Here is a 72,089-nt window from a genome sequence, read left to right as displayed (position 1 = left end):
AATGGGAACCTGGTTCTGCACCTCAGTTCTGTTGGAGGGGGCTCTGGGACCGCCCTTACCTGCCAGCTGGACCCTCCTCTTGTTACCTTACACGATTTTGAAAGGATCTCCCAACCTGAATGATTCTTTTTTTTTTTTTTTTAAAGATTTTATTTATTTATTCAACAGAGAGAGAGACAGCCAGCGAGAGAGGGAACACAAGCCGGGGGAGTGGGAGAGGAAGAAGCAGGCTCATAGCGGAAGAGCCTGATGTGGGGCTCGATCCCGGATCACCGGGATCACGCCCTGAGCCGAAGGCAGACGCTTAACCGCTGTGCCACCCAGGCGCCCCCCAACCTGAATGATTCTGATCACTACCAGATAACTAAGATTCCCCATCGTCTCCCCCTTTGCCCTATTCCGAGCAGAACTGGTTAAATTCCCTTGATCTTGGTGATTTAAGAACGCTGTTTTTTTCCATGTAGGTGACTGTGTCTTCTGTTCCTGTTATAGTTTCTCCCAACTCCTGCTACTATTCCCCTGTGCTCTGCAGTCAATAGAGACACTGGTGTATGGTGTGACGAGGGGTCAAGACACTGATCCCACCCACCTCAGTGGGCTTCAGACTTCCACTGTTTTGCCACATGAGACTTTCATGAGTTCAGGGCCTGGGTTGGCTGAGCCTATGGTCAGCAGATTTTTAGCCCTGCAAGCAACAAAGGCAGGGAATAACAAAATATTAATTTCTATTTCCCATGCATAAAGTTCACTGTGTTTTAAGTACCAATCAACTCTTAATTATCCATAGTAATGGAAGGGAGTAATGACATATCTCTATAGAGCACTGTCCTAAATAACGTATGCTTTGGAACATAATTATTCTCCCCAGCAGCAGATGTACTTTGCTAGTTATCCTGTGTTTGTAATTTTATTGAAATGAGTCTGCCTTTCCTGAGCACTCAGCCTTATAATCATAGGAAAAGACATCCCGAAAGCTTTTTCAGTGGCAGAGGCCAGTCAGTCTTGGCTTAGATATTTAGATTAGATGCTTACTATCGAAAAATCCCGTACATCTGTGAAGAGTCCATCATGACCACTTTAGACATCACGTAACAAGAGCATATGGTGGAATAAGGGGTGGAAATGGAGTGTCATTTGGAGTGAGGCATTGAATACGTGGGCGGTTATGCTAATGACATACTCACAGAAGAATAACATAGCCAGAAAAACAATGAGAGAACACATTTATTCAGTGACATCCTGTTGCAATGTTGACATGTTTAGGCACTACGGTTGTTCGCTTCATGGTGAAAATAATTTTATAATAAAAGAGTTAATCAAGACTTTGAGAGAAGGCAGGGAAAGAAAAGAAAGAGAAGAAGAGGAGAGGGAGGCAGAGGGGCAGAGCACACATTTGCTAAGGGGGTTGCCCATTCCAAGAACTGCGCTAAGCAACTTATGTGCGTTAGCTCCTTGAGTCCTTGCAACCGGCCCGGGAAGGAGGCATTTCACAGGTGAGCAATGCAGAGAGGGGACGTTCCACAAGAATCCAAGATAGTCTGGTTCAACATCAACATTATTCCCTGCTATTTATTTTCTACAGGCTTCCATAGTAGAAAAGGCAGCGATGTTAAGTATAACTTTAACGGAACATCAAAGACGGAAAAAACATTTCTTGCAGCGAGTGAGCCCTTTTAATCTTGGATGAAAGATGATTTGAGTGCTAAACGGCAAGTAGGGGTAGATAGTGGAGAACACCTTTATATTTCCATCTCCATCTTAGCCCAGTGTTGATTACGTACAACAGCGGGTCACAGCAGAGCTTGGTTTATATAAATGCCCCAGCTTCGGCGGAAGTGAACTACATCTGAGGAAAAAACCCGTGATACAAAAGGGAAGTCTTTGGGAGCCTCGAAAAGGAAAAGGCTGAGAACAAGCATCAGCCATTGTCCAAGAGGAGAAAGCAGAGAAGACTCTGACGCTTAAATCACCACATGCCGATGTTTCAATTCTTATCACAGCTGTGACACTATCCGCGCTGTGATTCCCAGGCTGTCCTGTGGCCCAGTTCTTGGGATTCTGCTCTGAAAACCCCATCCGACTTGCTAGGACTTGGCACCTTTTCCCTTCAAGGTGCCTCTGCCCACATGCCGTAGCTACAGTACAGGCTGGGAGCTCGTGTTGCGGCTGCAGCCAAGGGCTTTCGTGCACAAGCGTCACCACAGAAGGTAGCGGTCACCAAAGGGGGGTGGGTGTAAAAGGTACAACATGGCGCGGTGTCGGGTAATCATGCCTTTTAAGATACTTTCATCCGTGGATGGAACTAGAGGGTATTATGCTAAGTGAACTAAGCCAGTCAGAGAAAGACAAATACCATAAGATTTCACTCATATGTGCAATCTAAGAAAAAAACAGATGAACATAAGGGGGAAAAAAAGAGACAGAGGCAAACCAAGAAACAGACTGAACTACAGAGAACACACTGATGGTGACCAGAGGGGAGGCGGGGGATGAGGGAACAGGTGATGGGGATGAAGGACAGCACCTGTCGTGATGAGCACCAGGTGATATATGGAAGTGCTGAGTCATCATATTGTACACCCAAAACTAATATCACACTGTAAGTTCACTAACTGGAATTTAAATAAAAACTTTAAAAAACTGTTATTGCTCTGCAGGAAATGATTTTTTTTATTTGATTTAGCAATGCTATTTCAGCTTTTCTTTTATAACAGACTCTACATTTTGGTTGTTCACACACTCCTGGAGCCAGTGACCTTGTCTTGCTGCTGGTTCTTTCACGAATGGGTTCAGTATAACACTGATATGTGCTAAAAAGTCATTTTGTTTGAGTATTTTGTGTTGTGTATTATATAGTATTCTATCTGACTGCTGGTAACCCCAATCTGCAAATGTAGAAGACCTGTTTTATATGAGCCAAACTTCTGCTTATGAAGCAATGTCATGGGTCATAAACAGGCCTACGTCTTTGGCTGCTGTTGGTCTCCTGAAGTTTACTGAATGACAGAAAGAAATTACAAGTGACCATCACCCCCTGGTCCCGATCCCCATGAGTGACACTGTCATTATTTTCCAATGCTGAATGCTATGGAAGCAGGTAGAGGACTTTTCAATAGTTCTCTGGCACAATTTCTTAACCATTTCTTTCTTCCAGAACTGCATTGTCCAACATGGTAGCCACTCACTACATGTGGTTATTAAAATGAACTAAAATGAAAGAAAACTTAAAAATTCAGTTTCTCAGTCAGACCAATCACATTTCAAGTACTCAGGAGCCACATGGTGGCTGCTATTTCCAAGAGTGCAGCTATAGAACATTAATATTATCACAGAAAGTTCTGTTGGCAGAGCTGGTAGAGGAAATTTCAAGCTTAAGTGAAAAGGTATAATAAAGCAGGATGCCAAAATCCCAGGTGTACTTCTTTGGAAATCTGGCTTGAGGGATGAAAATATTTTATTTTACTTTTTTAATTTTTTATTTAAATTCAATTTAGTTAACCTTTAGTATATTATTAGTTTCAGGGTAGAACTTAAATTGCATACAACACCCAGTGCTCATTCCATCACATGCCCTCCTTAATACCCATCACCCAGTTATCCCAGCCCCGACCCACCGCCCCTCCAGCAACCCTCAGTTTGTTCCCTAGAGTTAAAGAGGCTCTATGGCTTGTCTCCCTCTCTGTTTTTTGACTTATTTTATTTTTCCTTCCTTTCCCCTATGTTCATCTGTTTTCCCAACAACAGTAGGGCAATGAAATTGTAATCTCTGGGGTTGTCTTCTCTACCTGTCCTAAGAAGGAAGAAGAGGTAGAGGTGAAAAGAAGGAACAGGGGGTGGCACCTCACACTCACAAGTAAGGGACCCTGGATTTATCTTTCCCAAGAGCCAGTGTCTCCTTCAGATCACTCTGGACTTCTCTCAGGGACACCAACAAGGGCAATTCTCTTTTGCCCTTGCTCTCCCCCATCAAAGTGTGGCTACATCCTCTTTTATAGGATTTTCACAACCATTCCTTCCTGTTGCTTCCCACTGCTACCCAACCACTGCACTGTCTTATCATCTCATTGTCAAAGTCAATTAGGCAAACAAAATTTTTCCATACTGTTTAAGAGTCAGGAAAACTTTTCAAATCAGTGCTTACCTCTCCTGTGATAAGTTGTTCATTGAATACCACACAGACAAATGAAACTCTTATAAGCTCTGAATACTCAGCCTCTTAAAGAAAAACTTAGTAAGTTTTTACATTTTTTAAAGATTTATTTATTTGAAAGAGAGGGAGAGAGAGGGAAAGAGAGCGAGTGCATGCATGCACAAGTGAGGGGAAGGGCAGAGGGAGAGACTCTCAGGCAGACTCCCTGTTCACCATGGAGCCCGATGCAGGGCTTGATCCAATGACCCAGATATCATGACCTAAGCCAAAACCAAGAGTCAGAGGCTCAACCAGCTGAGCCATCCAGGCACCCCAGGTTTTACATTTTTAAATAAATACATTTTAAAATCACCTCTAATTTTCACATTTACAACTGTTTTCTGAAGTATAATTATCTGAACAATGTTTAAGAAACATTTAAAAGGCACAAGAGATGAAAGGTCTTTAATCTGTTGGAGGGAAGGAAGGGAGGGAGAAAGGAGGAAAAACAAAACTAGTAAACCATCAAGTTTCTGAGTGCTAAAAGAATTTTCTTTTCTTTCTGAGGGAGAAGTTACAGATCAATTATTAGAGTGAAAAGGTACCAAAAATACCTCGACATTGGTGTCTACACGTTTCCTTTGACCTTCAATCTGGCTGTCAGGTACCACTGTGCTTTGAAGCTGCACATCTTCCTTAAAGAAGAAATGCATTTTTCTGATCTTGCCTTTTATATGTCTGTCTCTGCCATCATTCACGGACGACTCCTGGTCTCCTTGCACCCTGCCCTGCCTTCCCCCCTCCCACCCTAGCCTGATCTCAACGCCTCCACCGCAAGGAGCTTCCTGAGTTGCTGCTTTAACTTAATCACTTGCTGCTCAGAAAACTATTAGGACTCTGTTCGTATTGTGTAAGTTCCACTTTCCTTAACCAGCATGTGAAGCCCTTTGTATTCCTATCCCAGCCTCTCTCTCCAGCCTCACTGCCCGCTCCCCTCACCCCTATGCAGACAACGCTGTCTAAAATAATACTTCTCAACCTGGGCTCCTGTTAGAAGCCCAGAGGTCCTTCTTTAACTGGCCAGGGGTGGGGGGTGGCTCAGAACTCTGTTTCTAAAAGGCTGCCCAAAAGTGGTCTTGATGTGCAGAGAAGCAACACCAGACTCTGAAAGTCGAGTGTGTGCATTTCTGCTTTCACCTCTTTGTAATTAGGCCGTTTACACCCATGGAAAACCTTACCCATTCTTCAAAGTGCAGCTCAAACACCACCCCTCCCATGAATCTCTCGCCCGGTTCCCCTAGCTCCGACTTTCTCTACATTCTTACACCAGTCTTTCCACTTACACAATCTCTTATGTTATAACTAATCAATTCTAACTGACTTCGGGTTTGGCAGTTCACAAAGTTCTTCCACAAATCTCTCCTCTAATCTTTTTGATTTACTGTATAATGGAGGCTTTATCTCCCCCAAGGTATGGATCAAGAAACTCTGGCTCAGAGAGCACGAGTTTTTCCCCCAAGCTCACACAGTTGGTAAATGACAAAGCCACATGCTGCGCCTACGTCTTCTGAGCCTAATGACTGGGTTGGAAATATTTAAAACAGGTACAGAATCAAATCATTACCATCGCAGCACACAAATGTTACTCTAGGAGCCCATCAAAGCACGCGCACCTGAGTCCCAGCCTCAGCGACTCGGGCTCATCTACCTGCATGGGTCCAGGAAATTGCACTTCCGATGGGCACCGCCAGATCATTCTTCCACAGGTGCTCAAGGGCCACATTTTGAGAAAAACTGCTCTAGGTGAAAACACACTATATGGAGATTGTAGGGAAACCTCCAAAGGGCCATAATACCCATGTAAAACGATAATTCAACAGTAATTAAGAATTAATTGAGGGAAAAACAGGTTTTGGCCGGTAGAGATCACAGGCCTTTTGCCCAAGAGCTCTTTTTCTGTAATTGTGAAAGTTGCTTCTTAAAACCACATCTGTCAGTCCTCCAGACCAGCAGATAGTGGGTAGACCAGATGTCTGCTTGGTGGCCAGTGCAAACCTCCTCCCTCTGAATTATGACAGGCGTGCTTGCTTTGTAGTCCTCCTCTGGGAAGCACAGAGGTCACTTGCAGCATCTCTCGTTTCAGAAGGGCTTTGCAGAAACTCATTTGGCTCAGAGCTTTCAAACCAAATTTCCCTCATGAGAGACTCTTCACTGACATTCTGTTCAGTTGACTAAGGTAATGTTCTATGGCTTCCTGGAAAAAAAAAAAAAAAAACCCTCTGCCTCGATTAGAAACAGGACCACCTGCTTCTGTGGGAAAGTTTCCAGTATTTTAAATGATACCATTTCACAACAACTTTGACATTCTGAAGAAAACTTCTTTTCAGGATCAGCAAGAATAAAAACTGACATTTGGCCTTTTTGCATGAAACTTCTTCCAGAGGTCAAATATGTCAACAATATCCTGACTTCTGTGTGAGAACTTTGTGGAGTCCAAGATTACTTGGGTCTATTCATTTCTCAAGCAGGACTTGTATAAAGGTTATTCTCTAACTGGAGGCAATAGATTTTTCATTCCTTGAGGGAATCTTCCCTCACCTGTGTAGCATTATGTAGAGAAAGGACACAACACTGTATCGGATGAGTCCTTGTGTCTAGTTTAAACTGAATTTTAAAATAAGGTTCTCTATTCTCTTGAATACCACTTGGCTTTAGAGCTCAAAACACTTCTGTCTCTTGCCCTTCCCAATCCTCTGGTTTCTTAAGAAGGTCAGGAGTGTCTGGTCAGTTATAAAATAATACCAAGGGTAAGTGTACAGGGTACTGGCAAATTACCCAGTGCTGTGTCTTTCTCTCTGAAAGGAATTTTCCCCACTCTCAAAACAATATCCAGGCCTTTTAGTAGTTCCTTGGAAAGGGAAGTGGGAAACTAGTTAATTTGGGGTTTCAAGCCAAAGGGGAGTTAGTTGTTAGTTGGGTGTGGGGAAATGCACTCCACACCTTATTCCCCCTACTCTGTGTCCCAGGAAGCTGCCCTTCCTGGACTGCCTCCCTGGGGTCCTTTGCTTTCTGGTTTCCTCTTGGGTTCAGCCAGCGAGAGACACAGGAAGAAGACTGGACGGAGAAGAGGAAGAATAAATACCCCTGACTCGCTACCTGTTTGGCTGTCGATGAACTAGTCTGTGTTGCTCTATCAAAGCCACTGCTGTCAGCAGCCCTCTCCCACAGCTACCCTCTCCCGGCTCCAAAAACTATCCCTACCTCTGGTCTTGTGACTTCAGGCCCAGGGAGAGTTATGGCTCCCAGCTGTTGCCAACCCCGGGTGCTTCCTCTCTCTGACGGTTTCCCCAACCTGGCCCACACTTTTGTCACCAGTCCCTTCAGTAAACTTCCCCCTCGTACCTATTTGATTGCATTGCCTGTGCTGTTTGCTGGAGCCTGACTTAACGCAGATGGCAACCCTGACACCAGCCGTGGTTAACAACACTGAACTTCGTAGTCATCGTGGTGCAAAGAAACTAGGGCTGCCTCTCATCAGATTTGGAAAGTAAAGAAAAAGAGTTCTCAAATCAGATGATAAGATGACAAATAAGGCAGATCTGATTCATACAGATCTAACTTTATAACCGCAAAATAAACACCTTCTTCTCAGATGCTCAGACATTCACAAAAACTATACGTTAGGCCATAAACCAAACCTCAATAAATCAGTGAAAGGTAGAAACAGCCCAGATGTCATTCTCCGATCATAAATGCAGTAAGAAGAGAATAATAAGGGAACTTTAAAAATTTATTATAAAATCAGACAAGAAAAGTTTCCACTGTGCCTGGAAAATGTAAAGGTCTTTGATGTGATTAACTCTTTGACAAATGGAAGTTGCCAGATTTCTTAAAATCAACCATGATGGAAACAAGACATTATCAGAACCCAAAGAGTTTGAAAGACAATGGAAAACCTTTATCAATACAAAAGGAAAATGAATAAATGAATTAAGCATGTGTCTCACAAAGGAAAGCAGATGGAAGGATATCAGCAAGTCAGAAAATAGAAAATCAGTATTAAGGAATAAATACAATAGCGAATTCTTTAAAGAGAAAGTTGACTCAATGCTAATGGGGCAAAGCACAGAAACACAAAGTAAGAAATGATTAGAAAAAGTAACAACAGGAAAAGAAAGTTAAAAGAATCATAAAAGACCACTTTGTTCCATCCTGTGTAAGCAATTATGAGAACCTGGGTAAAAGCGATAATATTCTAAGATACAATATCTGACCTCAGGAAGCAGGAAATCTAATTACATTTCCATTGAAGAAATAGAGAATTTGTTAAGGAGCTATCCCTACCTAACAAAGCAAATAAAACTGAAAGGCCCAGAGTGCTTCATAAAAGAGTTGGCCAAGCCCTCGAGGAGGTCACTCCAACGCGTGCAACTATCTCAGAGCTTGAGGAGGGGGGTGAGGGAAGTGGATGGGCAGAGAAAAAAAGTTTCTGTATTAGTTTTATGAAAAGAGTGTAACATTGACACTAAAACCCAACAAAGACTGCAAAGAAAACTACAAACAATTCTCGTTCATGAATAACAATGCCAAAATCCTGATGAAAATATTAGGCTATTAAAAGAAAACATACATGAGCAAGTAAGGTTCACCTGAAAAATTTTCAATGATTCAATATTAAAACATCTATTAATATAATTTATCGCATTCGAGATATAAGAAAAAATAATTACATCCATGTCCTTGGGTGCTAAAGTAGCACTTTGGAAAGTTAACAACATCCTTGTTCAAACAAAAGTCAGTAAAATAGGGATAGCCTATTTTCAGCTTCAAAACAAGTAGCATGCTGAAAGGAAATCACGAGAATCATTTCCACTCAGGTTAGGAATAAGGCAACGATAATCACTATGTTGTTATTTAACCTTGTACTGGAGATACTAACACAAATAGATGAGAAAAAGAAGCTAGAGTCATAAAAATTATAAATGGAGGGTTAAAACTACCCTATTTGTGTATGATATGCTGGGTACGTGGGAATAACAAAAGAACTCACTGGAAATTACAACCGGAAGGTATGAAACTAGTCCACAGAATTCAAACATTATACCCAAACACAGCAACTGACTGGTTAAAATCCATGCTATGTTCTTGGGTCGGAGGACTTAGCATAAAAATTCCAACTCCTTCCAAGTTCATATATCAATTTGCTACAACCAAAATTAAAAAACCAACAAGGTTTTTAAAATTAAGGTGATTCAAAAGCAACACACACACAAGACAGGCAAGAAACTCTAAATAAGAGCACTTGGTGGGTGGGAAGAAGTGACCGACTCACCAGATATAATAAATCTTCGACAGGGGCGCCTGGGGGGCTCAGTCGTTGGGCGCCTGCCTTCAGCTCAGGTCACGATCCCAGGGTCCTGGGATCGAGCCCCGCGTCAGACTCCCTGCTCGGCCGGAAGCCTGCTTCTTCCTCTCTCACTCCCCCTGCTTCTGTTTCCTCTCTTGCTGTGTCTCTCTGCCAAATAAATAAATAAAATCTTTAAAAAAAATTCAACAATTACAACTTCACGGAACTAGCACATAAGTAGACTAAGCAAATAATGAAACAAATTAGAAAGCACAGAAATACATCCACCTACATACAAAAGATTAGTATGTGGCAAATGTGACATCCCAAACCAGTAAGACAAATACAGACTATTTAATAAATGGTGTTGGGTCAACCCAGTAGCCGTGTGGGAGAAATGAATACATTTGACCTTTATGTTACACCATGCAAACTCCAAATGAATCAAATATTTAAACATAAAAAAATCAAGCCAAGATAACTAAAATTTAAGTGCGGGGTGAGAATGGAAAACAATGGGACAGTTCCTTTGTATCTTCAGGCAGGAAAGATCTAAGTTTGATTCAATCCAGAATCAGGAAAGGAAAGATCGACACCAAATCCCCATGTATGGCTACTTATACCATAAGCAAACTAAAGAGACAAATAAAAAGCTGGAAAGAAAGTATTTTCAACTCATCTCACAAAGGCCTAATCCCTAAAAATCAATGGAGAAAAACTTAAGTCAATAGAAAAATAGTCAAAAGACATGAAGAGACAATTCACAGAAACAATTATAAATGACTTAATACACGAAAATATGTTCAACCTCACTCATAAGAGAAATGCAAATTAAATGCCTTGAGCTATGATGTCCATCTATCAGACTGGCAAAATCCAACATTTTCATAACAAATTCAGATGGGGAGTTATTCTCATATATTGCTGGTGGGATTATAAATCAGTATGAATTATGTGATGGGTTATTGAAAATAGCAAACAAATTTACAAATGCACATTCTCTTTGAGCCCACAGTCCCACCCTTTGGTGTTGTTCCTACAGATATATTGGTTACCTCCTGCTGCGTAACAACTTATCCCCAAACATAGAGGCTTAAAACAATCCACGTGCCCGATCTCGGTTTCTGGGTGTCAGGAATCTGGGCACCGCTTTGCTCGGTCATCTGCCTCACTGTCTCCCACAAGGCTGCCGTCAAGATGCCAACCCAGGATCTGCAGGTTCATCTGAAGCTTAGTGGCTGTTGGCAACATCCATTCCTCAACAGAGCTGGACTAAGCTCCTCACTGACCGATGGCCAACGTCTACCCCGAGTTCCTTGCCACATGGTGGGCCCATCATCAAAGCCTGCTAGCCCAGAAGGAAACAAAGTCTGCTAGTAGGACAGAAGTCACTTTCTCCAGCCTAATCGTGGAAGCAACACCCATCACACTGGCCATCCTATTGTTCAGAAGCAAGTCACAAGGTCTAGCCCACTTGCAGAAGAAAGGATCATAGAAGGGCATGAATACCAGAAGGCAGGCATCATCGGCACCATTTGCCACCTTCGGAAACGGGAAGATGTTGGGAACCGAGCGTAGAGATGGCAGGGTGTTGGGCAGGGTTCTGAAATTGTAAAACAAAAAAGTTATCAGTGAAAAGGTACCCATGGTGAAGCAACAAAACACCTTCTAGTATTTAGAATTTTCTGAACCATGTGAATATATTACTTAAGAAATCAAAGTAAAAGTGCACTTACTTTTTTGGTAGTCTCATCATTCTGCAGGAGCCCTCCTGCTTTTATTCTCTATTGGCAAACCCAAGTTATTTCTTTAGAGCACTTACAGGATAATGACTTGCATATTAACTTATTCATTGTTTGTCCTTTTCACAATACTTTAAGCCTCGGGAAGGCAAGGGAAGGTGTGCTTCATTCACCAGTGTTACCTGGGACATCCACGTGCCTGGCACACCGCCAGCACTCAATAATTACCCACTGCCTGATGAACAGACCCATGAATGGTACAAACACAAAAAGTAACAATGTACATAAGACAAGAATAGATTTGATTACTTATAAGAAAATGGAATAAAGCTGAGAATGAAGTAAAAAAAGTAACAATGTATCCTCTTTTAAACCCCAGTGGCATGATATACTTCTTATCCTATACTATACCTCTACCACACTGGATTGTTTCTCCACATCCGTGAGCTTCTTGAGAGATAACTGAACTTGATACAAGTATAACAGATATCAAATTTATTAATATTTCCTTCTCCAAATTTAGCTCGAATATCTTTAATTATGACATTTCTTTCAACAAAGAAGTACTGATTCCCTGCTATGTTCTTACTGTTAGCGAGCTCACGTTCACGTGTACAAATGACTATAATAAGGTACAAAGGAATGAACAAGAGCATCCCAGATAAAACGCTTTGGAAATCAGAAGAAAAAGATACTATTCTGGAGTGGGGGGTAGATACATCTGGGGGAGGGACTGGAAAAAGCTTTATGGAGGAGACAGCATTCAAAGCAGGCCTTAAATAATGGGTAAGATGTGAGTATGCGAAAATAGCAGAAAAGAACATCTTGGGAGCAGGAAGAGAAAGAATGGGTAAAGAATGCAGGGAGAGTGTGAGGCATGCGTGGGAAGGAGCACGATGCTCGGTGTGAACAGGGCCCTGGGCATGAGTGACCTGGCAGCAGAGAGAATCGACAGGGCAGACCCGGCTGAGAACCATTACAAAGAGTCCCATCTGGTATTTGCTGGAGTTCGGGTTTCTATTCCTGGGAATTAAAAGTCACTGATGGAGTTCAATTAAGGAGAAACATCTTTCAGATTTTATAACACTCATTTTGGCAGCAGTGTAGAAAATCAAAGACAGGTGAGGCGCAGGGCAGGGGAGAAATCAAAGCGTCTCTGAAACAGCAGCAGCCGTGCAGTCACCACCAGCATATGTGGCCCATAAGCCACCGTCGTTCCCCAAGATCGTCTGTTCACCGCACCAGCTGAGGAAAGGACCGGCTGAATGGGGACGTGCAGGCATCACCACCCTTGCCTCCTCCGAGTCCTGGCACGCATCTCTGCAGCCCTTCTGGAACGCGGTCCTGCTTCTGGGCTACTATTTTCTTGGGGGAGGCAGTGCCACTGGCTTGCCCTTGGCCTTTCCTACAAGAACGGCCCTTCCTCCTCAGGTCAGAGGACCCATGCAGGGACTCTGGCAGCTGCCGGGTGCGAATATTCCCGTTACTCATGTGGAAGCAGGGACATAACCGCAAGACGGGTTCGGGGCCCCCGCTGGGCCCACTGTGAGGTGGACCCAAGCTCAGACTCCACTGATCACCTGGCCTCTGCGAGCCCATCTCCCCGTGGGGCCGCAGCGCCATCTTGGGGGTCCCAGAATAAGGGGCACTTCAGAGCGGGGGTCCACTCATCCCCACAAGGTCTACTTTCTTTGCCCCAGTGTCCGTCGGCTGGTTAGGGGCTGTATGTCCCTGTGAGGAAGGCTCACGGTATGAACTTTGAGCAGTGCACCAGCATCCTTCCCCAAGGGGCGCTGGCATCCTCTTAATTCAAGGGGTTCTGGGTCTGCAAACTGGCTCACATCTGGAAATTGATTGAGGGGCTGAGACTCTTTGTGTTGGAGATTCAAGTTAGATTTGACCTATAACTATTCTGTTTACCATATTCAAGTAAAAATGTAGCAGATTCTCACCTAATTGTCTTCTAGGGACACCACACTCACCCAGCCAGAGCCACAGGCGTCCTGGAGTCAGACTCTGCCATCCCTGATGGTAACCACGCCAGCCACTTAGCTCCTGCCCCCCAGGAATCCAATTATCCCCACTGCTTTGGGGGCTCTGGTTTGATGGCAGCAGCTCTTACTGTAATTTCGGAGGAGAGTGAGCACAGAGCTCTTCATGTGTCCTAGGGTCTCCTCACAAATTTAACATCTCCTTGGAGGTCCCCTTCTGCCCACACTCCTCCTGCCACCGTCACTGCTCCGCTCGCACTGAAGTCTCTCCGGCTGCTGCTTGGAACAAGACAGTCCCTGTTGCTCTGCCGGTCCCCGTAGACATTGCCACTAATCCCACGGCTATGACAGCCCGGCCAGGAGATGCCGCCACGTCATTTCGGCCCTACCACAAAGCCTCATGGTGCGCTGCTGCGAACCAGTATGATGTGGATTCATTTGTAGCCTCTTCTGCAGAGGGCCTAGAGCCCCAGTAAAATCCCCGTTGTCTGTAGCCCAGCATCTATGGTCATTCTGGTGAGTGCAGGCCACAGCCCCCGTGGGAAACTTCCTCCCCATTCTCAGTCCCGTGGTTGGTGCAGTACGAATGCCACCCAAAGGTACACAAGAGGGCCTGATGGCCTAAGGCAGTCAAGAGATCTCATTCCTCTGGCTACAGCAATAGGTGCCGAGAACTGCACCAAACCCAGGTCCAAGCTGATCAGCCCTCTGTTCTCCTGGCCAGATGATGGTGCCGCAGATCAGAGAGAATCCTGTACCACCGGGCTCGTGACTATACGGTCCTACAGCAACAATCTGTAGGATGACAGTTTTGTTTTTTCCTTGAATTGGCTAATGTTTCCACTGGTCTCTGCCTGAAATTGTGGGGGGTCCATTACTATGGGCGCAATTGCTCTATTTAACAAGCAGATGTACTAGTCTGGCTTGTTTTGTGTATTATCCAAGAGAAAACAAGGGAGTTTTCTGTAGGAAAAAACCCACTCTCCTGGTTAATACCTATCATGCCTTTCCTACTCCTGCCTCAGGTTAATCACACACTAAGGAATATACCACACACTCTCTTCATTTCAACTTAGAGTCTTTTCCCCACATAGGACACAAATATGTTTTCAAAAGGCTGGACCAAGGACTGAGTCAAGTAAAAATCATATAGACATACTACCCCCTACACACACACACACACACACCCCAGGGCACCTTGACATCCCAATCGACCAGTACCTCTGGTGCTTCGTCGCTGGGCTGTCTTTAAATCTCGTGAACATGAGCAAGGGAAGGTCACTGCCTAGAGTCTGTAGCTTGTGTGTTTAAACTTTTTTTGGAAAAAAAAAAAAAAGTATGGATGCTCCCCCAAGAAAGATGTCCACATGCACCTTCCCACAGTTTTGCATACCGTTGTGGGTCACTCGTTAACACTCTGAAACTTACTCACCGACCACAAGTGAAGAATTCCTTCCTTAACTCTACAAACCTCTCTAGCTTTTTACGCTGATCCTTGAAAACAGCTTCTAAAGGCTTTTATTTCCTTGCTGCCCTATTTTCCTTGCTGGCAACGACAAAAGCCAGAATGGACATTCTTTAAAATTGCATTAGAGGCTTATTCGCCATTTCTCATTAATCGATAACAAACTCCAGCTGCTTCTGCAAGGGGGAAGACAATGAGACTTTGCACTCTGATAGAATAGCTCCTGCTGTTTTTTCTTTCACACTTGCTTTTCAGGGCTTTTTTGGGATCTGTAAAGAGAGGTCCAACAGAAGGCAAGTCAAGAATAAAGCTCTTCACTCCCTCTTTTCATCACTATTTATTCCCCCTTGCTTCCGCAAAGGGCATTTGAAGGTTATGCTCATGCAGGCCTGGCTCTTCTTGGGGAAGCATTTTCTCTCGAGTGATTTACTAAAAATAAAGTGCCATCAATCACCTGCCTTTCTATGGCTTACACTAATTTGGAATCTGTGGATGTGCGTGTTTATCTCGGTCTAATGGCCCCTAAAGGAATTTATGATCACAATCCTTGCACTGCTTTCTATTTCTATTTCACTGACTGAACATCTAGCTGCTTGGGAGCGTGGACTGTCTGAGCTTAAAGGACCTGCTGGGTTTATTTGCAGACGGATTGCCAGGAAGACGTGCTCAGGACAGCATCATGATGGACCTATGCCTGCAAGCAAGGAGGGGAAGAGAAGGACAAAGCAAAAGTGCATCTGGAGGACAGTGGGGAGAACTGTGAGGCAGCTCCACTCCCCCAAGTGTGGGGGCATCGGGGGCATCTCCTACTCCGCTACACCCCACCTCGAACCCATCACCAGCGCTGATGGTTCCACCCTCACATTACACACCCCAAAGCTGATGACCACTGGCCACCACCCGCACAGCCACCTCGCTGTGACAAGCCGGTCATCCTCTCCCATTGGATTCTGGCCACAGCCTTCGCACCAGTCTCCCTGCCTCTACCCTCTTCCTCCTGTCTCATCTCCGCACAGCAGCTAGACTCTCTGACACGGAACTGACATCACATTGCTTGTCCACTCAGATCTGCTGGGAGGAGAACCCGAAGACTTTTAGGCACACCCTGTGTGGTCCGCCTCACTTCCCAAATGACCCTCTGACCTCACCTCCACCCGCTCTCAGGCATTGGCTGCAACCACACTGGCCTCCGAGTGCTCCTGCATCTCAGGCCTTTGCGCTGATCTCTTCCTCTGTCTGGAACGTTCTTTCCCAGAGAGTACACAGTTCGCTCCTCCCTCTTCTCACAGACGACCATCCTGACCACCCTTTTAAAAACTGGAACCCAGGGCACCTGGCTGGCTCAGGGCAGGGAGCATGCAGCTCTTGATCCTGCGGTTGTGAGCTCAAGCCCCACGTTGGGTGTACAGATTACTTAAAAATTAATAAATAAAATCTTAAAAAAAAAAAAAACAGAACCCATGTGACCTCCCACCCTTCACCTCTTTTTCTGCTCTACTCCTTCTTTTCCCTATGGAGGAAAAAAAAAGCATCCCTTTGTAATGTAATATATGGTTTACTTAGTTACTCATATTTATTGTTTATTGTCTGTTCTACCACCTACCATGCACAATACCACTCCCTCCAACTAAACTGTAAGTTCCACGGGCACAGGATCTCTTGAAGTTCACTGGTAAATGCACTATTTAACATGGTGCCTGGCATGTAGTAAGCGATCAATAAACCCACACTGAATTAATTAATGCACATGTCAAACTGACCACACACACACACACACACACACACACACACACACAGATTTGAAAAGGTAAAGACCAGATGTGCTCTCAGGGATGCAATTCAGCAGAAGATGGGGAAGGAACAAGCTGGCATTTATTGACCGTCTATGATGTAATATTTTAATGCGATCTCACATAACCTACCCAACACCCTGTAAGGTGGGTATTATTATCCTCTCTTTACAGATTTATATTTCCCCAGGGTCCTACAGCTGGTAAGCAGTAGAGTTCAGTTTCAAATACATGTCTGACTTAAAAACACTTTATTCTGGGGCGCCTGGGTAGCTCAGTGGTTAAGCGTCTGCCTTCGGCTCAGGGCGTGATCCCAGCGTTCTGGGATCGAGCCCCGCATCAGGCTCCCTGCTCTGCTGGGAGTCTGCTTCTTCCTCTCCCACTCCTCCTGCTTGTGTTCCTTCTCTCCCTGGCTGTCTCTCTCTCTAATAAATAAAATCTTAAAAAAAAAAAAAAACACTTTATTCTTTCTAGAACCACTAAACCAATTTGCGTCAGGTCAGCAGGGCACCAAGGAAGAGCGTTCAGCAAGGCGGACCCTAAAAAGTCAAGCAGGCACAGAGTTGCGACCACACTGCTCTCTTCACACTAATTTTCAAAGATCTGGCTATAATTCTTAAAGCACAGAAAATATGACTCGTATCAGAGCAGAGCTCCGTTATTGTTTCTTATACGTTTGTCCTATTTTATCCAGTGCTGATTTGAACAGAGTATCTTCCCTACCAAAAATAAGGTTTTGAAGCCACATGTGAGAAGCTAATATTTCTAACCAAATAATCCCTACCCTCAGCCCCAAGGTATTTTCATTCGAAAGTGATCAAAGAGCAGAGGGAAGAATTGTGAGTCATACTATGTTTTGGTCCCCCCAACACCCTCTGCTAAAACTTTAGATTCTTTCTCTCATTAACTGAAGAATGATAATTCTTCAAGATGATAGGGTCGTAACTCAAAAGGTTAATTGGAAGTCATATTATACATTCTCTCTTTCTATATGGGAATTCTTTTACGGCAAGATCAAGACTTCTACTAAAGAAAGTTCTTTTAGGAGAAGGCCTGAATACTTCTCTTCATCTTCAAGGGAAGATGAAATACACAGATGAAGCTAGGAATCGAGAAGAGGCAGGACACGGGAGGTATAGAGAGAAATCATACATTCTCTGACCACTGTGAGTGGAAAACATTCAGGAGGCTGACTTAAGGCTCTTGGTAAGAACAATGGACTCACTTAGTAAACTCCTGACTCACAGCCACGGTTGCTATTCCAAAGCAGGAAAGCAATGAAGGGATTAATGCAAAGGAAGAATCTCTCTTAACTTTTTTTAAATGTCAAGGAATAAAGAAATATTCAAAGTAGCAAAAAGAATAATACATTTTAAAAATTTTTATCCTTAAGGTCAGTCAACATGGCTTACTTGCTTTATCTGGAATCTCAAATTCTCAAACACAATCTTCAAACATATTTAGGAACTAGCTAAGATCATATTTTTTTCATATATAAACAGTGTCTTAATTTCCTCAGCGGATTACAGAAAAACTGCATCATTAAATTGGGTAGTCATCTGAAGTAATCCTACTCCAAATAGTTCTGGAAAAAAAGCCTTATTAATGGAATAATAAACCTTTTTCCACCATTAGCCTTAAAAAGTGGGTTCATGAGAATCTACCTTAATTATGTTTTATTAACTGAATTTCCAATTATAAAATTCATGGAATTCTCTCCCTGGTCAACTCAGTCTGGCTAGAAGTTTATCAATTGTATTGGTCTCCAAGAACATGCTTTTGGTTTCATTGATTTTCTCTATTTGTTTTTGTTTTCTGTGTCATCGATTTCTGCTCTGATCTTTATCATACCCTTTCATCTGCATACTCGGCATTTCATTTCTCTTCTTTTCCTAGTTTCCTAAGAAGGAAGCTGAGGTTCTTGTATCTGAGAACTTTCTTCCCATCTAACAGAGGCAGTTAGTGCTGCCAATTTCCCCTGAGGATTATTTCAGCAGTGTGCTGGGGTCCCCAGTCCATCCCCCGGTTCAGTGATTCACCAGGAGGGCTCACAGGACCGAGCACAGCATTGTACTCAGGGCTAAGATTTATTGTAGCAAAACAGATCACGGTCAGCAACGGGAAAGGAACACAGGGTGAAGTCCAGAGGAAACCAGGCACAAGCTTCCAAGAATCCCTTCCCAGTAAAGTCACACGGGACACATCGAATTCCCTCAGCGTGAAATGCTGCCAACCACAGAAGCTAGAGACTCGGTGCCCACGTTTTTTACTGAGAGCTGGTCACGTAGGCACTTTCTGCCTGGCCTGCACCCAAATTCTAGACTTCAGAAGGAAAGCAGGTGCTCCGCACAAACTGTAATGTTTGTCTAAACACTTCAGTCACAGGGAGCTGGTCTTATCAGTTAGGGCTCTGGGGAACCCCCTACCAAAATCCAAATTCGGAGATACCAGCCAAGGGCTAACCTTCTAAGTAGACCTTTCTAAGAATAGCAATGTCAGGCCTGCTGTGTTTTTTTTTTTTTTTTCCTCTGCACAAATTTTGATATATCATGCTTTTATTTTCATTCAGTTCAAAATATTTCTATTTTCCCTTTTGAGTTCTTGCTGAATCTATGGGTTATTTCCACTGGGGCCAGAGAGCATAATTTGTATGACTTTAATCCTTTTACATTATCAAGTCTTGTTTTATGACCTAGAAGACGGTCTTTCTCAGTAAATGTTCTTGTGTATTCTGCTGTTATTGGCTGGACTGTCCTATAAATGTCAATAATGTTAAGGTGGTTGTGTTGTTCACATCTGCTCTACCCTTACTCATTTTCTACAAGCTTGTCCTATCAGTCACTGAAACTTCCACCTAAAATTATAGATTTGTCTATGTTTCCTGCCTTTACTTAGATCAGTCTCTGCTTTGTGTGTTTTGAAGCTGTGATTAAGTGCATAAAAGAACAAAGCTGGAAACCTGATTTCAAAACTTATCATGAAACTATAGTAGCCAAAACAGTGAGGTACTGGCATAAAAACAGACACAAAGATCAAAAAAAAACTATGCAGAAATATATCCACATCTGTATGGCCAACTGGTTTTCCACAAAGGTGTCAAGCAATTCATTTGGGAAAAAAAAGAATCTTTTCGAGATGATGTGGAACAACTGGATAGCAACACAGAAAAAAGTAAGCCAACCCACACAACATGTATACAAAAATTAATTTGAAATGGAGCACAGACCTAAATGGAAGGGCTAAAGCTATGAAACTTCTAAATGACAACATAAGAGAAAATCTTAGTGATTTGACTTGGGCAAAAAGTTCTTAAATAGAACACAAAAAGCACAACCTATAAAATTAAAAAATAATGGATAAACTGGGTTTCACCAAAATTTAAAATGCTGGCTCTTCAAAAGACATTCCTAAGAAAATAAAAGGTAAGGCATAGACTGGGAGAAGATGCTTGCAAAATCTACGTATGATAAAGCACTTTTATCTAGAATACACATAACTTACATAACTCATTAAAGAGAAGACAACTCAATTTTTAAAAATTGACAGAAGATTTGAACTAACACTTCACCAATGAATACATACAAATAGCAAATAATGTAAAAATGCTCCATATCACTTGTGTTTAGGGAAATGCAAATTTAAAATACAGAGAGATGCCATTACACATGCACGGTAGGGTGGCTAATATTAAAACGACTGGTAATACAAATGTTGGCAAGGATGTGGACTCTCGAACATGGCTGATGGGATATTGAACTGAAACAGCCACTTTGGAAAACAGTTCACTGGCATCAAGTTAAACATACACTTACCATATGACCCACGATTCATCTCTGAGGTATTTACCCAAGAGAAATGAAAACATATAGACACAAAAATGCGCTCCTACTTACATCGAAAACCGGGGATGTACTGTATGGTGACTAACATAATATAATAAAAAATCATTATTAAAAAAAAAAAAAATGCGCTCCTAAATGTTGAGAGCAGACTTAAAAAAATTACAAGTTCTGAACTGGAAGTAATAGCCCAAATGTCTATCATCTGGTGAACGGATAACCAGATTGTGATAAATCTTTACAATAGAAGACTACTCAGCCATAAAGGGAACAAACTATTGATATATACAAGAACAAAGATGAATCTCAAAAGCATTGTCTTGAGGGGCGCCTGGGTGGCACAGTGGTTGGGCGTCTGCCTTCAGCTCAGGGCGTGATCCCGGCGTTACGGGATCAAGCCCCACATCAGGCTCCTCCGCTATGAGCCTGCTTCTTCCTCTCCCACTCCCCCTGCTTGTGTTCCCTCTCTCGCTGGCTGTCTCTATCTCTTTCGAATAAATAAATAAAATCTTTAAAAAAAAAAAAAAAAGCATTGTCTTGAGTGGGGAAAAAAAAGAGAGACATGAAAGTCTCTAAGTGTATGATTCCAGAAATTCTAGAGGAGACTCAAGTATAGCAATCGAAAGCAGATCAGTCTTGCCCATAAGAGAAGGAAACCGACTGCAAAGGGGCAGGAAGGAACGTTATGGGGTGATGGAAATGTTCCCTGTCTTGATTGTGGGAATGATTACATGACTATCCGTTGCAATGAGTCAAAACTCATCAAATTACACACTTAAAATCGGTGAATATGATATGTAAATTATACCTCACAGTAGCTGACATAATATATTTAAAACATTTAACTGTGTGTTTGAACTTTCTTTTACAAATTGCTTTAAATTCTTTTTGACAAGATTTTATTCATTTATTTATTTGAGAGAGAGAGAGGAGAGCGTGAGCAGAAGGAGGAGCAGAGGGAAAGGGACCAGCAGACTCCGCACTGAGCAAGGAGCCCAATGCGGGGCTCGATCCCATTACCTGAGATCATGACCTGAGCCAAAATCAAGAGGACGCTCAACCGACTGGGCCACCCACACGCCCCCAAACTGTTATGAATTTTGAAGTTTATATTACACATAAAGGTATATAAATCATAAGGGTCTTACCACACATTCAGTATGTGAGTTAACACAAAGCAAGCACCCTATGTAAATGCCCCCAAGAGAAAGAACACTGTGAACACCCCAGAAGGCCCATTCACCCCTTCTTTTCAAAAGTTCCCTATTATCTAGCCTTGTAAAAGTATATATATTGCTTGCTTTTAAACTCTCACCTAAAGAAAAGTGAAAACTGTACAGTAGAGTTAACCTTATCCAGAAAGAGGTCTGGCTGGCCTTTACCTTAGGCTCCTGGGAGCGGATCTCTAAGCCCTTGCAATATCCTGCCTGGTAAGTATCTGTTTACCTGGAGGCCCTGTGCCAAGTGGTTATCAGCCTGACCTCCACAGGAGCTAGCGATTAAAGGTCAGCAGCAAGAGTGGTCAACCATGTCCGTGTAGTTAGGCCCTCAATTAAAAATCTGAACACCGAGCCTCCAGTGCGCTTCCCTGGTTGGCAGCGCTCCAGATATGTTGTCATATATCTTGCTGGGAGAAGTCAGCTCTGTCCAAACCCCCCTGGGACAGGACGACTAGAAATTCCATGCGTGTAACACTCCTGCAGTTGGCACCATGCACATCTTCCCTTGGCTGACTTTAATCCCTATCCTTTTGCTGTAATAAACTATGGTCATGAGTGTAACAGTCTGTGTTACAGTCCTGCGAGCCCTTCTAGCAAATCATCAAACCCGAGTGTGCTCATGGGAGCCCCCGAACGGGCAGCTGGCGTCAGAAGCGACAGTGGTCTTAAGAGACACACCTGAACTCGACAGGAGTCATATGGTTATTACTCCGTGTATGGCTTCTTCAACGCAGCATTACCTGAGATCCATTCATAGTGTGCCTTGTAAAGACAATGTATTCACGTCATCGCTCATGCAGTAACAACGAATGGACCATTACTCACTCACTCTACTGCTGTAGACATTTGGATTTTTTCCAGTTTTGCCTTGTTATTATTGATAGACCTAGAAGGACAAATAGAGAAATCCACAATCATAGCAGGAAATTTTGATACCTCTGCGGCACCTGATAAGAACAAAGCAGATAAAAAAAAAATCAGTAAAAACACAGGTTTTGATTATATAATTAACAAATTAGATTTTGACATCACTCAATACCTAAAACTCCCATGGCCGTTCTTTGGAAGTAACGGGAATAAACATTTTTCCCAAATGCCTACTATATTCTTATACCACTCTAAGAGCTCTGTAGGTATTATTTCAGCTAATTTCGTAACAAATCTTCCAACTTTACTGCTGAAACACTGACGCGTGGCAAAGTTAGGGAATTTGTCCAAAGTCCCACAGCTAAAACAAAAATGGCAGATCAAGAGTTCAACTTCAAATCTGATTCAAGAGCCAAGTTTTGCTCTACCTCTTCTCCAGGTAATGTTGGTATTTGCGTCTTCCTTGGAAATCGATTCCATCCAGAGTTTAAAATTTGTTAGCATGAGCTGAACTTCAAATTGTGAAGTCCTAGAATTCCTACCAGGTTAAAACTGCTTTTTAGCCCTCTATTTTTTCGTTCCATATTATGAACCTTATAAATTCATCTGGAAGGAACAATTATAATCTTGCAGTGAAATTCCAGGACAAAAATAATCATTGTCTCATGTAAGACCTATTGATCACCACCGGTTTCTGGAAGCTTGATGCTTGAAAATAAACATCACTAACACTAACAAGAGATACAATCATCTGGGCATCATCAACCACGGAAAGCAATTTTTCTTGAAGTTGTCTTAAGCATTATGACTGTAAAAGCAACACATGCCAGCAGCAAAGTATTAAAAAAAAAAAAAAAAGTACTTTCCTTTCTGCATGATTGTTTGACCTATGGTCAACTTTCTACCTTTATTCCTCCTGGAAACTTGACCTGAATGGTAAGTTAATTGAGTAACTAGGACACATTTGTAGGTAAAAACTGCTGATGGCACCCAGACCAGAACTATGAATGAACTAGAAATACCCAATAGTGGCACCATAGCTTTGGCTCTACGGGCATAATTAGGTCTGACAATTCTAACCTTTGCTATTTAAACAAAGGAGTTACAAGAGCATATTGCGGCTGCCCTTAGCACATAGTCAATGCATTAGGGGTACCAATTCATTCTTGGTAATAAACTACAGTCAGGATTAGTGGTTATCTCAGCCCTTTAAAACTACATCTTTTGTTCTCAGGTGCACCCTCCCGCTATCTTACCTTCCCCTGTGGCATTTATCACCGTCTAGCACACAGTGTGCTTGTTTGCTGATTGTCTGTCCTCCTCCTACAACCTAAGTTCCAGGAGGGCAAGAGCTGTTGTTCTTGTTCAGGGCTCCACTCCCAGTACCTAGAATAGTAACTGATACATAGTACGGGCTCAATGAGGATTTGTTGGATGACGCTCCTACTAAGGTATGGCTATTAGATGGACTACAATTTTACTGAGCACCTACTGTGTGTCAGGCCCTGTGTTAGTAAGGTGAGGGGACAGAGCGGTTATCATCTGTGATTTTACAGAGTTAATAATCAAAGATAAAACTTCAGACAATTCTCTACTGACCAAGAATATTTTATTAAAATGTATGATTACATCACTAAGGTATACATGATTTAGCTCAATTAGTAACATTTATAGCAGAAGTTTATTTTCGACGTGCTGTGTTCTCACCCCAGGTTCCCAAATACTTCACAGATGACTTCACTCACTGCTGCAGACCGTCCCTGTTCCTCCCCATTCAGGAGAAGCCTACATTTACGGATGAGGTCAGCAATAGTAGTAGACTGGATGTGTCCTAACTAATCTTGGCTCCCAAATTTCTCTCAGGCATTCATTCTCCTTTGGGACTTTTCCACAAGTTTTCTCTTTAACTATAAAGACGGAAAATTTAGTCTCCTTTAAAAAACCAAGCTGACCCTTTCTTTGCTGTTCTATGTTCACGGAGACAATCAGAGCTTTTGAAGAATCACACACCAGTTGCCCTGATCGTAGTAGCTCTGCAGTAGGCGGACGTGACCCAGAGTCCGGCAGGCCGCCTCCAGCTCGCCCTCACAGAACACGTGGTAGTAACGATGAAACACGGGGCCTGGGTCACGGGGTCCTGCTGCACCAACAGCCTTGTCTTTCCCAGGCTTCCCCTGATGGTGCCAGGGAACCAGTAAGTCTTGAGAATGAAAAGAAGTCCTGTTAGTATGAACAGGAAGCTTGGCCTTGGTGACTGTGCTGGCATGACCCCCTCCCTCCTGGAGGTCAGTGAGGGCGGCGACACAGCCTGCGGCGTCCTGGCTGCCCACGTCAGGCACCTGCTCCGCCAGCGACTCTGGCACCGCTGCACCACTGCTGATCTCTTCCTTTCCTTGGCTAATTCTGTTTTCTCTAAGATACTTGGATTTCTTCTTATTATATTCTTGTTCCATCGCCCAGACGTAAATGAGTGCTGTCCCACCAGGTCTCAGGAGTCGAACAAGTTCTCGGAGAGCCGCCACTCTCCGCTCCTGGTGAAAAACACACAGTGCCCTTTATCAACCGGGAGGAGACCGGAAAGTATGACTGACGACAGGGCTGTTTTTAATTAAGATGAACAGCCCAGAAAATCTAACAAAATATAAAACAAAAAAGAAAAAAAAAGGCACATTTTGTTCTGTGATTGACAGGAAAAAAGTGTTGAAGAAACAGGGAAAAGGACATTTTTATTTGCGTTAATAAAATAGAGGCACAGAAGGTTTTCCACTTGATCTTGTTTTGAATTCACTTAAGGTCATCAGGTGTACGGAGACTCCTGGTGATGCCGGCACAGGGTGGTCTATAAAATTATTGCTTAGCTTAGGGGAGAAACTACTGACACACAGGAAAAAAAAGCTGTTTTTTCTTATAAGAAAAATACAAAACATTAAATTCACTTACTTTAAAATTAGGAGTATCTGTGACAAGTTAAAAGCATGAGTGACAGCTACTAAATACCTGAGTTTTGAAAAAGAAGAAAAGCAGGATGGGAAGGAAGGGATTCGCAAACATCAGGGAGGCGAGTAAGGGCTGAGAAGGGCAGACGAGAAACCGAGAGAGCAGCCGCTCAGAGGCTGAGCAGAGTGTGCCAGCGGCCCAGGCGAGCTCCCCCGTCTCCGACAGCTGAAATGCGGAGACCCTGCATTCGAGGAAGCCAGTCAAAGAGGAGGAAGACTCAGGTCGGGCCAAGAGCAGAACCACGAGCACTAAAAGCAGGGTCCACTGGCCTCCCGTAAGCACCAGCGCCACGCACCTCCTCTCCGCTCCACACGCTTTCTCAGTAAAGGGGGCAAACTGCAGGACCACCAGGGAAGAGAACGGGAAGAAAGGAAAGGCTACGATCGGGTCCACAGCGGTCACATCGTGAACATTTCCTGCCACCTGAGCTACAAGTCCTTGGAGAGAGAAAGGAATACTCACTGCTGTTGAGAAATGGTGAATCACAGCAATGGAGATGCAGGCGTCACAAGAGCCGCTGCGCAAGGGCACGGCCAGCGCGTCACCGACGACGGCCTGAAAGTGTCGATCTCGACAAATGTCCACAAGGTTCTGGCTACGATCACAACCAATCTGTAACAGAGAAAAAGAACGAATTGCATAACATCTTGTTAAAATGTCCCGAGAAATTAAGAGCCATGGGTGCACTCACTACCATAGGTTATTAGATTGCACGTTCACTGTGGAAAGGTGGAAGGCGAGATCTTCGCAGTTCTTACAGCCGGCGCAGGGTCAGATCAAGTACCTAGACGGCAACGTTTACCATCTCCATGGGTGTCAAGCTGAACTCAAATCAGTGATTAGAGTAAACATGACAGCGGTGGAAACGGGAAGTCCTAATTGGCATCGAATGCATCCCCGACCAGAACCTAGATCTTTTTGTAATATCACACATATAAAAATGGAAATCATCCCCATAAACACAGACATTTAGTCTTTTGTGGGGAGCTACAGGTGTCTCTCAACACAACATAAACTATACTGTGATGGCTCAGATAGCAGGAGGTAGCTGGGATTTTTGCCTGCTTCTTTTCACTTTTCAATACATATTACTGTACAATCAGAAATAAATCCCCAAACAATAAAAAAGTAAAATGATTTATTTCATTTTTTTAAAGCTCTTGAGTCTTGTTCTGCTAAATGCCTAACCTATATACACCAAGAATAAAGTGCTAAATCCAAAATTTGTAAAATGCTATTTAATTAAACCTTTTAGTCTAAGCCGACCATCCTAAGGGAACAGCAGCATCCCCTAGTCTCCCCAGGCAGGGAGGCCTCCTGAGCCCTCCGCCGGGACCTGGTTCTGCGGGATGTGTTTGGGAGCAGGACTGCCCATCTCCTCTCGAGCTCTGTTATTTTTGTACAGTTTTGCTGTTTAGTCCCGAGCGAATGGTGTGTGTGCGGGTGTGTATGCATGCACACGTGTGTGTGGAGGGCAAGAGCAATGCACAATGTGCACAGGTAAACTGAGAGAGCACTGGGAGGGGGGAGGGGCATAAGAAATGTTAATTCACTAATATATTTCTTCCTAACTCACTCTCTACAATAGAGAAAAAGAAACGTGAAAGTAGATCTCAGCAGACAAAAGCGGCCACCTCAAGCCCGTATTTACTCATTTGAATTTCAGATGCAGTGAGCACTGAGTATTGGGATTCCCTCAGTCTAGCTGAGAATAAAGAATACGAGTCCTCATGTCAAAACAAGTCTTACTAAGTTAAATCACACTGCCATGCTAGTCATACTTCATATGAATTGGCTCAATCTCTAACTGATATTAAACAGCTTCTATACTCTATCCTGGAGCTGCGCTAATTGTTGAAGTATAATAAAAGGCACCAAGCTAGAGGTAAAGTACACCAATGTCCCTTTGATATATTTTAAGATGAAGAAGTACGAAGGCCCATTAATAACAACAGTGGCACAATTCCCAATTGACTGCGGTCTTTACGCACGTAGGATACGCAACTGGCTTCTTACTTTTACCTCTTTTCCACCATATTCTATGCCGCTAAGCCAGGAGCCACAACAGTCAAGCTGACAATACCACTCAAATAATATGCATATTACATTCCGGGGTTTGCCACCTTTTTTTACAATAAAACTCAGTTCATGCAGTCAAAGTCTCAAGTTTGTCCAATTCCGACAGATTGCTATAAATCTTGCTAAAAGTCAACAGAGGGAAAAAAATCCAATTTTACTACAAAACAAATACCAGGAGAGAGAGCACAACCAAAAAGGAATGTTATTACCCGCGAATCACAGATAAAGCAGAACAAGGAGAACAGCAGCCAAATGAAGCCAGAGGAAATGTCCTTCCTCCTGCTGCCAGGCTGCCGCACGTGGGACGGAGGGCTCCCCTGCGCCGAGAGACAGGGGCCGTGTGACTCACAAAGCAGCAGGTCTAGTGTAGACGTGACTCGTGCCTGGCGCACAACCTTCATTCCGCGCTTACTCTGCCCGAGTCTTTCATACGTTCTCATACAGTCATCACTAATTTTCTCTCTTCCCTTTCTATTTTTAAATTTCCTTAAGTCTTTGTACCAAGGACAGTACCCAGGATTTGAAGGTCTCCCTAATCACGATGCATAATGTCAACAGTGTGACAGAAAGTGGCTTCTTTATAAATACCACTTATAAATACTCACATTTATTAAATGACTCACATAAGGGCTACGTAATTCTGTGTGCTGGACGGAGGTCAGTGACATGAAAACACACGCTGGTTGGGGTTGAAATGTATACTTCCACTGCATTATAATTTTTTAAAATCTTCAACAAAACATTAAACACACAATTCTGAGAAGACTGGTAAAAAATGAAAAAACATTCGACCTAGTAGTGAAAGGTGCAAACTACAAAACAAGGTTTCATTTTTCTCCCAGTAAAGTATCTAAAATGTTTTAAAACCAAAATCCACCACAGTGATGCCAGCAATAAAACCAGCTCTCCGAAGGACTAGCACAGTACAAACAGACTCCACCGGTTTCTGAAAGCAATCTGGTGCACCACTTTCTAAGGAGGATAAAAATGTTCATAACTTCTTTTTTCTTAAGTGGGCTCCACACCCAGCACGGAGTCTAATGCGGGGCTTGAACTCACAACCCTGAGATCAAGACCTGAGCTGAGATCAAGAGCCGGACACTCAACCAACTGAGCCACCCAGGTGCCCCAAAAATGTGCATGACTTCTGACCCAATAATTGTTCTAAAAATTCACCCTAAAAAAATTATCCAAAATATGAAAAAAGGTAAATGAAATAAAAAAAAAATCGCCTTTTACCAGAAGCAGCCACCCGATATGACAGCAGATTCTCTGTATGAATGACCTCAGCCCGGAACACACACCCTGGGTTAGCTACTGTTACTACATGCAAATGAGGAAGACTTGTCTCACCACAGATAACTCCTCTGCCCCAAGTTAAAATAGTTAAGTGGTGGAGCAGAGATTTAGACCTGGGCTTTTCTCACTCTAAACCCCACCTTCTTCCTTCCCGTCAGATGTTTCTCAGGGGAGATGCTCGTTACTGTGTTATTTATAATAATTCCACACCGAACACGAGGAACCATCAAGTAACATCTACCTCAAGAGTGTTATCCAGTCAGGAACTGTGTAAGGCTACACATCAACAAGGAAATATGAAGTGACACAAATGAGTCATCCAGGTGTATGCGTACTCGGAACAATACAAACATTACAGGAAAAACACTGGAAGGACATCTCTCACAACAAGCTGCTTTATTAGGGTGTTAAGATTAAGGCAAACACCTTTCCTTTGTCCATTTTCTGAACTGAGGCTGTATTATTTTTATTACTTAAAAAATACCACATTTTTTAAACTACTAAGGAAACAAGCACTGTAGGGAAATGAGACTGACAGGAAGGGGTTCAGAGCTCAGAGGAACAGGCGAAACCTGTCGACTACAATGAAAACAGCAACCTACAGTCTCGAGCTGAAGCAGGTGAACAACCTAGAAAAGCCACTAACCTTCTGTTTCCTCATCATATAAATGCCTCCTTCTCAGGGTTGAGATGAGAACCAAACGAAATGATGTATATTAAATACTTCACTCCACAAATGTTATAACAACTGTACAGAACAAAGAGTGGACACAACCTCTCTTCCTGGGTCCAGATACAAAGAGAAATCCAGGTATCCTAAATGTCCGTCACTCTGAGTGAAGGCCCACCGTTCTGAGTTTGTCCCATTTCCTTTAACGTATAGAACACAGCACTGTGTATATTCTGCTTTGCAAGTGAGAAACTGAAGGTGAACTCACAGGTTTGCTCCTCACCATTCAACAAACCATCAATCAGTGTCCATCATGTGCCAAGTGATTTCTGCCACATCTGAGACGACAGCTGGCTGTTCTGTCAGCAGAGCTGGCCGCTAAGATCTCTCTCAGTGGAATGCCACTGAGTATGGACCCTGCAGCTGGAGACGAGGTTCTAATACTTGTTCTGACACCATGGAACCTTGGGCCTGTTTTCCCGTTGGTAAAATGGGGACAGTAATACTGGTCTCCTACACCCCATGAGAAAACACAGCCTAGCACTTGGCACACAGCAGGAGCCTGACACTGTTAGTGGCCGTTCTGTCCTTTCCATTACTGGGGTGGTCAACAGTTCAAACACAAAGCAAAACAAAAACAGAAATATACAGAAGAGTCTTCCAGAAACACATCTCCAATTCTTATAATTGTCAATAGATAACTGGCATTATTATTAGATCTGCATCCCAACTACTCACACCAACCAAGAAAGTCCCTACAATGTATTAAGTACTTATTAACCTGAGAAACACATCCGGACCGAATGTGGTCTGAGACCAATGCACAGAGTCATCACTTAGTGAGCGAGCCGGACTGAGCTCTGGGTACGTACTATCTCATCTATTGTTGGTATGATTATAAAGGTGGCAAGTCTCATGAAGGTATAAAGTCCTTGCTTACAAAATTTACCTCTGAACATAAAGGCAGCAGCCAGTGCTGAAGACAGAAGTGAAGAGTAACTGAAGATACCTAACAAATGAAAAGCAGCTTATAAAACGATCTCCATGAGAGCCTAAGCTAGTATTTAAAAAGTACATTTTGTTAAGGAAGCATGTGATAATAATATAAACAGTATTTTTAATTCTGAGACAATCCTATGTTTGAACACGTAGAATGAATGTCCCACGTCACATTCCCTCATGAATATCAAAAAATGCACAGATTTTCAAGCTCAAAGACAGCTGCTCAAAATACACGCAAATATACAGGCTGGAGCTTCGGCTGCTTCCCTTTGGTCATGTGTAACTCCACTTCTGGTGTAATGAAAGCCGCAACTCCAGCCAGACAAGCGTCTCATTCCTGCATTGAACCAACACCCACTGAGCCTTCCCGGGAGGTCAGACACCATAGCAGGCTCTGCGAATCGCAGACTGCCAACTGTAAAATGAATACAAATAATGGAAAGTGACTATACTTGTGATTTTCTAATTCTTCTAAATGTATTCCTTCTTGAACAGATTCAGATTTTGGGGCTCAGTTTACCAGGAAATCATGTCTCTCACTAAGAACAGGATAACGCGATCAGTATGATTACGTCAGTGTGGCTGACCTCAACCCAGCTTCGCTGTCACAGGTGCTGCCTGACTCGGTAAAACTGTGCGTTAGCATCGAGAAGGTGCAGAGCAGAGCTCACTGAGAGACGTTCTGGATGATACCTGAAGATTAAAATATCAGAAGATATCACTTTGATTTTAAGTGGTACATCAAAACCTACTTCTTCCACATGAACAGTGACCTTATTCCTGATAAACTAAAATTTAATTGTAGACATGACAACAATACATGGATACTAATGTCTTATCTTGATGACAAGCTATGCTTTATCTGTCTCTTAATGCACGAACTCTGCCTTCCCCCAAGAGCAGCAGTGACTTACTTTCCTCACGGAGTTGCGTAAAGATACAGGGAGGAGAAGGTAAAGATACAGGAGACGTGCAACATGACGGCCTCCAAGAGCCCCTGAGTGAGGACTGCTCTCGTTGTCCCTACCTATCCTCCTTACTCTAGTCCTCCAGCCCCTAATCTTGAGAAAGGGAAGCTTCAGTCCTCCCAGAGCAGCGTTGATATGGGTATTTACAATATTTACCAGTGTAGGGAGAATGTTTTCCTTCCCAGCATAGCAGGAAAAAAAAAAGTGGACCGTAGGAAAGTAAGTAATAGCAACTGGAAACAGAAATGTGGCACAAGAAACAAGTAGGTTCAGATCCTGGGCCTTGCGCTATAACCTCGGTCACATGGTTTAAGCCACTTAAGCCCTAGTTTCCTCAACAGTAACACACCAATAAATAGTAACCTTTATTTTTTCCTACAGTGAATAAAAGAACACTATATTTGACATCAGAGGCATGGGTTCAAGTTTCAGTTATGTCCCCTAATTACATGCCATCAGGGGAATAATATAGTCTGTGAATCTCAGTTGCTTCATTTAAAACAGATGAAAATACCAGCTTTAACGTTCTCATACTTAGGGCAATCTAAGCAAAGAAAGTGGCTTCTCTAAATATCCTTTCTGACCCGTAAGGAGTTTTATAAATTTAAGATAGTTTTACTGATAAAATAAGCAAAATCTAAAGGGAGGAGAACAACATACACATACACGACAAAAGAATAGGAGTGCTCATTAATTTTCCGTCTGTTGGTTATAACTTTTCGGCAATGACCTAAAAAACAGCATTATACCATAAGGCAGAAGGTGATAATAACCTAACAAATAAAGCCAAAAGAGAGCCAGGAGCAACAACGACTTACCATATATAACTCCTTATTGATGCCGAGATACTTTCCGTTCCCACAGCCAACATCGGCCACTAATGAACCACTTGGCAAAGCTTTCAAGAAGTCCACGACGCGCGGCCACGGGGTGTGTCTTGTACTGCTGAAGTGCCCAGCAATCTCCTCATAGACTCGATGGACGTATTCTTGCTCCAGCTGTGAGGCTTCTCTGGCACTCCCTGGGAATGATGGGGGGGTCCCCTTCATCTGGCTGTCACAGACCACAGTGTAGCCTAATGAAAAAATAAAGCAATATAAACCTTTCATTTTTATCCAAGTGATTCATAAGGTATCACGTTTCTTAAAAGAACAAGCAAATCAATGCAAATTTGGTGGCTGGGGTAAGCAGGCTCTGATTTATCAGTTTAAAAATAGCTCTTAACCTAACGAGTCCAATTACACATGTGAGGGGTCTAAAGAAAAAGGGGAAAAATCCATCTGCAACAAGACATGAACTGCAATTCTGCAGGCCTTCTAATGCAGATGCCTAGTTCATCCTGGGATTAAGGGTCCTTTCATTTAGGAAAGCATCTTGATGGGAGCTGAATTAACAGGAGTTAGGGTTTTTCTCTTGGTGAGCAAAGGAAACAGGAGTTCTGGGGCCCTAGCACTCTTGGAAAAACAACGAGGCCTAGGAGCAAAGTGTCATTTGGTTATGATCACAAGCATTTAATGAACACTATTTGAAGCAGTTTATACGGATGGTCTCAAGTCTCACAATAACACCATGAGACAGTACTGCTGTGTCCTTTTTACAGATGAGGACACTGAAGCCCAGAATGCCAAGTAATGATCCCGAAGTGACAAAGAACGGTAAGTCACGGAGCCAGTGGGGACTCGCGAGCCCACAATCTCAGCGACTACAGGCGTCACCTCCTTCACTAGGATCAGCACACCCTAAGGAGAACACCATCAAGTCAAGGAGATGACAAAGGAAAATGAGGATACACTGTTATCCTAATTAACATCCTAATTAAATGAAAGCTGAAGTTGTTCCCTGTTCCCTGCAATCATGCCTAACGCTCATTTTAAATCCTTGCCTGTTCTCTGCTACACCGTAATTTCCCTTTATCTTCGGCCGAAGTCTATGAGACACATCTTTTTACTGCAGGAAATACAGGAGGAGGAGCGGTGCTCCCAGAGAAGCCACAGTCAGGACAAAGGCAATAATGAGAAGTCATGTGGCAGCTCAGAAGTGGGCTGCAGCCCTCACGGCCTCAGGAATTCTCCCAACTCTGATCAGAGGGTGCCGAACCCTGAGAAAGGGGTGGGAGAGAGCTAGTCTTTGCTACTGTGTGAAGGGCAGCTCTAAACATTTCATGTGGACATTTAAGAAAGCCTGACGGCTCTAACACATGCAGATCCCAACAGACGGGTTAGTTGTATCTTGGGCACATCAGGATTACACTACCACACGCACTACTATGACCCTAAAACGGCCCTAGTAACATGTTATTCTTTTAGAAATTATAAACAGCTAAGTAATCTAAAGGAAGGATCAATCCTAATCCTTAAAAATTCACAAATTTTGACCAAAAGTATCCAAAAAGCCTCAAACGTGAAAAACATCTGTAAACTGAATATACATTCAGAGCTTCTACAACATGCCTTACATTCAATAAACGTCCACAACAAAGAAATCTCTGCAGAAGAAAACTAGCCTCTCTCTCCAGCTAGACCTCGGGTTCCTCAAGAACAGGAGTCGTGCTTTATTTTTCAGTATCTTGTAAAACTACAGACAGTGTCAGACACTCAACAAATATGAAATACACTTTTTTTAACTGATAAAAAAATTTGATGTTTCAAGGCCTCAATGACACTTTTAGCAAAAGAAACAAAAATCTGTTTTAAGCTTCCCTAACATCAAGATATAAGATTTAGCAAAAAAAAAAAAAAAAAAGATATCAAATATAGCAATTTCAAGTTTTCTAACAGATACTATTTACAAAATGAAAGAGATTTTTGTTCAATGAGTCCAAGAAATACACGTCATGATGTACTCGTATAGATAATTCAAAATAACACCCTTTTGACAAGTTTTTGAGCATTTCTGTTATTCCCTCCTAGATTTCCAAATTGACCAAAACACAAACCACTGTTTATCCCCCTAGAGTTATCTACTTACTATGGAGCAATTTGTCATCTCTAACTTCCTTGTTGGGTTAATGAGAAGTAATTTAGAAACCTAACAAGCTATTTCCAATAAAACCTATTTTTTACAAGTGATATTTTAACGTCCTACAATTTTATTTAGCACTCTTTTAACTGTGACTTCAATGTAAAAAAATGTTTACTTGGCGTCCAACTATGGCTAAGTACTATAGTTAGGAAAAATAAAGATGAATAAAATGCAGTCCCTACCTTCAAGGAATATAAACTCATTGGGGGCAGTTAAGAAAAATCTACATTAAGGACAACACTATACAAATATGAGAAATGCCATTAGAGAAGTTAAGACAAAGCTCTCCTTGGTTCTGATGGGACTTTAAAAGATTTTTACACTAGATTTACTCCATTTTACAGTGGAACCAAAATTATATACTTACTACAATTACAAGGTGTTTGCCTCACTTTCCTAAATGTAAATGATGTCCTTATTCCCCTCTTGCTTAAAGTTAGGTCTCCAACATCACTGGTGATAATTCCACTTTTGTGACCCTTGGATGCTTGAACAGTATCAAATTTTCTGGGTGTGATTCTAAAAACGACAGTCAAAATAATTTATTTATCATCGTATTCATAGAAATATTTCATGTCCTCTTAAAAATATTAAGGGAACAGAGCAAATTTAGAAGAATTAATGGCAAATAACTGCTGGGTTCGCCAAACTGTTAAGCATTGTAGAAAAAACAAAGAAATAGAAGTCTGTATTTTTTAAGAAGTTAACTTCAGGGTAATCATATTAAAAGAATGTACACTAACAAATTATTCAAGAAATGCAAATAGAATAATAACAAATATTTATTTATTTATTAAAGATTTTTAAGTAATCTCTACACCCAATGCGGGGCATGAACTCAGAACCCCAAGATCAAGAGTCGCATACTCCTCTGACTGAGCCAGCCAGGCGCCCACAAATACTTGATTAATACCAATTCTGAGAAAAAGAAAAAAAAAAAGGAACAGATAGAGCAAAGACAAAACACATAAACAGTAAACTTAAATTCAATCAATAATTATGCAAATGTAAAACGACTACAACATCCAATTAAAGAACAAAGAATGTCAGAATGGGTTAAAAAAATAAAGTCCAATTACATGCTGATTACAAGAGACACCCACCTTAAAATAAGGTCATAGAATGGTTGAAAATCAAGATAGAAAAAAAAAAGATATAGGGGCACCTGGGTGGCTCAGTCAATTGAGCGTCTGCCTTCAGTTCAGGTCATGATTCCAGGGTCCTGGGATGGAGCCCGATGTTGGGCTCCCTGCTCAGAGGGGAGCCTGCTTCTCCCTCTCCTCCCCACTTGTGTTCTCTCGCTATCTCTGTCACTATCTCTGCCTCTCTCTCTCTCCCTCCCTCAAATAAATAAAACCTTGAAAAAAAAAGAAAAGAAAAAAAGATATAACATACAGAAGACAAGTATTTTGCATGTTCCAAGCAAAACCAAAAGAAAAGTGGTATAGCTATCCTAATCAAAGCAGGCTTCAAAGGAGTAAATATTACTAGAGATGAAAAGGGACATTTCCTTTTTTATTTTATTTTATATTTTTATGTAGGCTCCACATCCACCATGAAGCCCATCATGGGGCTTGAACTCATGACCCTGAGAGCAAGACCTGAACTGAGATCAAGAATCCAATGCCTAACCAACTGAGCCACTCAGGCGCCCCAAAAAGGAACATTTCATAATAACAACAGTGTCAATACAACAGGAATATATAAAAACAATGCATATTTGTATGCATGTAACCAATAACATAGCATCAAAATACATAAAGCAAAAAGTGAACAAAAAATAACAGGAGAAATAGACAAATACATAATTATCATTGTAGCTTTGAATACATCTTTCTTAGTAAAGGAAATCTAGTTGAGGGACAAGGATATCAACATCAGAAAATAACAGATAATGGAACAGTTCCAGGCTGCCTGACATTCTCACCAATACTTGGTATTACCTGAGTTTTTAATTTTAGTCATTTTAGTGAGTGGCAAGTGGTATGAAATTGTGATTTTTCTTTTAAGATTTATTTATTTATTTGAGAGAGAGGGATTGTGCATGCGTGAGTAGAGGGAGAAGCAGAAGGAGAGAATCTTTAAGTTGACTCCCCACTGAGCCTGCAGCCCTATCTCAGGACCCAGGAGATCATGGCCTAAGCCAAAACCAAGAGTCGGATGCTTTACCAGCTGAGCCACCAAGGCGCCCCTGAAACTGTGGTTTTAATTTGCACCACTCTGATGAATAATGATGTTGTATATCTTTTCGGGTGCTTATTAGCCATTCATTGATACTTTTTTTGGTGAAGGATCTGTTCAAATCTTAAGCCCAAACCTTCGTTAGATATATGGATTCTGGATATTTTCTTCCCATGTGTGGCATGCTTTTTCATTTTTTTAATAATATTTTTTGACAAGTTTTTTAATTTTGACGCAGTTCATCTTTTTTTTTCTTTTATAGTGTGTTCTAAAATCTTTCTTTAAAAAACTTTGCCTACCCCAAGGTTGCAAAAATATTCTCTTGTATTTTCTTCTAGATGTTTTATAAGTTTCACTTTTACATTTAAATCTATGCTCTACATTGGGGAACCTGGGTGGCTCAGTCGGTTAAGCATCCGACTCTTGATTTCGAATTAGTTTATGAACTCAGGGTCATGAGATCGAGCCCCAGGTTGGGCTCCATGCTCAGTGTAAAGTCTGCTTGGGATTCTCGCTCCCTCTCTCCCTCTCCCTCTGCCCCTCCCCCAGCTCACTCATGCTCGGGCTTTCCTTCTCAAAATAAATAAATAAATCTTTGAAGAAAATCTATGATCTACCTCATATTACTCTTTGTAAATGGTGTGAGGCAGATCATGGTTCATTTTATTTCCACATGGACATCCAATTGTTCCAGCACCACCTGTTCATAAATTTCCTTTCCACACTGAATTGCATTGGTGTCTTTGTCAAAAATCAACTAACCTTGGGGCGCCTGGGTGGTTCAGTTGGTTAAGTATCTGCCTTCAGCTCGGGTCATGATCTCAGGGTCCTGGGATCAAGTCCCACATCGGGCTCCTTGCTCAGCGGGGAGCCTGCTTCTCCCTCTCCCTCTGCCTGCTACTCCCCCTACATGTACTCACTCTCTCTGTCAAAAAAAAAAAAAAAATCAACTGACCTTTATATGTGGATATATTCTGCCCCACTGGTCTGTCTATACACCAACACTACATTCTTTTTTTCTCTCTCTCTTTTCTTTTTTTTCAAGTAGGCTCCACATCCAGCATGGAGCCCATTGTGGGGCTTGACCTCAAAACCCTGAGATCAAGACCTGAGCTGAGATCAAGAGTCAGATATTTAACCGACTGAGCCACCTGGACATCCCATACACTTTTCGATTATGTAGCTTCAGTAAATTTTAAAAACCAGGTAAAATAAATCCTTTAACACTGTTCTGCTTCAAGAACATTTCCTTATAAATTTTAGAATCTGCTCATCAATTTCTTTTTTTTAATTTTATTTATTTGACACAGAGGACAGAGAGCGAGCGAGCACGAGTGGGGCGAGCTGCAGGCAGAGGGGGAGAGAGAGAAGCAGGCTCCCTGACAAGCAGGGAGCCCAATGTGGGGCTCGATCCCAGGACCCCAGAATCACAACCCGAGCTGAAGGTAGCTACCCAACCAACTGAGCCACCCAGCGCCCCTGCTCATCAATTTCTATTAAAAAGTCTTAAGATTTCTAATTGGAATTACACTGAAACATCAGATCAGCTTGGGACAATTGATATCTTAACAATATTAAGTTCCTATCCCTGATCATGGCATCTCTACCTCTTCATTCATTTGGTCTTCTGTAATTTCTCTCAGCAGTGTTTCAGGATTTTCAGTGTATATGTGTTGCACAACTTTCGTTAAATTTATTCCTAAGATTTAAATCTTCTAAGTTTTCTGCTTCATATACCCTAGCTAATCTATCCCCTATAGAGGTGGGTTTTACAGTCAGAGGGAATGTGCTAAGCCTGAAAGATCTTAGCAAATTATTAAAAAGCATAATTTTATATTTAGGTTGTTGATTTCTCTTTATCAGGGGCCAGGTAAGTTTTTTCAACACATCTAAAAAAGAGAAAGTTCAACCATATAATTAAAATAGATTTGATCCTAAAATGAAAAAATGTAATGTATTTCAGTTCTCAATTTTCATTTTGTCATCATTATACTATTTCTTCAATCTGTTGTTAGAATTCCCAAAAGGCAACAAAAGCAAAAATAAACAAGTGGGACTACACCAAACCTTATGCACAATGAAGGAAACCATCAACAAAATGAAATAGCCACCTACAGAATGAGAAAAAATATTTTAAATTATCTATCTGGTAAGGGATTAATATCTAAAACATATAAAGAACTCCCACAACTCAATAGCAAAAAACAAACCATTTAAAAAATGGACAGAGGATGTGAATAGACATTTTTCCAAAGGAGACATACAGACGGTCAACAGGCACATGAAAATGTGCTCAGTATCACTGATCATCAGGGGAATACAAATCAAAACCCCCACTGAGGTATCCCCTCATACCTGCTGCAGTGGCTATTATCAAAAAGATAAGAAATCACAAGTGTTGGCGAGAGTGTAGAGAAAAGGAACCCCCGGGCACTGCTGGTGGGAATGTGATTTGTGCAGCTGTTGTGGAAAACAGGATGGAGATGTCTCAAAAATTTAAAAACAGAACTACCCTGTGACCTAGCAATTCTACTATAGGATCTTTATCCAAAGGAAATAAAAACACTAACTTGGAAAGATATCTGCATCCATGGTCACTGAGGCATCATTTACAACAGCCAAGACATGGAAACCACCTAAGTGTCCATCAATGGAGGAATGAAGAAAGAAAATGTGGTATGTATATTTTAAAAAGCATTTTATTTCATTTTTCAAAAATTAATTTTTGAATATTGACCTAGTAGGCTACAACCTTGCTATATTCACTTTTTAGTTCTAACACTTGTTTTGTAGACTTCCTAGGATTTTCTACCCCACAATCATAAAGAGTTTTACTTCTTCCTTTCAAATCCCTATGATTGTTATTTCTTTTTCTTGACTTATTATACTATGTAAAACACCCACTGTAATATCAAAAAGAGGTGGCAAGAGCAGACATCCCTGCCCTGTTGGGTATCTTAGGAAAAGGCATTCAATATTTCACCATTAAATATGCTGTCAGCTGTGGGTTTCTCACAAATGCCCTTTATCAGCTTGAAAAAGTTTCCTTCTTGTCCTACTTTGCCAAGTTTTTATCATGAGCGGATGCTGAATTCTGTCAAATACATTTTCTGCATCAATCAAGATGATTGAATATTTTTTTCGCTTTTGTTCTTTTTATGTCTTGAATTACATGGCTTGGTTTCAAAATGTTAAGCCAATCTTACAGTCCTGGGATAAACTCTACTTGGTCATGATGTACTTTCTTTTTTATATATCGTACAACTGGATTTTCTCCAATTTTATTAAGGATGTTTTTTCACCTGTTACAAGAGATATTGGTCTGTAATTTTCTCCTATAGTAACATCCTTGACATGTTTTGGTGTAAGGGTAATGCTGGTCTCATAAAACACATAAGGAGAGTGGCTCTTTTAAAAGAGCTTGCACCAAAGGCAATTTTTTTAGAAGTAAAAAGAAAGCAAACATTGCTGGGGCGCCTGGGTAGCGCAGTCGTTAAGCGGCTGCCTTCGGCTCAGGGCGTGTTCCCGGTGTTCCGGGATCGAGTCCCACATCGGGCTCCTCCGCTGGGAGCCTGCTTCTTCCTCTCCCACTCCCCTGCTGTGTTCCCTCTCCCGCTGGCTGTCTCTCTGTCACATAAATAAATAAAAAAAAAAAAAAAAGAAAGCAAACATTGCCTGAATTTATATGATTGTTACCCTGATAGAGGAAAATGAGTAAAACTATGGTATTATACACAGTCATGATAGTTGACAACAATGAGTATCTTGAAACTCTTATTAGCAAATAAATTTCCCTCTTGAGGACCAAGTAGTTCTCTATCACAGGCTTTTTAAGTCAATTACTTTACTTGCCTAGAATTAAATCTTAAACAAAGGCCAAGCAGTACTTAACTGCTTTCGGCACCAATCTCAGATTTTTAGGAGTAGGTAATCCATAGGTTAAAGATTAATGAATTCTTTAAACATTACTGAACATCTTTTTTTCTCTCCCTACTCAAATTAATAATCTAGCTGAAAAAAATATTAAATAAAAAGATAAAAACATTTTTTAGATTTAAATAATAGTTCGATAGAAGAGACATCTCAAGGTAGAAGATGACAATACAATCTTTAGGAGTTCAAGGGAGAAATTATTTCAGGCTAATGTACCCAGAAAAGGTTTTACATACTATAAGGAAGTAAGAGCTGCGCTCTATGTTAAAAACAAAGTAAAAGGAAATCTATTGCACTGAGGGCTGGCGCAAGAGTAAAGGCCAGAGGGCACAGCATGAATTTGGAGCAGAGGGAGCAATCAAGGCCAGCTGGAACCACAAGGTTAAGGACACAGATCCTGAGGCCAGACTGCCTGGCTTCTCATCTTGGCTCTGCCACTTAATGGTTTTGTGACTTTGTAAAAGTTACATAACCTCTTTATGCTCCAATTTCCTTTAAAAATGGGGACAAAACCACAGAACAAACTTTCCACTGTGACTTGTATGAGTTAAGTGAGCTAATTGTATGAAACTTTGAGAACAAGGCTCAGCAGAAAGAAAATGCTCCAAAAGTAATTTAAAAGGAGAGTTAAATAAACTTATAGATAAACACCTGCCAAGTCAGTCGAATAACCTCAAGGAGGGAAGCACGTGGGTTTGTCTAGAAACACAATGTTCGCTGTTAAACACATGAATGGTTTCATTTCAAAACAACAAAGTGTTCTCTTCCACTTTTCTGAAAACTTTCCCATTCATTTTAGCTTCCCATTTCCCACTCTTAATGCAGACAAGATTTATTTCATTTCCAAGCGGCTCTGTCCCAACATAAGCAAAACAGTGCAAGCATAGTGCTATGTGACAGCCGATGCTCAGCCCTAGTGTGGGGCACCACAGAACGTGCTGGGAACTGCAGAGAGCTTGAGAATGCAGGCCTCATCTACAGAAGCCCACAGACGGTCTCCAACCAGGGCCGAGGCATCCGAGGGCCCAATGTTGTCAGATTGCCCAATTTTCAAAAGAAGCTGAAGGCTCAGATTTTTAGGTGAAAGCTCCTGATTTTTACATGTATGCAATTTATAAAAACGCTGCCACAGAGACCACCACCGCCAGCCAGAGAACATGCCTGATTGCTGGATTTGACTCGGGTGCTGCCGGCAGCCATTCTGATTTAAGCCGTGGTGGCTACAACAGTAATCTGAACTAGACTGAAATGAGAGTCTGGAATTAACCTTACACGACAGAGTCTGTCAACCTTTTCTTATTTTAAAGTAAACATTAGATCATTATATTGTACACTGAAACTAATATAACACTACATATTAATTATACTTGAATAAAAAATAAAGAAAAATAGTTCTTTTTTTTTAACAAAAAAAAAATAAATAAAGTAAACTTCACCCCTACGTGGGGCTCAAACTCACAACCCCAAGATCAAGAGTCACATGTTCCACTGACTGAGCCAGCCAGGGGCCCCAAATCAACCTTCTTCAATTCCTGTGCCTCGGTAGTGGTATCCCGTTTTCAGCCCAGAGATCAAAGAAAAAAATTTTTTTTATCAAGGTGTATTTCCTTGGTTTATACATATTTTTAAGTGTATTAAATGCGCTTTTTCAACCTATTCTCCTGTCACCCAGAGATTCTGATGCTGATAATACTCCATAATTGGTACGTCATTATTTGGTCAGCCTCTCTCTATTCCTGTCTTTACCTGTAGCCCCTCCCTCCTTACCCTACACTTTCCCTTTCTCCTTCTCTTCCCTATACACACGCACAATCACATTACAGGCAATGGGTATCAATGGAAGTCTTTAAAAATAATACTGAGGGTTTTTCTCCCCTGAAATTATTGTAAAGAATTCTGATTCTAGAGAAAGGTTTAAAAATAAATATTGCCTGCAATTCAATCTTCCAGAGATAATTACTCTTAACATTTAACCACATAATATGCTTTGAACCAAAAAAATAATGTGATTGGGGGCGCCTGGGGCTCAACTGGTTAAGCATCTGTCATCAGCTCAGGTCATGATCCCAGGGTCCTGGGAAGGGGCCCCATGTTGGGCTCCCTGCTCAGTGGGGAGTCTGCTTGTCCCTCTCCCTCTGCCCCTCCCTGCCCAATGCTCGCCAGCACGAAGCGTGCGCTTTCTCTCTCTCAAATAAATAAATAAATAAAATCTTAAAAAATAAAAAAAGAAAGAAAGAGAATAATGTGATCGAAATGATGCTTAGGAGAATTAATCAGCAGCAGTGCCCAGAGTAGATTAAAACCTGTTATAACACAGGCCTACGAAAAGTAATTTTTCATTTTGTATTTGCTGAAATACCATTACTCTTAAGTTTAAATGTACCGATCATAAAAATGCTTAAACTTAAAAAAAGAAAATGTGAATATTCTCAGTTCTAGAAATACCTGAAACCACTGGATCACCTCACCATTTTCATTTACTGTAAGTAAAAATATTTTAGATGGCCATGAAAAACAAATCAGGTAAATTTAAGCCTCATTGCTTAAAATCAGGCCATCTGTTTTTATGGTTCACATTCAGGACCTGTTACAGAATCATCTACGTGTTCACTTCCTTGATTTCTTAAATGCATCAGTTAAAAATCTCCAAGCAGGACATTATTAATAAGCACAGAACTCAGCAGTATTTTCAGCAGAAGGTACGTAAATTTTAGTAGCGCGATGCTTCTCCTCTAAAGGCTAAAGCTATGTTCTTGCCGAAAGTGCATAACCCATTTCTTTGAGATTAGATTCAATCAAACAAACTCAAATTGAGGGCCAGTCCATAAAATAACTGGTCCCCTTAAATGTGCCAACGTCCAGAAAGACAAAGAGAAGTTGAGGAATTGTTTCCAAGTAAGAAAGACTGCAGAGAAATGACAACTAATCAGAGTCACAGACGGAGTCCTGGATCAGAGGGACAGTATACTACAAACCACTAACAAAGATTCTCTGCTTGACCAAACTTTAGTCGGACTCCCCTGAGCCCAACTTGGCTCATCCTGGGCATGCCCGCCACCCACTGGCACTGCCCCAGCCCCGCCCCCGCCCCCTCGGCTATCTATTCCGACTTTTCCTGTTGTATGTGGAATCCAGCCCAGTTCTATACTGCCATCCCTTTTCTCCTACTGCAATAGTCCCTCAGTGAAATCTGGTTTTGCTCCTGTAACTGCTGGCAGTCTTCAACAGTACTATACTATAAGTACCACTAGCAGAATCTGAAGATGGATTGTAGAAGAGTATTTTTATCAATGTTGATGTTTCTGAATTTGAGTTGTATAGAGGTTTTATATCATAGGGGTTGGCAAACTTTTTCTGTAAAACAGGGCCAAATAGTAAACATTTTTAGGTAAAAAGGGCCACATACAGTTTCTATTCTCTGCTGTTTTTTTAAAAACACTTTAAAAACGTAAAAACCAAAATAACAATCATAATCATAATAAAAATAAATAAATTTAAAAATACAAATAAAAATATAAAAACCACTCTTGGCTCAAGAGCCGCAAAGCAGGCTCAGAGCTGAATTTGGCCAATGAACCATAGTTTGCCAACCCCTGATATAACGAATATCCTTGCTCTCAGGAAATACGCAATGAAGGGTGTAAGAGTAAAGGATCATGATGTCTGCAACTTACTCTCAAATGATTTAGCAATAGTAATAATAATGGTAACATATGAGAGCAATAAAATACATGGTCAAATACTCACAATTGGTAAATCTAGGTGAAAGGTGAAGGGAGTTCATTATACCATGCTTGCAACCCTCCATTAAACTTGAATTTCATCAAAATAAAAGGTCACTATTTACCATAAAAGGGCACAGATGTCCGTGGGGGTTAAAACCTGGACACCTCAATGTGCAGATAAGGGGCGTGATTCTGGTGGCTCAAGCAGGAAAGACTGAGAACTCTCACAAAGCAAGAGGTATTCTGTCACTAAGGTCATTTAGATACATACCCATGTGTCCAGAGGTATCTAGATTCTCCGGTCATCACCAGCAAACTCCGACGAGGCAACATGACTGGCACTGTGACACCATCTGGGTGTTTAAAATCCATGACAATCTTGAAGGAAAGATGAATGCATAAAGATGAATCCAAAACACCATGTACTCCAAGAACAAGTATGATTGATTCTGGCTATCTTTCTAGGTTAATAGAGATTAAAACGTGATTATGCTTCTTATAGAAGAGCATAGGGGAGTGGTCCTCAAACTTCAGAGCACATAAAAATCAACTGAATGGGGCACCTGAGTGGCTTAGTCAGTTAAGCGTCTGACTCTTGATTTTGGCTCAGGTCATGATCTCAGGGTCCTGGGATCAAGCACCACGATGGGCTCTGCACTCAACAGGGAGTGTGCTTGAGATTCTCTCTCTCTCTCTGTCCCTCCTCCTATACTCTCTCTCTCTCTCTCTAAAATAATAAATAAAATAAATTATTGAAAAAAATCAATGAACGACTAAAACACATATTTCATCCACAGGTTCAAACTCAGCAGGTCTAGGATGGGGCTCAGGAGTCTGCATTTCTAACAATTACCCCAGGAAATTATGACGCAGGTGGCCTGAGGATGCAAAACACTACGGCGGTGGTCAAATGCTAGGACTTGGAGCTGAAACACTCATTCCTGACTCTTCCATTTGTAGCCACATGACTCAGGACAAGCCACTTAACCCCTCCATGCCTCATGGAGGCAGCCCTTAAAGGCTGGTTACGTGAATTAAAAATGCGATGCAAAATAAGTCACAGAATCTGGCACACAATAAATATAAAAAACAGCAGCTGTAATTATTCATAGGATATTAAAAATTAATAACCCCCCAAACAACCATTAGATACCTATTCTCATATAACCCATTTTGCCTTTAAAGTCACTCAACATTTTGGATATTACAGGCTAATTTATAAGAGATAATCAAAGAACACAGGAATATTTTCAGCAACTCCTCCTAAGTTGTGCTGAAATATTATTGGATATTTATTGGATAAATATTATGGATAACAACCTATAAAGATACAACACCCAAGAAACTGTTTTTGTCCTCAGGAACCCAAACACCAAAGAGTTCAGTCTAAACATAGCAGCAGCTGACAAATGTGAATTTAAAAGGCATGTCACAGGGCTAAAAAATATTCTTAAGTGAACAAATCAATCCCCTTGAAAAATAAATATGCCAACCAAATATCAGTGGGATGAGCAGAATTTAGCATCTTTGTTAAAGGTTAACTGTTAGCATGGTACCTGGCACAGTTAACTGTTAGCTACCGTTACTATCAGCAATATTATTGGTCCAAATTAGATAACAGACATGAGAATTCCTCATAAACTACAAAGAATTATACAGATCTAAGCTGCTTTCTTCCCTTGGAAGTATGGAAAATAAAGTAAGATGACAGCATTTCATTTTCTAATAATTATCTGTTCTAAATGATCACATGTAATTACAAATAGCCACACTCTAAAAACATTCTATTGAGAACACTGCAGATGAATTCAGAAGTTGTCGGGGTGAAGTGCATGGACACCCACAACTTCCCAAAATGTATAAGTAAAATATACCAATAAGAGGATGGACAGATAGACAGATATTTGATAAAGCAAATATATTAACATGTTAACTATAGAATCTAGGTGGTGGGTATATAGGTGTTTGTTGTACAATTCTTTCAACTTTTTTGTATGAAAATTTTCATACTGAAAAGTTGGAGAGGGACGCCTGGGCGGCTCAGCTGGTTAAGCGTCTACCTTTGGCTCAAGACCTGATCCCAGGGTTCTGGGATCGAGTCCCACATCGGGCTCCTTGCTCAACGAGGAGCCTGCTTCTCCCTCTGCCCACCGCTCCCTCTGCCTGTGCTCACTCTCGAAAGAAAGAAAGAAAGAAAGAAAGAAAGAAAGAAAGAAAGAAAGAAAGAAAGAAAGAAAGAAAGAACTTTAGGTAAGTACTTATTTTTCATTGTCTGAGATATCAAAGGCCACAATGTTGAGCAAGGGACATGTCCTTGCCCACCAAGAGGTTACAGTTTCTGGCTAATTAACACTCAACATGTGTGACAAATAAATAGTACCTATTTACTTGTGAAATTCAAACACATTTCCTCCCATCGACAGAGAGTAATGATTTTTAAATAGGGAAATCCTAGTTTAAACAAATGATTAGAACTAACAAGACAAGTATGAACATAACACTAATTAATTTGGAAATACTTGTCCTGAATACAGAAGCCAAGTTTCAAGGAAGAAAAATACACTACCAACTAAGCCAAATATTATGGGATATAGGTTAGAAAATATACACAATACTTATTATTACTCTTGATGACCATTATCAGTTTGCTAGAGAGCCTCACAGAACTCAGGAAAATAGTTTACTCACTGTTGACCAGTTTATTATAAAACATTATAAAACGATATGATAAAGGACACAGACAAACGTCCAGATGGAAGAGAGGCACAGGGCAGGGATGTGAGAAGGCGCACAGAGCATCCCTGACCTCTCCGGGTGTGCCCCCCTCCTAGGACCGCCACGTGTTTGTTCATCAACCTGGAAGCTCTCTGAACCCCATACTATTGGGATTTTTATGGAGGCCTCATCACATAGGCATGATAATTATTAACTCCATCTCCAGCCCCACTTCCATCTGGAGAATAGGAGACAGGACTGAAAATTCCACGCTTCTAACCCCAGCTTGGTCTTTCTGGTGACCAGCCCTCATCCAGAAGCCCACTAAGAGTCATCTCATTAGAACAAAAAACACTGTCATCCCCCAGGATATTCCAAGGGATTTAGGAACTCTGTGTCAGGAGCCCAGGTGAATGACCAAACATTAGAACAAAAAATGCTCCTACTACTCCTATCGCTTAGGAAATTTACAAGTGTTTCAGGAGTTCTGTGCCAGGAACTGGGGAAAGAGACCAACATATATGTTTTCTATTACCTCACAGGTTATCTAATGTGAAAGTACAGTTTTTTTAATTTAAGAAAGTAATTTTTACTTATAAAATTAAATGTACATTTTCTATGAAAACTAAATTTTTCTTAAAAAGCCCATCATAAAATATTGTCACTATCATCATATTTAAAGTATCTTTATCTTAACTGAACAATGCTTAAGACCAAAAAAAAAAAAAAAAAAAAAGGAGGGAGAGAGGAAAAAAACAAGACTTTTTAAAAAATTCACCAAGGATTCACAATCAATAATGTTCCCCGCAACTCCTGAATCATTCTGCCATGTGACAGCTTCGCTCCACAGGACCTTCTTTCCAATTACTCTTTTTGGTTTTACCTATTTTCCTTATTTTCCGAGATGGCAGAGTCAATAAAGATCAAGATCCCAGGAAGCTTGTGGGGCATGACTGAGGATAATGTTCAGTTCAAAGCAAGTAAACAAAAAATCTTAGACTTTCTGATCTTATAAAACCTTTACGCATCCAAAGTACAACTGAATGAAAACCCCAGACACAGCCATCTCTACCACTCAAGTGAAGAGAAGATTCGTGACAGAAAAGTACATGAAATAAATTGATCTCCACATCGGCTAAACAGGAAAATGGAGAGTACACTGCACCTGGGACCACTTTGGAGAAGAACACAAATTTAATGTGGATCCTTACTGGTTAGAAAGGGGCTGAGATAGTTAGCCTCCTGAAACCCTGAAGGGCATACACACAAGAGACAACATGATATGAAGCAGGACATGTGGTTCACAGTGAATGACGAATGTCCTAAGTCACTCTGTTTGCCTGAAGAAAGTATCCCACAGCCAAGAAGGGAGAAGAGAGAGAAGTCCACCTGTTTCCCACAGGCTGCCAAAAGTAAATCTTCTGTAATTGCGCTGATATTGTCATTGGACCCAAATGTAGTAAGAATTTGCTTTTTATTGTAAACAGCAAACAGGTGATTCCACACGCTTCCCTGCGGCCATGTCTACCATGTTTGGACAAGCGGGAAAGGAGAGGAGACACGCTCACGATTGCAAGTGGACAAGACTGAAGCCACAAACTACTGACAAAGAACTACAGGTATGTCAAAAATGTCTGTTTACATCCTCTCCTTGGATCACAAATACAGAATCCCAGCGTATCATGAGATCGTTAGTCCACTGTGGGGGAGACAAGGAACTGAAAACATTTTAGTGAAACAAATATAATGTTCTGTCTCTCTACAAAAATGACACTCCTAGAACCCTACTTGCCCAGCTGAAAAGTAGCTGGAAGAGAAGCCTGCTGACATGCCAAATTATTCCAGGGCAGAGGACCTAATAGGAAGTTTGTCTGGAACGCGTTCGAGACCAGCAGCTGATGTCAATGACCTTTCCATCTCCTCCCACATAAGCCTGCTCAGTTTCCATTCCTTAAAGCAAGTTAATATCAAAGACTGAAACCAACCTATTTCCCTTCCTTGACTCCTACTAGCAAAACAGGTTTCCAAACAACAACAAAAACAGGAGCCTTGAAATTTGCTAAATTTCTTGAAAACCAGAATCTCAAGATAACCAAGTCTTGTGAAACTCAAAGGAAAGAAACAATGGCAAGAACAAGAACCAGGGCCCCTCATTTGAAAATCACTGAAAGAAATCAAACTCCTCTCCCTCGTTCTGGAGTAAGAGCAGTATTATAAAGGTCAGGTCTCAGTATTCTCATCAGGAGGGGGAAACACTCCCGCATTTGAACATAAAGATGGTGCTTTACAGCACAGCAAAGTGGTCCCTCGACTGGGACATGCAGGAACAAAACAGCACTGCAGCCAAACGCACTGGCCTCTCACTGCTGCTGAGAGCAGATGTGAGGGGCAGAGCATCATCTGACGTTTCTGGTGTGAAAATCCCTCGCTGCTGGGTTCCACGTGTGCATTTAGCATACATACCTGGGAACCTGTCCGCAGTACTGTGCATGTCAAACTAGCAAAACAAGGCTGAAATTTTAAAAGAAAACACCACAAACAAATCTACTTTAGAGCATATGTCAGCAAATTCCACCTCTCAAAACAACTCTGCCTTACAGAACTAGGTCTCAGCTGCAGAATGAATAGAAGCTGCCATCTCTACATCTCCACCCCCAAATACACATGATTCTGAACTGTTTTATCTGGCTGAGCTCAAGTAGAATGTAAAACAAGAGGACGCATTTTTTTAGTTTAATGGTCGAAACACATCTGCAAAAGGCACAAAAGAGAGCAAAGGAAACCTTGCATAACAGAAAAGTCTGAAAAAGAAAAGATGCTAAAACGGAGACACTTTAGCCACCACTGAATATCCCATATTATAAATGCTTAGCTTAAATGCCTACAATATAGGGGCGCCTGGGTGGCTCAGTTGGTTAAGCGTCTGACTTCAGCTCAGGTCGTGATCTCAGAGTCCTGGAATGTGAGCTCATCAGGGAGTCTGCTTCTCCCTCTGCCCCTCCCCCTGCTTCTGCTTCCTCTGTCTCTCTCTCACACAAATTAAATCTTTAAAAAAATGCATGATTATAAGCATGATTATATTATAATCATGCTTATGTGTTTGCACTGAGACCACTTACTATCAGCTTTCATCTATCACACTGTGGCTACGTTCCTCCGTAGGAACTGTGAAGTGAAAATCCACGTCATCCAAAATCAGACTCCAAAAACGAGAGTCAATCAAAAACCACTTCAGTAAAATTAAGTTTTATTTTACATATGACAAAGCTCCAAAGGTAATGAAACATTTCACCTTTAAAAAACATTTTTTGAGATTTTATCCTTACTTACTTGTTAGATTCTGTCTAGCAGATTATGCTCAACAAATATTTTTGAATAAATAAATTAATGAATAAATTCATCATAAACAATTTATGTGAAAAGAACAGGGTAATGTACCTTACATTTTTGGACAGAAGGCTTCCTAAATTCCATTTATTTATTTTCTGAGCTTTCCTCCTTAAGCAAAATAAATCAATAGATTCATATACACAGATAACCAAAATTCATATACACAGCTAGAGTAAAAAGGACAATAATAGTCATGAGTGTATCTCTAGCCCTAGATTACTCATCATAAAGAAAAATTCATCGAGGATAGTACTTTCCATAGGTACCATAATGAGTTGCCACCTCACATCTCTTAGAAAGTCTACTATCAAAAGAAAAACAGAAAGAGAGAGAGGGAGGGGGGGAAGGGGGAAGGGGGAAGGAAGGAAAGGAGGGAGGAAGGAAGAAGGAAGGGAATGGCACAAGTGTTGAAAATAAGGAGAAAAGAGAACCCTTGTGCACTGTTGGTGGGAATGCAAACTGGTACAGCCACTGTGGAAAACAGTATGGAGCTTCCTCAAAAAATCTAAAAATAGAACTACCTATGATCCAGCAATTCCACTTCTGGGTATTTACCCAAAGGAAATGAAAGCGCTGACTCAAAAGGTTACCTACATCCCCATGTTCACTGCAGCATCATCTACAGCAGCCGAGACGTGGAAATGACCTAAGCGTCCACTGATAGATGAATGGATAAAGAAGTTGGGTTTTTATATACAATCGAATATTTTTCAGTCATTAAAGAGAAGGAAATCCCGCCATTTGCAGCAACATGGATGGACCTGGAGAGCATTATACTAAGTGGAGTAAGTCACACAGAGACAGACATGCCATATGATCTCACTTATATGTGGAATCTAAAAACAAAAACAAAAAACAATAAAACACCAAACTCCTAGGTACAGAGAGTGGTTGCCAAACCACTAGTTACAGGCTGGTGGTTGCCAAAGGCAGGAAGGGCAGGGTAGGTGAAATGGGTGAACCACCATCCAGTTATAAAACAAACAAATTCTGGAGATGCAAGGTACAGCATGATGACTGCAGTAACTACCAGTGTGGTGCATATCTGAAAGCTGGTGGAGGCCTTCAAAGATCTCATCATAAGGCAAAAAAGAGTTGTAATCATGCGTGGGGACAGATGTTAACTAGACTTACTGTGGTGACCATTTTGCAATACAGACATGTAACAAGTCATTATGTTATACACCTGAAACTAATACAACGTTATATGTCAATTATATCTCAATTACAAAAAAACAAACTAGGAGATACACACCAAAAAAACCACAAAGAAAGAAAGAAAAAAGAAAAAGAAAAAAGAAAACGAAAACACCTCATTGCTGGTGGTGATGATCATAGTAACACCAGCGTTGGCAGGAGGAGGGGGAGCTACAGTGGCTGCTGTCATTACTATTAAATTCTTCTCAATTCTGTATAACAACTGAAATTCAAGAATTAGATGCCAACTTCAAACTATCACAGAAAGCACAGAAATGAAGTGATTTCTCCATGGTTCGTTAGGAGTTACCAATAGGGATGAGCTAGAATCCCGCTCTCCCAACTTGTCCAATGCCAAATCCAGTCCCAGTGCAAACACCTGAGGGTCTGGACACAACACACAGAGACTCTGACTTCCTTGGTCCCTAGCGCGGTGCTGGAGTATTTAACTGAATGGTGACTACAACCGCCCCTGGGGCCTACAGTACTTCATGTTTACTTATTTGGGAAGGATTACTATGAAATCCTACTGCCTTTGGAGTTCATACTACACAGATTTAGCATTTCAGCATTTTCTAACTCAAAATCCTAACTAAATATTGTAATTGTCTGTGAGCTTTCTATAAATACAGAAAACCGGCCTTCATCTCAGACATTCTGAATCAGAATAAACCACAGTACCTGCCCTGGAAAAAGCCAGTCTAGCAAGGAGAACGGAAACAAACCACAGGGACCTCAAATATGCAAATATCAGATACAGGCTAAGAACCAAAGTTTCTTACCATGTTTATAGATATGAATGCCAAGCTTGAAAATTTCAGCAGAGAACTGGAGATGATTTTTTTTAAGACATCATAAGTCTGAAGAAAAACCAAGCAGATACTCTAAAACAGAAAAACACCAGGACTGAAATGAGGCCATTGATGACTGGGTTTAACAGCAAATGAGCTGTGGCTGAGAAGAGAATTAGTGACAGAAGAAACTGTCTGGAGTAGTGTGGAGAGAAAAAATACACCAAACACAGAAGAGAGGTTAAGCAAAATAGAGTCTACAGAAAACAGGCAGGTGGAGAATAGAACAGAGACAAAATCTACAGGGATAATGGCTGAGTTTTCCAAAACCAATGGAAAAAAAAAATCCACAGGTTCAAGAAATCCCACAAATCCCGAGAACAAATAAACCCATCAAAATAAGCAGAATAATCAGGCACATCAAAAGGAAACTACAGAAAACAAAAGATAAAGAAAAAAAAATCTTAAAAGAAGCCAGAGAAAGAAACAAAGGTCACCTTCAAAGGTCACAAAAGCAATACTGGGAGCCAGAAGAAAGTAAATGACATCTTTCGTACACAAAGAGAAAATAACCGCCAGCCTGGAATTCTATCCCTGGTGAAAATACCCCCGAAGGATGAAGGTGAAATGAAGACACTTGCAGACAAAAATAACACAGAATGGCCAGCAGCAGACTCGGAGTAAAGGAAATGTAAAGGGTGCTGCATGACACAAAAGGAAAATGACCCCAGATGGAAGGTGTGACATTAAAGAATGAAGAACAAAGAAAACAACACTGACTGTAACTGCCACAGAAGTATCTTTAAAAAAGTAAGATAATTCAAATACACAATAATAAAAGGATATAAATTATCAGGGAGTACTGGAGTTAAAAAGTTCTGAAGTTATCATACTATTCAGCAAAAAAGATACCAAATAAGCTTAGACTCTGAATGCATCTCAAGTAAGTATGTTGAGTGAAAGAAGCCACACAGCAGGGTGTACCCTGTAAGATGCCCATATAACAGACTCCAGAGAATATCTGTGATCTAAGGTGTTGAGGAACAGGAGGTGATAAGCAAATTTCTGGGAAAGATGGACACATTTGTCATATTGAAAGTCTTGAAGCTTTCGCGAGTGTCTATTTTAATACATGCAGCTTACTGAATGACAGCTATGCCACTAGGAGCGGTTTTTCAAAGAAAATGTTGTGGGATGTAGTTAAAACAGTACTTGAATTCACAATCATAAAAATGTATGCCAAGACTATTTCCCAGGTTCTTGGGATGCCTGGGTGGTTCAATCGGTGAAGCGTCTACCTTCGGCTCAGGTCATGATCTCAGGGTCCTGGGATGGAGCCCCGCATTGGGCTCCCTGCTCAGTGGGGCATCTACTCCTGCCTCTCCCTCTGTCCCTCTTCCCAGCTCATGCTCTCTCTGTCTCTCTCTCTCTCTGACAAATAAATAAAATCTTAAAAAAAAAAAAAAAAAGAATATTTTCCAGGTTCTAAATTGATCCACTGGTGGACAAACAGAACAGGAAACTCAGGAAGACCAGAAGCTTGTTTTGTTTTGTACGGGAGAAGAGCAGTGGGTGGTAAATGGCTGAAAACAAAGATGAGCTCAGACTTAAAAAATGTCTTTTAGGAAGTTGGATACTCAGGTCCAAAATCAGAGGTGGGGAGGGGGGAATCAAGGCTGGAAATAATTTTGTATCTCCCACACTGCTTGGGAAAATGCAGGTCACAGAAATAAAAGCTCTTTTAAGAGACATCTATTTAACCAACCTATATGCTCCATTACTTCTGGAAGGCATACTCATGCCCCAAATGTGTGCTGATCACAGGCAACTCTCTAACACGTTCATGCATTTCCACTCTCACCACCTGAGCTACAAGCTTAACAAGTCAAGCACTCTGTGCCATCCACACTTGTTTTGCTGTTACTTAATTTAATGATATACTACGTAAACTGATGAAATTGACAAAGGAAAGATAGGATTTTTTTTTAAGATTTTATTTATTTATTTGACAGAAAGAGAGGAAGCGAGACAGGGAACACAAGCAGGGGGAGTGGGAGAGGGAGAAGCAGGCTTCCCGCTGAGCAGGGAGCCCGATGCAGGGCTCGGTCCCAGAACGCTGGGATCATGACCTGAGCCGAAGGCAGACACTTAACAACTGAGCCACCCAGGCGCCCCAGGATTTTTTTCTCTATACGTTAGGTTGAATGCTGCTGACTTAGTACAAGGGAACAAAATAATGAATTGTTGTAACAAATGTGATAACTCAATAATAAAATCTTGGAAACACAAACATCAAAACATAAAACCCTACACTCAGGTGTCACAGGTTCTTTAAGCTTTTGCTTCACCTTAAAAAAATGAAAACTGGAAAGACAAGGCAGACTGTGGACCCTCCCAGAAAGAAGGGCCCTATATCAAAATACTGGTAAGTGAATTTATATGTAGGTTAAAACAAAGTGTTTGTAATATTCATGCATTATTATCCCCAAATTTTAGTGACTTCTCAGTTAAACAGCCAAGCACTGGTTCCTACTGTGTCTCCTAAACGGGCCTCTATTGTAGCTCTCTGCACTCGATGAATTTGATTCTAGTTCCACATACCTGGAGTGACATAATGCTGCTGTCTTGCTACAAAGTAAATGCACAAATTCTACCCGAAAAGATAAAAGAATTGGTATTTGGAAGGCTCCAAATACAACAAAACGTTCTATTTCATGGTGTCAAGCTGTGAAAGATTTTTTTTTAGCAGATGACAGGCCGGAACGGGCATATCTCTTTGCCATTATCCTTACTGTAATGGCAGCATGGATACTGCAACATATGAAGGACAGAAGGAGGACACTGTAAGAATTGTCAACAGACTCTCATTTGCCCCATTTACACAAAAGGGAATTTTGGCTTCCAAGAGATCTTGAAAGATAAGAAAATTACACAAAAATTGGAATCTTCAGAACATAAGTTAGTAGGGGAAATGCTTAAGTGAAAATAGAACTCAATGTATAAAAACCAACACGACCAAGTAAGGTAAAGCATTTACTTCTGGCCCATAAACCAGCAGATCCATCCACTTGTCCACATTAGTTCTGAATGTTAGGGACACAATGGATAAAAAGGCAAATGAAGACGTGGCCCAATGCACCCCCACCAATACACACAGCCATACCACAGCTATGGGTACAAAGCGCCCCTGCACGCACACCCAGAAATGGGGGAACAATATAAACCCACTTGGATGGCAGATCGTCATCCTTTCAATGCTGAGGGCACTACAGAGACGATGGGAAATACCACAAGTAAGTTCTAAGGATAGAGAAGGGAGAAAGGAGCTACACAGCAGACACAATCTATTTGACAGAACTTAACAAAATGTAAATATTCCAAGGACTCGCAGAAGAATAAAGTCTGGGGCGTGGAACCAAGATAAAAATAAGGAAGAAGAAATCGCTTGGCTTCTGAGGCTATAAATGTTGCCGACATATATACATTTTGAGGGCTGAAGTTGAGGTTAAAGATGAGGTCAGGATGCTGAGGGTCCAGGCTGTATTAGTTGTTTCAAACCCCATAAAGTATCTTTGTTTTCTTCCCTCAATTTGTGCTGAGGATCAGAAAATAAGGAAACATTTGTCTGTTGAAGCAACACACTCCTAACAGAGACGTACCCTATGAGTCATTCCGGATATACAGGAAGCGATGAGAATCACTCCAGCATCAGAACATCTCTGGGGCAAACTATGCAGTTTGCAAAAAAACACAGAATCTACAAAACTACTCAGCTGGCAACAGAGAAACTGGGTCGCTCGAGAAATCCCACAAAAAGTTTTTACCCAATACCTTATATTTCAGAAGATCAACCTGGACTCAATATTTGCTAAAAGCATGAGCCTGGAGAGAGAACAGGTAATATAATGAAAGACGGAGACCTCTAGCAGGCATTCAACAGACACAGTCTTCATTAACCAAATACCCAATTGCCCAGCCCACTCAGCTGCAAAAATCATCATAATAAAAAATATTAACTGATAAACAACTTCTTATAAAATCGGTACTTCTCCATATATCTCTGTGTTTAATACCGGCAGCTATCTGTGCCCATTGTGGTAACCCTTTGGTCGGTCTTTCTGTGAATTTTGATGTAATGTATACTAACTTTGTAGGGTGACAGAAGGTAACAGACTTGTTATGGTGATCATTTTGTAATGTATATAAATTTCAAATCACTATGTTTCACCTGAAATCAGGATAATACTGTATGTCAATTCTACTCAAAAAAAAAAAAAATAGGAGTTCTCAAATTTTCTAGGAAGAGGAAGCAAGTAAGAAGTTAAATATAATCTCAAGGATTTTAGCTAAGGAGAAACAAACAAACACTAAAAACAATGGTGCCACTGACAAATTACTACAATGGAATGGAAACTGGAGTAGATACTATAGTAAATTTCTTACAACAATTAAGGATGTCAAGGATGAGGAAATACAGAAAAAGGGACAGAAGTCTGGGAGCCAGGTTCTAGGTCTGGGGCAAAGAGCCAGGAGAGAGAGCAAGCAATTACACAGTGTCAAAAGCAAACAGAACAGGCGCAACGGTGGGTAAATGCAAGAAGAAAAGGTGAAGCCACCTTCCTGGGGACCACCGAAAATCTCATCTTCCCTCCAGGAAGGGACCAAAGAAGCAGCTTACCTTAGTAAGTCTCTACACGTATGAACTGCTCTGAGTTAGAAAACAGTTCACATACGTTAACTCACAATCCTTCAGCCAGGCAAGAGCTAATATTAATCCCTTTTATATACGACACAAAGGGCTCCAAATAGAGTCAACTTTTTAAACTGCATGATACACTTACATGTTTAGAAAATATTTTTTCCAAAATTACAAAGATTGGCTACTGTCAAAGACCATCTTTTACAAGAAAACCTATTGTTCTTGTCCTAAATTGTAACACCCGTGCTTTCCCGCTATTATGAGGGCAGATTTAACCAAGAACCCCATCATTCAAATTGGCAGCTAAAAATGATGTGCCTTCAGAGACATCAAGTGGAGGTGACAACTGCAGCAGATTATCTGCGCAGGTAAAGGAACATTTTCCCTTCTGTACGACCTTCAATTGTGGAGAGAGCATTTAGTTCCCACTCCTCGTATTTCCCTAGGTGGGGCAGAAATTTCCACAGGAGTGAAAGTATAGGAACAACACACCTGGCTTTTCTCCCTCCTTTACTTCTTTTGTTTGTTTGTTTTTGGTTTTTTTGAGAGAGAGAGAGAGAGAGAGAGAGCACGCGTGTGGGCAACCAGGGAGAGGAACTGAGGGAAAAGAAGAGGGAGAGAGTCTCCAGCAGACTTGCTGCTAAGTGTGGAACCCAACCCGGGGACTCGATCTCACAACCCTGACTGAGATCATGACCTGAGCCGAAATCAGGAGTTGGTCCCTGAACCTACCGAGCCACCCAGGTGCCCTTCACATTTAACTCTCCAGGAGAGAAGGCATGGCTGGAGCCAGTGGCTAGCCTGGGGCCACGCTTGCTCGGCTGAGCTCTTCCCTCTCTCTTTTTCAGATCTAGCTGGTTTGCAGAACCTAATACATGCTCCTTTACGTCCTACGTTAGAGAGGAATCCCCTGCCTTTACGAGGAAGGTCTCCCACTGTCTGGCTGCACCAGTGACAACGACAGCATGTCACTTTAACACATCCATGTGGCACAGATCTAAAGCCACACTCTCCTGTGTTTTCTCAGTAGTAAAGTGGACACGCTGATCTCCAGTTAGGTCTCCTTTCTCAATTGGTTACACAGTTGAGAGGAAAAGACAAAGATGTTCTTTACTGATCTCCTAAAGCCACAAGCCAGGATAAGAGGTAAAATAAAAATAAGCCACACAGAGAAGAGCTCTTTCATTTTCCCTACCCATCCTTATTATTTTATAAAGCATTTAATAAACATCCACACATGTGGGTGATACGATGGCTCCATCTCATCGCACAGCACTAACTCTCTCATCACAGCATCAACACGATCACACGAGTTCAGCAGCAGTTAAAAAGCCACAGCACTAAAAACCTAGTGATGGGAACTACACGAATGCAAAACAAAACCACCTAGTAAACTGTATTCGCCTCCAGGAACAAGATCAGATTTTGAAGCAACCTCTAGTTAGATTAGATGACCTGATATTTTTAAAGGTTCTTCTGGACTTAAAATTCTGATTTCTAACTAAAATTCTACCTGCAGTTTGCACCCCTCACTTTAAATCATGCTTTTTCTATCTTCCTGAGCAGTTCAAGTCAAGTGCAGCTATACCAACAAGTCAACGAATAACATGAACCTCGTGTTCTTCATCTGTAAAAATGAGGATATTACCCTGTACTGCTCAGAGTTTCTGAAGGGATTGAATCAGGTGAAATATGTGGAAAAAGTATCAAAATTCTGGACATACACATTTTAGTTTTGTGTTCCTTTTTCTGTGGCCTGCAGCCACCATCTTTGGCCACTAGATGGCAATGCTGCACCACTCAGGAGGGTAGTCTGACTTGGCTTCAACAGCCACACGTGAAATGCTTAAAAAAATGTGTAAAAAACAGGGGTTTTCCTACCATCTGATCAGCTGATGGATAAAACTTCAGACACCTGAAAGAAGAGGCTTTGATAATCTTACATTCTATAAGAAATGAAAGTACTAATAGCACCTTTACTTCTCATGTTTAAATCTTAACTCACTTTACTTAAGAAATGTGGGAAATCCCATGAAAACAGCATCACGTAAGGTAAGACAGTTGATGGCTAATGAAAATGTTTGAACATTTACCTCTGACCCCAAACTGAGAGAAACAATCTCATCCTCAAAAGCAGAATGTGTGTCAATATGAGCAGGAATTCCTGGGATAGAAAACAAAATCGTATGTCACTTCATTTTTCCTTTCAGTAGATTTAAGATGACTCTAAATAAAGCCTCACACTATACTGGGGTCTGATAATCAGGAAGATACTGTAATTTTAGGTAAAAGGAAACACTGAGGGTGAATGTGGCTACATAAAATCAAACTAAATCTGAATTAAAAACACCTTCACCTCACTCTGAAGAGCCACTGGTACTCCACTTTGAAACCAAGCAGTGAGAGTCACTGCTCACCTGGGGCATTTACCCAATCCCAGCCCAAGAGAACATGTGACAGGTAAATACCACAGTCATGTTTTCCCTTAAAACGCAGATTCCCAAATACATGCGGAACAAAAGCAAGAGCCCGGTGTGAAGACTAAGCATATCAATAACTCAGATATGGCTTCCTCCATCAGTTTCTCATCTATGTTAACTGAGCGTCTCCCAAGAAAAAGGAATTTGCTAGGTGGTAAGAGTATATAAAGCAAGTAAAACACAACCCTGTACTCAGGGAGCATACAGACCAACAGAAAGACTGACAGGTAAATACGTAATTATAATACATTATGATAAAAGCAGGAAAAAACCCAAAACCCCACGATGTCTGCCATTAATAAAATCCTTAAGATCATTTCAGTACTAGAAATATTACATGAAGATGCTGCTAATATTAAGTGCAAAACTCAGGAGCCTGAAGATTTTTACTAATATCATCCTAGAATTGTCTTCGCATTCTCAGAGGAGAAGGAAGAGCAAGGCCATCCAACCGAGTAGCGTTCTTCCAGGGTATCTGTAAATTACATGGTTCTTCCACTGCGTGCCGCCTATGTCTGAAACAATCCCCTCTGTCTACATGAAACGCTGAGAAGCAAACAAAAAACCACAAACAGCAGCCCCGCCACTCTGCTTATCTATACTGAGACCCAAGTTCCTCAAGGGATTAACATATAGATTTCCATGGGATTAAACAGTCAACACAGGTAACACACATAAGCAAATTACTGTGAAGAGCTAGTTAAAGCTAAAATATCGTATCTTTGATTTTAGCGAGTCAAAGAATCTACTTAGTTATGAAATATATGATTGCAATGTGGAAATAAGAAAAGACTCACCATGCCCAGGTTCATACTGGTTTACGGTCAACTGATCGGGTTTGTGTTTAATGAAACCTTCTTTCAACCATTTCTCCAGAATGCTATCCCAAATGTCAGGAAGACCTGATGTCAGTAATCATAAAGATAAAACATTAAAATATTTACTTTGCATGTTTTACTCAAGAATAAAAAAAGCCACTGTGAGAAAAATCACACAGCTTTTAATTTAGCAGTCAAGATCTAAATACAACAATAAACCCATAAGACAAAAACAAAATAAGAACAAAACCTTCAGAATCTTTTAAACTTATTTTACTGATTTTAATCAAACAAAATATCCAAAAGAAAAATTTTGCTCACAAATCTGGCATTTTGTAAAACAGCAATGAAATTATAAAATTTACTATTATATACTGGAAATTAGCCTGACCACTCTTTCTTTTTATTTTAAATTATTCTACTTTTTAAAATTAAATTTCAATTTAATTTACTTATTCTAAATCATTTCCTTTTATTTTTTTTTTAAGTTTTCTCTTTATTTAAGCAATCTCCACACCCAATGTGGAGCTCAAACTCACAACCCCAAGATGAAGAGTCGCTCATTCTTCCAACTGAGCCAGCCAGGTGACCCTAAATTATTTTCTTTTAAAAAACACAGTTTTCAGGGTGCCTGGCTGGCTTGGTAGGAGGAACATGCGACTCTTGATCTCAGGATGTGAGTCTGAGCCCCACTGAGCCCCATGTTAGGTGCAGAGATTACTTAAAAAATTAAAATATTTCAAAAATGAAAACAAAACACAGTTTTCAAAGTAGAACTAATTTACTTTCACTGGAGCCAGAAATGTTATTTTATGAGGGAAAATAAGCCTTAAATAAGATTAAAGTCATACAAATAAATATAACTCCAACACAATCCTACCAAAAGTTTAATATGCAGATCATACAATAAAATCTTATTGATCAGTCAACCCATTAGCAAAAACTGGCAAAAGATATGAAAGACGAATTCACAGAAAGGTAAATATAAATGGCCACCCTCACCAGTAATCAGGAAATTATATATAAAGTTAAAAGTTTTATAATATCCTATGTTGGTGTGGGTAGGGGAAGGAGGTGCACGCTCAGCAAGAATACGTCAATACCGCTGGGTTAGGGGGCAGTTTTTCAGTATCTATTAACATTTTTAAATGAACATAACTGACATAACAATTCTGCTACTTAGCGTCTCCCCTGAGAAATTCTTGCTTACCTCATAAGAGAGATACACAAGGACACGCACTGCAGCACTCCTAAAAGCTAAAAACTAGAAATCACCTAAATGTCTACCAACAAGGAACCAACTGAAGAAGCCACTACTGAACGCTGAATACAATGAAAAACCACATAAGATCTCCAAGACAGTTAATAAAGGGAGAACCAGTTGGAGGTATACATGTAAGATGTGAACATAGAACACACAATATAATACTACATGTTAATAACAGCATACTTTTACAGTATCTCTACTGGGATGTAAAGTCATTTGTTACAGCACGGGAATAACGTGTCCTCACCTGGTAACAGTACTACTTCTGAGAAGAAGTACGGGAGGAAGGATGGTGTTCAAGCGGAACTTTAGCCTCAGCTATATGTATCCAATTTTTACAACAAAACTGCACTACGTATGTAATTTTTTTTTTAAAGATTTTATTTATTTATTTGACAGAGATAGAGACAGCCAGCGAGAGAGGGAACACAAGCAGGGGGAGTGGGAGAGGAAGAAGCAGGCTCCCAGCAGAGGAGCCCGATGTGGGACTCGATCCCAGAACACCGGGATCACGCCCTGAGCCGAAGGCAGACGCTTAACCTCTGTGCCACCCAGGTGCCCCTATAATTTAAATGTTTTAATCAGCTATTTCAACAAGCTTACCTAGAAATGACAAATGAAACATACTATGACATACTTCCAATATATTAAATCTCTCTTTTCTGAGCCACATTTGTCATGTATTAGCAATTACTTACCCCCAGGTAATGGCTTGTCTTTATCTACATTGTTGTTCTCATAGTGGAATTCATAACCAAAATGCTTTACTCTCCTGTGCTTTAAGGATTTTTGAGCTAAATGAAGAAAAGAAAGTAAACTATTTGAGAGAAAAAAATGTCTGCATTCCTTAGTTTATTTCAAAGTCAAACTTGTGAGTCAGGATTCCTTTAGTAATGGCAATTTTTGTTAACTGCTAACTATTGTCTTTAATAAAAGTAAACATTCTACCTCATCTCTGCTGTCCTTTTCAGTCTAAAATGGTAACAAACCGTTGCAGAGTTTCACCCCATGAACCTCAAACATGGATGCTGCCACTCACAAGGCCACTTAAGACCTTGAAAAAGTCAGAAGAACTCTAATTTGCAAATATCTCCAGCAGGCTCTCACTGCATTGCAGCAGCAAGGTGCTGAGGTGCTGATCCCACACCGGAAATGTGCCTCGTGGGGGACGGGATCAAAGATTATGTGAAAGGGCTTACCAGTGTTAGCTCTACAAATGTTAGCTAATAAATATTAATTAGTTTGGAGCTTAAAATTGATAGCTATATAAATGTCATTTATTATTGATGCCCCTACAAATTATAGGCATGACTTGCCTAATATTAGATCTAGGCTACTTTCAGTAATTTTGAGGAAACATTAGAAATTTTAATAAAGCAAAGGAGGAGAAGGAAAGGAGAAGCACGAGCATGGCGTTTTGCAGAGATATTTAAGTATCATATTTTAGAAGTTTTACTTACCATTTTGATTGTCCATATCCTCTGTCCAGTTAACGCTTTCCAAAAGCATTTTCTCATCCTCAGAAGAAATAATTTCTTCTACTACCATGAGGCCTGGAGGTAAGGCCTGAAGCCCCAACTCTTTCCATTGTGCTGTGGGAAACCAAAACAAAACAGTCACATACAAAACTTAAATTTTCCTAAATACAAATAATTCTGTCCAGAGGCCATTTATCAGTTCATAAAATTCCCAATCCTCATATTCGGAAATAAGAATGCTAAAGGCACATGACACAGGAAAATACAAAAACGAAAACCAAGATACAAATTATGGTACACTGTATCCACCACAGTTACTAACAGCAAATAAAACAGTATTTCCTTAAATATTATTTGATTGAGCTACTTTTTAAATCTCACTAAGAAAGAAGGCTTGTCATAATGTCTACAGTTTGCCACTTTATTAAAAATCCAGACTGTCTCTAAATATTGAATATAAAAACTTAAATGCTCATTTTTGCCCTTAGGTTCTTGATACTAGCTAGCTATGGTCCAGTAACAGAAAAAAGTAAAACAACAAAAAAAGTATTCCAAAAACTGAAAATATCATCGTTTGAAGAATTATTTGGTATATATTAAAATAATTTAAGTCCCTATGCCCTTCAAAGTTCAAGACAGGTGTAGCTGTGAAAGAAAAAGAAGAAAGAATTTATGATTAAAGGGAATAATGCAAGTCACATTTACTCTTAGGGATCTCATCGTTCATGCTACAGATGTGATTTCTAAAGCTTTTCTGCTGAAGAGTTTTCATCCTTGAATCATTTAACATAAAAATTCACAGAACAATAATATAAATGTCTACTAGATTTTATTACTATTTCAGAAATACAAACAGTGAAGCACCTGATAAATATTTACCAAGTGTTTACTACATGTCAGGCATTATATTACTTACTCAAATTATGTAAGGAAAGCTTTGGGGAAAATTCCTTAAAGACAGGCAATTTATAATACAAGTAATTCATACTTAGTTTTCTAAAAACAGTTTTAAAAAAAAAGAATTAAAAACACCCCTTGTATTTATTTCTCAGTGGCTCTTTGGTAGTAGTTATCAAAACCAGTATCAAAACATTCGTGACACAGTTTTGTTCTCTATTTGCTTCTACTCAGATTTATTTCCTAACAACAGCCTTGTAAATACATCTGGATCTAATGTGGGATTTCAAATAAAGAACACTCCAGGACTCACTTTGTACAATTTCTTACAGAGTGTTCAACATACTAATTAGGGGAAAACCCAAGTACTTCCTGATCAAAACTTACTCCCAAACCATTCAGTTTTTAAAAACTGCTCATAAACGCATAGGATATAAAAATAACACGGTTTTTTTAAAATCTAAAGCTTATGTCAGATTTTAAATTAAATACATATAGATACTGCGGATTATAATTCCTAAAATATATCTTTAAAAAGTCTTTAAAACTTTCCTCTGAGTCTTATTTTACAAAAACATAAATTCGGTCAGATTAGACTCACCTACCCATCCCCGGGATATCTGAACAAACATTATGTTGCCTAAATAGGTGGCAAATGAATATAATGGGAGACCAGATGTCCACATCAAAGTTCACCCCAGTGCATCTTACTTCCATGGGACAGTGCTGAAAAGATGTACTAATCTCTGTAGCAGTTCTGTATATCGGTCTATAAAGCTTTATTTAAATTAGTTTCCTTAAATAAAATTAAAAAGCCAGTTCCTCCTTGGGGCACCTGGGTGGCACAGCGGTTAAGCGTCTGCCTTCGGCTCAGGGCGTGATCCCGGCGTGACGGGATTGAGCCCCACATCAGGCTCTTCTGCTATGAGCCTGCTTCTTCCTCTCCCACTCCCCCTGCTTGTGTTCCCTCTCTCGCTGGCTGTCTCTATCTCTGTCGAATAAATAAATAAAATCTTTAAAAAAAAAAAAAAAAAACAGTTCCTCAATCACACAATCACATCGGACAGTCCAGCTATGAACGTACAAACATTGCCGTCATCACAGAAGGTTCTGCTGGACACGTACACTATAAAGCTTTAGGGATCTCTGGTGGCTAAAGGTTTCCCCCATAAATGGCAAGCTTGGCACACAATCATCAGATCACAACTGATTCTTAAGCGATGAACTGAAAGCTTCCCCCAGCATTAAATTTTGAAAAACACAATTAGGTAGCAGGGTTCCAAAATAAATAACAGGGGTGATAAATATACTGTGAGGGTGGAAGGCCCAGCTCCTTAAAGGCAGGCTATGTCTAATCCACGTCCCTTCAAGTACTGGCCCCATGCCTGGCACAAACTAGGTGCGTAAAGAGTGTTTGTTAGAAAGGGTCTGCTTACCTGAGGTCCTATTTGGTTTCACAATAACTCAACCTCCTAACTTAGGTATGAAAAGAAAAGTCACACAAAACCAACGACTATTTTTTAAAAGACGCCTGTATACTAATACCTTTTTCCACAAAATTCAAGTACAGAATGATCTTTTGTCCTAAATCATCCACTATTTCCTTCCCATTGAGGGTGATGTAGGCTTTCTTGGCTTCGTTGGCAGTCCTGTATCTCACAAACGAGTAGGGCTTATTAGGTGGCATTAGGAGAGCATCCACCAGCCCACACTTCTCTAGCGCTGGGAGCAGCTGGCTCCTACTCACACTGTTACCCAATCCACCATTGGCGACAACCAGGCTCTTTAAAAAACAAAAAAAGAAAAAAAATGAGCAATTAGTATCAATCCATTTATTTTCAAATAAGATTTTAAAATAAGATAAAATAAGATTCTTTTTAAATAAGATTTCCACAAAGGTGTAAATAAGACAGGAAAAAGGTTTCCTTATGGTGGTTATTTGGTTTTCTAATTTCATACACAGTATATAAACCAATTTATTAAATATTGTGAATTAAAAAGTATACCTATGATATAAATACTGATTTTTAAATAGCCTTTGCAGGGACGCCTGGGTGGCTCAGTCGGTTAGTATCTGCCTTTGGCTCATGTCATGATCCCAGGGTCCTGGAACTGAGTTCCTCGGGCTCCTTGCTAGGCAGGGAGCCTGCCTCTCCCTCTGCTTGTACACTCTCTCTGTGACAGATAAATAAATAAAATCTTAAAAAAAAAAAAAAAAAAAAAAAACCTGCTTTAAATAGCCTTTGCAGTAAAATATTCCTTTCTTAATGGCCACGCATACAAATTAAAAGGTCACATTACTGCATATAAGTTTAACACAATGAAAGAGAAACAGGAGGGAGACAAGGAATAGGAATTACAAAATACTTTCTGCCAGACTATACTATATACTTTTACCTACTTAATCCTCATTAACATAACCTTCACAACAAGCCTACAAAATGGGTAACAGTAGCCCCACTTCAGTTAGAAATTGAATAGCAAAACAATTAAGTTAAGGTAGTGATTAGAGGGAGCTGGGTCTCAAACCTATTTCTGTCAGTTTCCAGAATCCAGACTTGATATAACCATGACACAATGTTTACTACAGTTTCTACTGAACATAAAACAGGAAATTTTTCTTGTGTCTGAGTAATTTGGTCATTTTGCAAATAAAACTTTTTCCTTATTAAGTTTTATGCTTATTTCCTGTTATTTGCAGTCCTGCACTAAACTTTATTCAAGGGATTTGTTTGCGGTGGTGGGGGGGGTTCCTATTTTTATTCTGATGGTTACAGACTAGGACCTCTTATAAAACATTCTACACAGCGTTAACATTTTTAATTTATAATCTACGACTTCTAAAAACTTTGTAGCATAAGAGAAATAAACCACTGATGGCTTACTCTTATCAGTTTTATCATTTATACTAGGTATTGACAAATTTCTTCTGAAAAGGGCCAGACAGTAAATATTTTAGGCTTCTCTAGCAAGTCTCTGTCACATACTCTTTATTTTCATTTTCAACAACCCTTTGAAAAGGTAAAACTCATTCTTAGCTTACAAGCCAGATTTGACCTGGGGACAGTACTTTGCTGAACCCTGATTTATATTCCAAGCTGGAGTTCAGAATATAATGTATTAGTTTCATATATCACCAAATGGGAATATCTAAAAACTTGACTTAAAAGAATGTAATAGATCTTTATAAAACTGGATGAGAAAAGTAAAGCTCTGTGCTGTCACAGAAGACTCAATGCTTCATATGTTTGCAAATACACACATACACATGATGAACAAATACGCTAATACAATGATACAAAACATGGTATAAAATTTAGTCTAAGATGGCTTGCCTTGGACCTCATTCAACAGGGTTTATAAAGTACTAAAATAATTTGTTATATGCAGCCATAGTTACAAAAATATTTCTATATTCCCAAATCTAAGGAATTGCAAAGGTGTTATTTGTCAAGGATTCATTGCCCCATCTAGAAATTGAGGAGCATGGTGAAGTACCACTTGAGGAATACTAGTGGTCCTCAAGGATGCTAAGTGATCTGTGGGCAATTCTAAAGGCAAACCACACAAACGCAAGTGCAGAGGGGAGGAAAGGGAGGAATTTATTTTCAATTGCATGTGAGTCACACAATGTCTTATTTATAATTGTTCAGGCAAGCAATTTTCCCAATAACATTAAGTACAGAATTCAGAATTTTTTTTAAAGTTATCTTCAGTCTTGGCAATTTGAGGACCACTGCTCTAGAAAAATCTCACAATGGCTATAAATTTGCACAAAGGCACGTATACTTATAATACATCATGAACAGAATATTTATTGTCTCCTGGGTAGATAATATGCAATTAGAGGTCCTTCTAGAATTTTATTCTTTTCTTTTAAAAATATTGTGGAGAAAAAAATAATCAAGCCCAAATAAGAAGACAATTTGGAAGCCAAGAAGGTGAGATTAAAGCTTCTAGAAATCTAAAAAAAAACAGATCCACTAGAAACAGCTTCAGAGGCAGAAAAAAAAAAACTTAACCCATTTCTTTCCTTACACTTATCTTCACCTAGAAGGAAAAGAAAGCAAGTTACACTTGGGAAGAGAGGAACAGAGACTACGTCAGTTTATCTTCTGAATGCCTCACAGCCTCGGTGGCTCTTGGCAGAAATAGTATAGTGTGTGCAGCCATATTACTTCTAATCCATTGTGTATTCTATCTTCTTTATAGGAATTTGGTTTAATTCTCTGAAGTCATTAATACTGTGTTTAATCTAAGTATGGGCCTGTTGCCTGCTAAATTTAAATCTCCCTCAACAGGAGCACCTGGGTGGCTCAGTTGGCTGAGCGTCCAACTCTTGATTTCAGCTCAGGTTATGATCTCAGGGTCATGAGATCAAGCCCCACATTAGGCTCCGTGCTGAGCATGGAGTTTTCTTAAGATTCTCTTTCTCCCTCTCTCTCTGCCCCCACCTAAAATAAACAATCTTTAAATACATAAATAAATAAATCTCCCGTAACAGATTACTCATTTCTAAAACTATCACACAGCACAGAAGACAGCATAACATGATATAAGGGAAGAGTATTGGTCTGAAACCCAAGTTTTAATCCCAGCTTCACCTTCTCAAGGGCATGTGTTCGGCCCTTGGTTAGATGATGGCTGATCTTCCTTCCTACTCCTTAGAACCAGAAAAAATACCTTATATTCACATGGAATTTTAATGATTAATAAGTACTGTCACATACTTGCTCTAGAATCTAATAATCTAATGGAATGAAAACACATGGGATACTATGTCTTTACAAAAGAAGAAAGCGGAGATCAAATGGACTGCTCATGTCCAAATAAGTGGAAAAGCTAAAATTTAAACTAAGTTCTTCTTAACTCACAGTCCAAGAAGTCTCACAGTCCCTCATATATATAATTGATAATATACTATAATATAATACATATATTTGAATTATTGCCATTAGAAAATGAAAAGGCTTTGTAAATAAGGTCTAATAAATTTAAAATGTTTTATAGCACATAATCAAAATACTTTATAACAAAAATGAAGTTAGGAATAGAGGGGAAAGACTACATTAGTATACAAAAGACTGAGGTTTAGTTTTCTGCTCAACCACCTTATCAAAGGACATAACACCTGTCAGAGCCTTATTTCTCTAACCCATCACGTAAGAATTCCTAAGCAATTAAATATAATAATGACTGGAAGTATGCTTTGTAAATTCTACAGTTATACAGTATTTCTGCTATTAACATATACCTACCACTCCCTCCAGTTCAATCAACACAGTCAATGGAAATTCAAACTATGTCCCCAAAACAGAAAGTTAGCAGGTCCCATCATTTGTATACTGAATAGAGACATAACACAAGACTGAACGATCACGGCCTTCTTCTCCGAGGAATTATTAACAAATATGATTACAACACGTTAACATGGCGACACAACTACACTCAAACAGTAATAGTTCTAGGTTACCTGAGTGGCATAGGATACTGTCTCAATGCCTTCGTGTCTCAGCAAAGTATGCCTGGCTTTAATCTGTTTCCTTAAAAACTTCTTCTCGGTTTTATTGAGTTTGTAATTACTTTGATGGTTGCTGTCCATGCCAATACTGGGGGGAAAAAAAGGGTATAAAATGTCAACTTTAAGAATCCTAACGGAAGTCCTAACAATGCTATTCATATATTCCATAGCTTATAAATATTTTTATGTGATCATTTTTTAAAACACTTACTTTATTTTTCACCATCGAAGAGAAGTGAAAATAAACAGATGCCTGGAGAACAAAGGGATATTTAAGAAGGTAACAAAAAAGCAGGAACATCAAAAAAGCAAGAGCATCTCTGAGGGTTCTACAAAAGGTTCTAATGCCTTAGCTCTGTTAAATGCACTACATTACCCATACGTGATATATCCCCTTACTTGTGAAGTCCTAGGTAAAATGTGCCACAGACAAATTACACAAACATAAGGTTAGGAAAGAAAAAAAGAGAAGAAGAAAAAGAAAGAATACAAAAACTTCACAGAATATATGCTATGATTCCATTTACATAAAGTTCAAAACCCAAAAATTTATTGTTTAAAAATACACATAGCAAAATGCAAAGAAATAATAAACACAGAATTCAGAAGAGAAGTTATTTCTGATGGGAGGAGAGGAATGTGATATAAAAGGAACAGACAAAAGCATCAAAGGTATTTCTTAAGCTAGATGGTGATTTAGATATTTTTTTATTTTTTAAGCTGTACATATTATATATACTTATACCCATAATTTTTTAAATACAGATGTAAGAACCCCATAGAACTGTGTTTTCCTTCTACTAAAATATGTTAGTCAGCAAGTAGTTACTGAGCACTTTCCCACAAAGGCCTTCACACTATCTAAATCAACACCCTACATCATGCTTTATTACAGCAGCCTATTTATTTTAGTCACAGAATTTAACATAATTTGTGATGATTCGTTTGGTAGCTTAATCTCCCCACCAGGATATAAACTCCAAGACATCAGGAATGCTAGACATAGTAGGTGCTCAATAAAAATGTGTTGAAGGGCTACATGAGTGATAATGGGCAGATATACACGTGCCTATTTATACTATCGGCACTCTACAGCCTACAACCACAATACACAGTTCGTGCTTTCAACAAGTTTAGAAATTAGTTGAGGAAAACACACAAACACTAAACAGTGAAAGAATAACATATCTTTTTTTTTTTTTTTTTTTTAAGGTTTTATTTATTTATGTGACAGAGAGACAGCCAGCGAGAGAGGGAACACAGCAGGGGGAGTGGGAGAGGAAGAAGCAGGCCCACAGCGGAAGAGCCTGATGTGGGACTCGATCCCGGATCGCCAGGATCACGCCCTGAGCTGAAGGCAGACGCTTTAACGACTGCGCTACCCAGGCGCCCCAAGAATAACATATCTTGATATAATTGTTAATTATAGAGTCTTCAGATGTGACATGAATTAGAAAAAAAATAAGATCCCTGTTAACTGGAAAAATCTGAGAGAACTTCAAAACAGAAGTTGACTTGAGCTGAGCACTGAAGGGCAAGAGGAATACGGAGTCATCTGGAAGGGAAGTATCCGGTGAAGCAATAAAGAGCAGGAGCTAAAAACAGAAATGGATATGTCTGGCAAAGACAGTGAGAGGTAAGCATAATTTTTTTAGAGCAGAGACTGTCAGCTGATCCACCAATCCCACTCTTCACCCACTTGAAAGTCTTCAAAGTTAGCAAACAAAATAAATTTAGGAAGTTAAATAAAACCATATTCCAAAACAGCTCATAAACAGCCAAATCTCTAATTACTAATCTTTATGTCTAGAGAGAAAATGCTGAGTCGATTGGAAGAACAGCCAGGAGCTAACTTAACTAAGCCACAGGGTGCATGTGAGAGGAGCTAGACAGCTGGAAGCGAGACACAGGAGGACCTGGCAAGTAGGACCAACGGGCTGATCCCGCATGCAGGGAGGCTGTAAGAAGAAAGAAAACAGAGAGATGGGGAAGACAAAAGAAATGTTCTAGTACCTTCCATAGGACTTGGTGACTACTGAGACGTGNGGGAAAGAGGAAACACAGATCACTTCCTAACAGGACAGAGCCCAAGTGACTGAGAGACCAGCGATGTCATTCGGAAACTGGAGGTCAGAAGAGGGTCAAGAAGAGAGAGGGTAGCGAGTGAGGGAGGTAACAATGAGTAGGACTGAGGATGTAACAGGTCTGAGGCACTGGTGAGATACACAGTTGCAATGTCTGGCTGGCGAGTGACAGTATGAAGTGGCTAAAAGAAGAAATCAGGTTAGAAAGCTTTCCGTGTCCTCATTAGACAAGAAGAGGATAGATGAACAGATATTTTTGACACTGCACTGATTATAATTATTTGTTCTAATGTTTGGCCCCTTCCATTGGACTATGAGCTCTTTGAGGACTAGGATTAAATCATAATTCTCACTGTTTGCCCAGAATCTCTTGTGAGTGTTATGAGACACTATAACAGTGTTTAGGGGTCCAGGTTCTATGTTCAAATCTCAGCACTACCACTTACTAGCTGTACCATCCTGTGTGAGTTATTTCTTTCTGTGCTTG

The 72,089-nt window shown here is 40.5% G+C and overlaps 1 protein-coding gene across 1 annotated transcript; it reads right to left on the bottom strand.

The window, feature by feature from the left end:
* Positions 1-23,925: 23,925 nt before the first annotated feature.
* ALKBH8 (alkB homolog 8, tRNA methyltransferase) lies at positions 23,926-69,758 on the bottom strand. Its single transcript, XM_008690124.2, has 12 exons — positions 69,730-69,758; positions 69,471-69,606; positions 65,543-65,780; positions 63,083-63,214; positions 62,321-62,416; positions 60,335-60,439; positions 59,151-59,221; positions 44,537-44,643; positions 34,794-34,945; positions 32,224-32,480; positions 25,850-25,999; positions 23,926-24,921 (listed from the first exon to the last, which is right to left on the bottom strand). The coding sequence occupies exons 2-12, from the start codon at positions 69,597-69,599 to the stop codon at positions 24,376-24,378; spliced, it is 1,983 nt and encodes a 660-aa protein (XP_008688346.2). The 5' UTR covers positions 69,600-69,606; positions 69,730-69,758; the 3' UTR covers positions 23,926-24,375.
* Between the last annotated feature and the right edge of the window lie 2,331 nt (positions 69,759-72,089).

This window comes from Ursus maritimus, unplaced genomic scaffold (assembly GCF_017311325.1).
Source record: "Ursus maritimus isolate PB19 unplaced genomic scaffold, ASM1731132v1 scaffold_16, whole genome shotgun sequence".
Lineage (NCBI taxonomy): Eukaryota > Metazoa > Chordata > Mammalia > Carnivora > Ursidae > Ursus > Ursus maritimus.
The sequence above is the reverse complement of the archived record's forward strand: the minus strand, read 5'-3'. Positions and strand labels throughout refer to the sequence as shown.

Excerpts from the sequence above, each read along its gene's own strand:
- ALKBH8 (XM_008690124.2), bottom strand. The coding sequence starts at position 69,599 with ATGGACAGCAACCATCAAAGTAATTACAAACTCAATAAAACCGAGAAG. Across the intron at positions 65,781-69,470 it reads CAGTATCCTATGCCACTCAG|AGCCTGGTTGTCGCCAATGG; the intron begins GTAACCTAGAAC and ends TGTTTTTTAAAG. Across the intron at positions 63,215-65,542 it reads CTTGAATTTTGTGGAAAAAG|CACAATGGAAAGAGTTGGGG; the intron begins GTATTAGTATAC and ends GGTTTCCCACAG.